Raw genomic sequence first — 53009 nt, forward strand, 5'->3', positions numbered from 1 at the left:
TTGAAATCAATTGAAAAATCAGAAAAGAATAAAAAAAAAACCCCAATAAGGAAACCAAAATACCAATAGAAACCAAAACCAGCTATGGTATTGATTTGCTGGAAGCTAAATTTACACTTCACGTTGGACTACATAAACATTTTAATAATATGTTAATGTTGCCAGAATGGCTTTTCAAACTTACTAAATGTATTGATAGTGCCAAAACACAAACAAACAAAAAATTCAGAAATCTTAATGCAGAAATTATATAATTGCCTCAGATTTTAATATTTTTATTTTTCCTGTTACAGCTGTTGTATTCAAAGTGTTTTGCTTTCTGTTCAGTCAGTATTGTTAGCCAGTTCGAAGTTGACAGAATAAGGGGGGCAATGAGACTAGTAAAAAGAACCCCAAGCATGGCTTGTTACAGGAAATGGAAGATGAGGTGGCATTTCTTCTGTAATCAGTCTGCTCACTACTGCACACATCTGGGGATCTGAGGTCAGATGGCGGAGATGTGGCCAGACCTTTCTGGGCACAAAGGTAATCAATCGGCTCCAGATGGGAAGTCATCCATCCACTGCACACTGGTACCAGCTTAGGAGTTCGGCCAACATGACTGAGTGGCTTTCCCTCACTTCACTCAGTCTCTGTCTTTGAATATAATGAATGTTTTGGCCCTACACCACAGTTTTTTAAATCAAACTAACAACGTCTTTTTGTTTTTTGTGGGCATTATCAAATTAGGTACTGAAAGTTTATGTTTTCACAAAATAATTAATTAGGAAAACTTAGAACACTGAATTCAAATCTTGCAGAAACAAACAAACAAACCCAAACCTTACAGACGCAGATTCTATTTGTTCACTAAAAGCAAAGCAGTTTTAATGCGGGCATTAATGAAAGTTTGGAGACGGCTCTGTGTCATTCTAGTGAACAGCCTTTAGATTCCAATGAGTATATTTATGGCACTGGTGACCCATTCCCTATATTATTAAAGAAGACTGTAATCCAAGAAATTATTTAAATTAACCCTTTTACACAAGAAACAACTATCTTCATGAACGGACTTGTTTCTAAAATGACACAGTGCATGTGTTTTCTAAAAGCCCAACTGGAGCTTAGACATAAAGTCTCTTTCTACTTTGCCTTGAAGTCAGTTTTTGAAAACAAATATAATTAACTTTATATTGTTACTTTTCTCAAAAAAAAAAAAAAAGTGTCAAGACCTGGGCCCTCAAACGATGTACCAGTCCATTAATTTTCCTGACCAAGAGTATACATTTCATCCTCCTGATGAGTTAGTCATGTCTTCAATCCCATCAGTCTTCTGTGCCCTCCCCTTGTCCTGACTGTATGTGCAACCTGTTACGAACCTGCTTATCTGACAATGAGGCTGCCTGAAATTTTGTAAGTAATCTCAAACATTCGACACATTTAAACATGGGCTCAGTAAACTTGAGAAGCTAACATATAATACAGGCTTGTGAAGCTCTTGCGTCATCTAGCAAGACTTACAGGAGTTTGTTAAGACGTTTAAGGGAGCTGCGTTCATTGGGCTCTGTAATAAGCATATAATCTTCCTTTACTGAACACTTTCTTAGAGCACAGAAGAGCATTTTCCAGCAAACAAACTATATTTATTACATGTATAGCACATATTTGCATGAGAAAGAAAACATTAGCCAAACATCTTCCTGTATGCTTTACTGGTTTCTTGTTTGTGCGCATTAAAGCATTTAATTGCAGAGAGTGCACTTGGGTGTATAAATTTAGAATAGACTGCTGTTCGGCTTTTTCTGCGGTAGCATTAGCAATTTGATCATTTAACTACTTTAAGATATTTATATTTTGTGGCAGGTAGCTGTAACAGCATTTACGTATATTTCCTAGTAAACAAGGTTTCCATTTCTTTAAACTTTGAAGAGTCACTTGTTTTTCAAGCCTTTCAGGCCTTTTTCTTCTTTCCCCTCTTTTGCTCTTCCACGTCATGCTGAAAGAGGGAGGCCCATTTAATCTGTGCACAAAACTCATCCGTCATTTTCCATCAAAAGTCCATACCTATTTTACTTTGCAGTCCTATTAGAAAGCTAACAAAGTTAGAAATGATAAAATGTATATTTTTGATGAATATATTTACAATTTCACTTAATTTTGCATATCTTTCATCTTCTTCCTATAATAACTTTCTTTCCTCCAAATGGGGAAGGAAGGAAGAGATATCTTCCTTTCTTTTTTAAAGGCTGACAGTTGCTTGTATAAATGATTAAATCCAGATATACATATTAAAGAACAAGTTTTATTTTTGCCAAGGATACCAAGAACCCGTAGGAAATACATATTCCACAAGTACTTTGTTTTAATTCATTTCACTCAAAATGGCAAATGATGACAAGCAGGAGAAATATTTCTTTATCATTTGAGACTGTTTTCACTTATAGAATAGACCATTTTAGAATTTTGTGATTTTTTTCATGGTATTAATAATGCAGACTCATGCAACAATGTGGAAACGTGGTCCTGGAAAAAGAAGAAATGCAATTTGTGGGTCTGTCTGCTTATTTCCACGGCTATAATATGACTACATAATCAACACAGTTGCCGTGTTTATGCTAACACTTAAAATAACACGTAGTAGTATTTATAAGTGACTGATAATTCTCTCTTGTCTTTATATAGCTCTATTGGGAAGAAGATTGAAATTGTTAGCAGTTAGACTTATGGCCTTTCCTAAAAAGAGTCTCAATTGTGTGACCATACAAATCATCAGATTTCATCCTTAATGGAATGAATTTTAAAGTCTGAAACAGTTTGAGACAATTATTTGTTCCACTTTATATCTGTTATTTACTTTAGTTATTGTTGTTGTTTGCAAAAATGTATTTTCAGAATGTTAACCTCTTTTCATACCTGCATACTTGAACTTGTCTTTTGTGTGGGGGCCTTAAATTTCATAATAGAGTGTAGGTAAAGTAAAAAGGGAATGAAGACAAGGAAATTGTGGCAAAAAATAAAAATAAAATAGCTCACAGTCTTCAACTCTTTAAATGAACATATCCCAAAATGTTGAAACACAGTATGTCAGTTAAGAATGTTTCTAGGCAACCTTAATTTGCAAGCTAGTATATTTTCTTATATAATTTTATTTTGATATTTGCTAAAAAAAAAAAAACAAAAACAAAAGAACACAACAACACCATTAAATTGCCCTCTATATGATACGTGTACTACCTCGTCTCTAGAGAAAACAGTTTGTCTCTGAAGGGAAAAGTCCCGATAATAGTGTCTGTTCTGCCCAACTTGCTGCAGTGTTAAAAGTGTTACACCTTTAGGCTTCACGCTGTTGTCAAATGCTCTCATTGTGCTTTCGTTTCTTCGGTGTTAGCAAGGTTTTCTTGAAATTGATCCATGGCTTATCACGATGTGAGTTTACTTTTAACAAGAAGCCATCCTAGGGAACAAAGCAAACTGAAAGGAACTACCTCTGTGCAAAATGTAGCCTTCAGCTCAAGGTCTAAGGAAGAGAAATCCAGAGATTTGATGTTTAAAAGCAGAGTTGGTCGATCCTGGATGTCTATGGGCACCAAGGGCAGCTGTAGCCACTTAACTGGGTAAGGATTTTCACATTGTCTGGAACTCCCGTGTACTTGCTCAGAACAAACTTCGTATCAGCGTTTCAAATAAATGATTACATAACCCTCAATCCTTTAGAGTTGCCTTTGTTTCTCATGACACTATTACATGGTTTTTAAATTATATAAAACTAATAGATAAATGACCATATGAGTGAAAACTTTACAGGAAATCATGTAATGAAATCTCTTTTATTAGTTCCTTACATCTTTAAATATTGTCAACACTGTAACTGTTAATTAGTTTACTTACTCCAGCTGTGTCTATGTGGCAAACAATGGTCCTCTTTTAAATGATAATGATGATCAAACCAGTCAACTTAAGAGCTGTTAGGTGGACTTTAAGAATAACTTCTTGTTAAGCAATCCAGTTAATCAAAATATTAAAGCTGGTTTATAAGGGCAGATAGCTACAGCATTCAGAAATTACTCTTCAAGGCTTCTTCTTTTGTTAAAGGACCTTTCTCCAATGAAATGCATCCTCTGATAGCAATGTCTCTACTTGTGGATAATTTAACACCAAATGCTGCATGTAATGAAGGTGTATTATGAGAAGATTAGAAATTATCTCGTCAGATAAGCTTAATTAAGGGCTGTGACTCCTACTTGCCATAAATACATATAAATAAGAGAGAATAGTGTTAAGCTTTGGGGAGTTATAACTTTTCATGAAATTTCTCTTTGGTGAGTGTAAAATGTTCACCACAGGATGAGAGAAAATGTTACCAATGAATTTATAATAGTTTAGGGAATACACTGACTCTTTCTTGTTTGAAAACTATAAAGAGTTCAAATGAGAACTCTCTTGTTTTTCAAGCGTTTTTGGGTTATATTTTGAACACTCAAATCCCCCAACAAATGGCTCCATCTATATTTATGCAGGGGTCTTCTTTCTTGCCCTATTTGCATGGCTCTTCACACACTTCTCTGATATCAGTGTGGATTCCGTATGCACAGGGGTGTTACAGATGCGGGGTCATTAACGCTATATTGTTGCATACTATTTTTCATATGCCTTACAATATTTTCTGGGACGTTATTAAATGAAAGCATTTTATTGCCAAAATAAATCTATGTTGTTATTTCTGCATTAGCAGTAGAAAAATAATGTAGCAAAAATATATATTGTACAGTACAAAATTATAATATATATATATATATATATTTTGCCAATAAATGAAAATAGATTGAGGAGAAAGAAGCACATTTGTTATAGCACAAACTTACAACAAAACCCACTGTTAAATTTGGCAGTCCTGTTTTTAGAAGTTTGTAGGTTTGGTTCTGTGTTTTATTAGATTTATTTCATCTCTCATCTTTGTAATTTTGCTGCTTGATATTTTCCAGCAATTTATTTCATAGCCTTGCAGTCTGTGGATGTAATTTACTTATTTTATTCCCTTACATAAAACATATGCACTTTATTTGGTGTTAAGACTCATACTATATGACTCTATTTTCTATTCCCGTTTGTTCTCCTTTGGTAACAGGTGGCACAGCAGGTGAGCTCCCATGCCTCCTCTGGGCTTTGGATGTTTCAAAGTTTATGTTTTTCCCAGCTTCAAGTTAGAGAACAGTAAAGTGACCACATGGAAAAAAATTAAGTAGGGATTCTTTATTTTGTACTTGATACTATTTGAAGCATAAGTTAAAGCCATTAGCTGTATTTTTAAGAGGTGGGAGGGAATAAAAAATAACATTATTAATAGGAAACATACTAAAAATAACTATGGCAAAATGATATTAAAAGGTTCCCCCTATTCTGAGGGCTGTTGATATCCCAGGCTATTCCTATGTCTCTGCTGATGTGGTGGGGAAAACGCCTTTGTCAAATAACTCTCCTTTTCTTTTGGTTATTTATTTTAATAATTTGTCCCTTTCATTTTTGTTATATAGATATACGTAGCGTTCTACAAGGCATGCTGGGTAAAATACACTATGCAAATGTATACCGTGCTGCATGCTTTGTTCTCCCTCGGCTTTAGTGGCTTTAAAGAAAAAATGTGGTGTTATTTTTGTGAACAAAGACATTTAACAAAGAAAATGCAGAGTGCATGCATACAGTATCCTAATTTCTATGGATTTGTTTTATGGAATTTAAATGTGTACAAAAACTGCATTAATTTTTTCTTTTATATAATAAATGAAAAAAAAACTCACTGAAACCAGTATTCTACCTCTCTTTTATATTCTGGAAATATACAGAGGAAATTCCAAAAATCATAAAGAGTATTCCTGTAACTTTCAAAGGAAAATAAATCTATACATTTACTCTTTAAAGAGGAAAAGGATTCAATGAAGTAATCATTTACTGATTATTCTGCTAGATTCTATGACTTGTCACAAAAGAATGTAACAAGAAAGAATATGCGTAACTTGCACAGACGTGTAAGAAGTGGAATATACCAGAACAAATGTGTGACAGAAGGTGAATACAGAAAATATACTGGATGATCCTAAGTGTTCTCAAGACAACCTTAAATGGTTAATGTGCCAGAAGCTTCCAGAATGACAGCTCTCGAATTCTATGGTTGTTTTATATATATAGATTGTGACTGGACCTTTCACACACAACCCAGAATTAGTTGCTTGTGCTCTATAACAGGACTGGAATTTGACTTTTCTCTCATTGGGGTGCTCAAGAAGGTCAACGGAAATTTGAAAACGTTTGTAGAATTAGAATTATACAATGAGACAGTATAGCCAAGTTGATTCCACCAACTTTATCACATTTAACTTGTGAGCTCCCTGAAAATCCAGGCAGAGTATGGGTTAATAGACTCAACAACAATTAAGAAACCAAAAGCTCACTGTCACTTTTTCTCATTATTATTATTATTATTATTACTTTTGTTTTTCGAGTCAGGGTCTTTCTGTGCAGCCTTGGCTGTCCTAGAATTGCTTTGTAGACCAGGCTGGCAGTGATCTGCCTGTCTCTGCCTACTGAGTGCTTGGATTAAAGGCATATGTCACCTCACCTGGCTTGGAATAATTTTTTTTTAATACATGCATCAGGTACTCTCCAGCTAGGTAGTAATCTAAAGTACATAAAGCACTGTGCAAATACAAGGTGTTGGCTATATGAATGATTTTGTTATTGGAGGGGTCTTACCTAAGACCACCCCAACAGTCAGGCAACAATTTGAACCGCCCAACTGGAAAACAGTCCCTTGCTGTTACATTAGCAGGCCATATGCCTGAAACTACCTCTCCTGTTGTTAGCACATTTCCATTGGACTGTAGAAAGAAATCTCTCGTCTTTTCATATAGCATTCAGCTTGGTGTAGCAGTTTCACTGTGGATTCTAACCACTGCTTCCCAGCAATAACTACAAATTAGTCAATGTTCCTGTATTCAGATCTGTTACTGCCATATCTTCCTTGCATGACCAGTAAGTTTCTATTGGGTTTACAATATTGTAAATTATAGTAGTGGTATCTGCTTCTTGAATTCCTTTGTGGAACATCAGACTTGTTTCAACAGGCAGTTACTTGCTTGGCCAAAGATTGTCCTCAGTCGGGCCCCCTTAAAACTGGACTCAACTCAGATTTATTCTTGGGCTTAGCTCCTCTTTTAACATCCAGGCATCAACTATTCAGTCCTATGTGTGACTTTTTTTTGACTGACGGGGTCATTTTATACTAATGCCTCCTGACCCTTTGAAACAATTATCTGAGGATTATTTTTTGCAATAATCCTGGTTTGTTTCTTCCTCTAGAAATTGTTACTACGGTTTCATCCTATACAAGTCATATGGAACTAAAGACTCTGTGGTCTTCTAGGCCAATTTCTGTATTTTGTTTTCTTCCTTCTCTCAATGACTCTGCCTCCCTAAGCATGGAAACACAGTTGTGTCTTCATGATAAAAAACTGTGCTACTCTTATGTGGCTGTCCACGCCCTCTCAAGTTGCCTGGGGGTTGTTTTTGTTAAGGGAGAAATACAGGACAATGGTAGCACTCAATGTTTCTCCTTATTTGAGATCAGAGTTCAGGAGGCTGTTTTCTCGGATCTGGAAACAGTTGTTTCTTGTGTTGTCAATGTCTCTCTTTAGTTAGGACTCACAGCTCAGGCTGCTTTCCAGTATCTGGAAACAGTTGCTTGTTGTGTTGTAACTGCTTGTTACCAGTAGAATGGGTAGAATGGTAAAGCTGATGTTTCACTGTCTCATGCCTTGAAGCAGAAGTCTTTTATAGCATTCTGCTCGGGACTTTAAATTTTTATAAAACATTTAGAAGGTCTCAGGAGAAACAGTTTGATATCCCCCATCAAAGATTCCCAGTGACAGCTGTAGTATCAATTTTGTATTTTATCTGTTAAAGTCAGCCAAGATTCTACTACATATTTCTTGTGAGGAGCATTTGGAAAATAGTCTAAGAGACCATTTTCTTTTTTCTTTTTATTACTTAATTAATTTATTCGGATTACATCTCAATTGTTAGCCCATCCCTTGTATCCTCCCATTCCTCCCTCCCTCCCGCTTTTACCCTACTCCCCTCCCCTCTGCCTGTGACTGAGGGGGACCTCCTCCCCCACTATAAAGACCATTTTCTTAAGAGTTCTAAACCACGGAGCCCTAACTTCCCAAGTAAATATGGGTGTGGCATACATTAATAAGTTGCCAAACACATGTGGGAGTTTGTAAAATGTCTCAAGAGTTGCTAAAGTGTTGCCTACTCTGGATGAGAATGGAAATACTAAAGCGGTCATGTAAGTCGGTTATGCAAACATTGATTTTCTAAACGGCCCACAGGATATTAAGTAAATCCAGATATAATACTCTAAATCTGCAAACTAGTCTAATGGTTTTATTCTCCTTTATGGATGTCTCCTCTACGGTTGGCATTTGAACATAAGTCCCAAATATGATGGAGAACTCTCTTCCACACATTGAGATAAGACATATGGTTAGGAGGAGTCAGGTGGAAGGGTATAGTTTTTCACTTCTCATTGTATGTGGCTGTTGTGGGTGAGGTTATGTTGGGAACACCTCATAGTGCCTTTCACAAGTCTCTCACATCTTTCTGTCTCTACTTTTTCTTTCCTTTTAAAAATCAAAGTTAAAGAATAATGGAAAGAAATGAAGCTGCTTCCGCTTTTTGTTTGTGGAAGAAGTAAACAACCGCAGTTCCTCTTTGAGTCAAAAACTACCACAGTTGTCAGGTAACCTCAGGGATCAACCGTATCTTTCTACGTCAGGAATATTGAGATCTAGAGGTCTACCCTGCTTAGCTAAAACGAACTACAAGTAGACAAAAAGAAAACAACATGGCCAAGAACTTTTATGATCAAGTTCACCAGCGATTACTTATATTTTAGTTTTCAACCATTTATTCTGCTTGCATCGGAGGCAAGGCTGGATGCTCGCTTGCCCAGAGACCCAACTGTTCAAACTGTAGGCAAGAAGACTGAAGAGCACAGAGAACATCTGGCCATCTACTTAACAGGAAGGTGTCTCTTGAATGAGAGGAAAAGACATCTGGGACCATATCGTGAAGACCAGTGAGTGTCTTGTTTACAGTTTTTGGACTCTATCGCTCAGCTCAGACAATTTTTGTGACCTCTTAAGGTTTTATGAATTGGGGAGAGACTTACGGAGAACTGTTCTAGCTAAGAGTTGGCCTGAGAGAGGAGGGAAATTGGAGAGCTGGAAGAGCGCTGAGGTGCAAAGAGGGAGGTAAGAAAAACTGCAAAGACTTCCAAAATGAAATTTTAAAAAAGCCAACGACGTCAACTGCTGTCAAGGAGTACTGGGCACAAAAGAGAGGTAAAGCTTACCGTCGTCAGAGCCCAAACCTGGGACTTTTGGTAGTGTGTGAAAGGCCAGAGGTGGGCATGGTTACATATTTGTATTGTGGCTCCAAGCCAAGAAACAACCTCAAACCTAGACACCAGCACGCCAATCCCCTGCGCCGCCCTCCGCCAGCCCTGGGAGCTGCAGAGGCTCTCCAGTCCCCGGAGCCCCGCCTCCGGCCCCGCGCCTGCGCAGTCACCTCGCCCCGCCCCGCTCCTGCCCTCGCTGCCGCCGGAGTGGAGCTTGGGGAGGACGGTGGCCCGCGAGGCTCGAGCAGACAACGCGGCGGCGATGTCCGCGAGCCAGGCGAGCGCCGCGGCGGTAGCGGCGGGGCCTCGCGCGTGGCTGGGCGGCCTGGGCTGCGGCCTCCCCGCGGGTCCCTGGAAGCGGGCGCGCGGCCGGCGTGGGAGCAGAGGCGGAGGCCCCGGTGCGTCCTTCTGCCCCACAGCCTGAGCCCGGGCGGCTGGAGGGCTCCGCTGCCCAGGATGGGAATTCTCTTCACCCGGATCTGGAGGCTGTTCAATCACCAGGGTGAGGCTGGGCCGGGCGGGGAAGGTCCCGACCGGGCGCCTTTGTGTCCCGGGAGCTGGGGAGAGGTTCCTCCCGCCACACACCCATTGCTCCGATTTGATCGCGAGCCTCAAAAGGTGTCCTGCCCCACGCCGGGGCCCGGCGGACGGCCTGGCTTGCCTCGATCCCCGTCGCCTGCCGGCTGTTGTGTTTGGGCCGCACGGAGAGCAGCTGGGGTTCTAGGGTGAGGACTGCGGGCCCTGGTTCTGGTCCTCGTCCTGGCCCTGACGGCGCCACGAGCTCACGGGTTGCAGGATGCGGAAAACTGGAATTAGTGCTGGACTCGTGGTTCGCTTTGGGCAGCTCACTTTTGGGGGGGTGGGGAGACCCGCGGCGCGGAACTGGGATGAGTGTCTCTCCCTTTGCCTTCTTTGCTTTTGTAGCAAAGGTCAAGCCTAAGGTCGTTTTCCCTCTTGGGTTATTAGAGGGGTTTTTTGTTTTGTTTTGTTTTGTTTGACATTCGTTAGCTTTCGGTAACTAGCAGGTTACTGTTTCAAGTTCGCCTAAAAGCAGACATTGCCACGGAATGCAGAGGAGATTTATAAAATAACGTATTACAAAATGAGAGTGTGAAACTGGAGCTAGTATAGTTCTAACATAGTTACTAAAATGAAATGTCATGCTTTAAAAAAAAAAAATCTCTACTTGCAGTTCATTCCTTCTGTCAACAACATACTGTTTTTCTCTTGTGTGAACTGGGAGCATTGTCGCAACCCCACTTTTTCCAGTTAAAACTTAAGGGTAGTACCCACTATTTAGACCTGCTTGCTTCTCCTCCAGGATAGACCTGGCTTTATGGGAAGTGAGCAGACTGGGCCTTGTAATCCCCAGTGGGTTTAACTTTAATAATAATAATAATAATAATAATAATAATAATAATAATAATAATAATAATAATAATAATAAAGTTTAGATAGCGGTACTAAATGAGGTGGAGGACAATAAAGAGGATGTTTCCATCAGCACTGTGTTGGCAGCAGTGTGTGTGTGTGTGTGTGTGTGTGTGTGTGTGTGTGTGTAGGAGGGGTCGTGGTTTCGGTGGCTTCACAATTCTGTGGGTTTAGATGGTCTCACCTAGAACAGGAGCAATTTGTGGGGCCTACGGCTTTTGAAGATTTAATCTCTAGGTTTGAAGTACTAAAGGTTACATTGCTGTAAAACTGGCAGTGCTTATGTGGGCAATATGTATTTAGTTCTATCCTCTGTAATCGTGAACTTAGTGGAGTTGGTAGTGTTTCAGTGATGCTGTGAGGGTTAGAAAAACTGCCTTAAAGGGTCTTAGGTGCTGTCCTCACTTCCTTCTTTGAATCAATGATAAAACCGTCTCTGTAACTTAAAAATTAGAACTTTAATTAGAACTTTCAAATAAACCCAGCTAGTTTTGCAGGTAACAACCGGATTGCATTTGGGATCACTACAAATCTTCTGATCTGCATTTTGTACTACTGTTTGTCAGAACATATTTACTCAGCGTTTGAGAACTAACGAGAGAATTGATAGAGTTCAGTCTCTAGAGCAGTCCCAGCCGATGCAGTGAGGTTGTCTACACGTGATTGGTTCAACCATGCGTTCCTGGCACAGTAGCTTCACGGTATCCGCTGCTCAGTCCACATGCTTGTTGGTGTTTCTGGCCTGCGTTAAGTGGGACACACATGTTAGGTTAGGTGTGCTTTCAATGTTTTGTTTTACAGGAGGCTCAGGACACATTTCTGTATCCTTTTCACAGAGACTTGTAGGAAGAGGCTTTGGGTAATTGCAGAGTTGCTACGTTGATGAACTCAGAGACTTAGAGCAGCTCTGTCTTCCCAAAGAGCCGCCTGCTCGGGTAAAGCAGTGATGGCGAACAAACCGCTTCCTGCTCAACCGAGAAACCCAGAGGTTATATTTAGGTGATGCACGGATGCAGTATTTATTTACATCATTAAAAAAAAAAAAAAATCCAAAGCTGGGGGTGTAGCTTGGTTGGTAGGGTGCTCTCCATTAAACCACCTCCAACTAAGAGATTACAGGGGTTGCAGTGGGGAGTCACCTGTGATCCCATCACTCAGGATGCACATCCTTGGCTACATAGTGAATTCAAGGCCAACCTGGGCTCCTGGGAAACAGGAAGCAGGTTCCAGTGGCTTCTCTCAGACAGTTGGGCGAGGAAACCAGAAAGAAATGTATCGCTGTCTGCCCATCTTTTCTTTTTTCCTTTTTCTCCCCGTTGAGTCGCTTGGTATGTTGTTACTCTTTAGACTTAGGTTTGCCATCGATGGCTGTGTATGTCTGGAAGAGCTCGTTATCAGTGTTTGTTAAGTAGCTTTTAACTCATGTTTAGGTCATCACTTACTCCGGCTCAGTGGTTCTCAACCTGTGGCTCGCAACCCCTAAGACCATCGAAAACACAAACATTTACAATGTGATTCATAGCAGTAGCAAAATTACAGTTATGAAGGAGCAGCGAAAGTAATTTTATAGCTAGGGGGTTAATGGGGGACCTGTGTTACGGGCTTGCAGCATTAGGAAGGCTGAGAACCACTGCTTTGGGTGGGTGCGAATAAGTCAGGGAATAAAACCGACAAATCTCTTTGCCTTTATGAAGCTTTTATTCTAGTCTAAGGCACAGAAAGGAGACTTAGCCTGTCTCTGTGGATAACAACTGGTAGTATTAGTGACTTTTGCAACACCAGGTTCCAGTTGTTTTCCCCCCGGGTTGGTTAATCTGTCTCAGTTCCATTACTCCCCGAAACTTTCTGTTTTACAAATACACATTAGGGCATTATTTATTTAAAGTGCTAGGCCTGGGATTTTATTTTATTTAATGTGTTTAGTTTTTAAATATTTTATTTTTGTAGTGGCCTGGGATTTTAAGCAAGGATCTCAAGCGCCACCGTGTTCTCACCACCATCACCCTAAATACACGCAACACACACACACACACACACCTTTATAAAGATGGTGGGTGGAGGAAGAACCTGCCTGACACCAATGCAGACTGTGCCAGGTTGTGGAGTTTCCCCTCTTGGCAGCCTCATGTCTCTGCTCGTCGGTTGTTTGAAGTTATGAATGAGTGCTGCCAGAGCTGCTCACGCTGCATAGATCTGGTGTTGGGGAAGCCTCCTCTGTTCTTGCCTCTGTTGTTACTCTAAGGGCGTTCAAACATGCAGGAGAGCACAGCGGGAAGGTGACTGACTCACCAAGAAGCTACGGAGCTCATCAGCATCCTGGCTGTTAGCTCCTGGTGCATCCTGTCTGCATTCTCTGTGGTCAGTGGGTGCACACTGAAGCTTACTGGAGGGACACTGCAGGAAGAAATGCCTGTTCTTGGTGACAGTGTGCTTTCCAGACAAGCCATCTGTCGCCCCTTTACCCTTAGTACCTGGCTCTTGCGTGGCATAGTGATTAATTTTATCTTCTTACCAGTCTCTAGTGGTAATCAGTACTAGATATTTTCTTTGTAAACTTTCCAGCCTCAAATTAATGTGTGATTTCTGTCTCCTAATGGGTCTCTGATTTTGCATCTTTAATCAATCCTTGTTCTCCCCCCCCCCAAACTTCCTAAAAGCAAATCTAAAGTTGGAAAAAAATTCATAGTATTTTAAGTAGGTTTATGTTTTTTTGTTTTTTTTGTTTTTGTGCTGGGTCATATCACAGAATTGACATGCCTGCCAGACCTAGACTTGTAAGGCTCAGGGATATAAGATGATGGGTCATGGTATTTTTCTGACTATGTCTGTGATTAATAGAGAGAAGGTCTTTAAATGACAGTTACTTTTTATTTATTTATTTATTTTTAATTTACTGAGTGGTAGAGAGATGCAGACTTAGACAGTGAGTGGACTAGTCAGCTCCTGGGTGTGTCAGAGGACACGTAGGAAGAAGAAGCCGTGGAGGGTAAGTGCTTTATGACAAAAGTGTTGGTGAGTAAGGTAAAGCCGGGATCAGACTTGGAGCCCCAGCGGAGAATAAGAGAGTGGTTTGGGCTCTCCTGCGTGCAGGGGTGCTGTGAGAAAGGTCTTCCAAATGAAGTCACACCGAGGAACACGTGTAATGACTCACACCTGTCGAGAGTTGGAACAGCCAAAGTCCGATCGACGACATTTGTCCTCAATAGCATTACCTCCTAATTTGCTTGCTACTTTGTAGGGTCTGTGGACTATTTGTCTTGAAGCGCATTGTAAGGGTGAAGATTTACATTCTTTCTAGAATGCCATTCCATCTGGTTATGAGTAGGGCAGAGTGGTGAAAGAGTGGAAGGATGTGAGGAGTTGACTTAGTGTCAGAACATGTATGGATGACCTAATCCTGTATCGGGGATAAGCTGCTTGTGACTATTGCATTGCCACCTTTATCTTTTAACCTCTTACACAACTGTGTCTAAATGTCACAGTTCTCATTATGACTCATAAGCTCTAGCTTTGGTTTAAGAAGCTGCCAAAGTGGCCGTTGATAGTTTATTGTAAGCACATTCAGCTCTATTGAAATTGGAGGTCAGTTCAGCTTGTGGGCATGAGGCTGTGAGGGGACAGATTTTCCTCTAGGTTGCACTTCTGCATTTTTGTTTCTGTTTTGTTTTGTTTTGTTTTCCAGCCTGTAGCTCTTTGGAGCTTTTTCTAAAGTTTTCCACCTGTTTGATTTGAGTTTCTTCTTTCTTTCCTTTTTTTTTTTTTTTTTTAAAGAATGCCATGACCACCTTCTGAGTTATATTAGCTTACATTCCCTGAGTTGATAAAATCTCAGAGTGTGCATTTATGTGTTTGGTGGTAGAGTAGGACTTGCTTAGTTTTGTAAAGTGAGAAAAGCAGTGTTTGACAGTGGAGAATGGTGTAGCAAATAGAAAGTCAGTGTACCGACCAGCTGTCTGGACTGTAGTGGGCAGCCAAGAAAGGAATTAGGAGATTTGGATTAAGACACTTACCCTTTGTCACACTCATCCCTTTTCACCTTGTTCCCAATGATGTAATCTCCATTCTCCTGTCTGCTTTATCAGCAAGGGACATAAAAGGATGTGTGGTCGCCAGGACTTCTGATTTGGGAATTCCCATCTCTTTCTTACCTTTTCTGCTCTCCTTCACCCAACCCTAACTTTGGCCTGTTAGCATTCCTCTCACTCCCACTCTTGTAGAATAGAAAATAATGCTTCTCTTTGCCAGCTAAATCCAATACCAGCTGATTGTTTGTTTGTTTGTTTGTTTGTTTGTTTTCCCATTTTGGATAGTCTTACTTGTTAAAAGCTTTCCACCATGCCTCCTGATATAAGTTCTCACACTGTACCATCCATCATATGCTCCCAACCCCCTGGCTCTTTTTTATTTCTAGACAACACTGTCCTTTCTTTAGCTTGTGCCCTGAGAAAATGAAATTCTTGAGATGTGGGCCTCTTCTGCCCTCTGCTTTACCTTAGCATCTGATACTCACAGTGTTTCTGCTCAGTATGCTTGCCTGCTTGTCCTCAGCACGTGACCAGGTGTGACCACCACCTCCTCCCCCGCCAAAAAACAAACAAACAAACAAACAAACTTCCTCGGTTTTTTTTTGGGGGGGGTGTTGTTTGTTTGTTTGTTTTGATGTAGATAATCCTTTCTAGGAGCCAAGAAAAACAGTGATTTTATAATTAGTAAGTTAGTCTTTGAAGATGTGGCTAAAGATCACAAAACAACAAAAAGAAATAAGCAAAGCTTGTGTCCAAGCCAGACAAGGATTGTAATATGAAAGCTATTATTGTAGGAAACCAGGTAGGTTCCTGCCAGTGTCTCCTCCAAATCAGTGTATCTTTAGAAGCTCAATTTAGATGTCATTGGAGACAAGTTTTTTAATGATTCTTTATTACATAAAGGTCATACCTCATTTAACAGTAAGCTCACACTCATTTCCTCTACCCTTTTTTCCCTTGTGACCAAGATGGGGCCCAGAGGACCCTCTTTAAAACTCAGATTCATCTTTAGAGGTTGAAGGGTTCATCACCATTGAGAAAGTTTAACATGATATAGCTTTGGAAGCAAAAATAACAGGAAAGCATCAGAATCTTTTGAGAAGTAATGGCCCTGCTAAAGTACCTGGTCATAACCTCCTCACGTGATTACAGGCTGCGCAAAACCGATCTCATGTTAATCATATGTAGGCACATTGTTTACACACATGCGTGGTTAAGTCATTCTTTATAGTTATTTACCATAGATTATTGTATTTTGTATTGCTTTTGGACTGGTCCTGTTTCTTCTGTAATGTTTAAAGGACACCATTTCTTCCGTTAATGATTATAAATGTGTTTTCTTTCGGAGTACTGGAAGTCTGGCTAAATTTTGTCCTGAAGCTAATCACAAGGGTAGTACACATTGTTAGAACTAAACTGATGTTTTATAAAGGCTCTAGTTTACTTAAAAACTGAGTCTCACGCTGTAACCTTTCCTATGTAAACTATGATAGCCTCCAACTCACCTGCCTCTGCCTCTGGAGTGCTGTGATTAAAGAAGTATGCCACCACACCAAGTCTAAGAAGACTCTAAGTAAAAATCAGTATCCAACTAAGAAATTTTCTTGTAGTTTTAATACCTTTGTAGGTGCTTGTATTAACAGAATTGAAGAAAGCATACATCATCAAATGGGAAATTACATTTGCAGGGAAAAAAGTATAATTAGAAAGATCCATTTATGCTAGCTAGAAACTTACCTAGAAGAAAGGCACCCTAGCTACAGAACTCAGCTATCTGGTCCTGATGCAGACATGGCCCTACTGTGAAATAACATTCATGGTCATGAAGCCTGTAACACCTGCTTGGCTGGAATCCCATGCTGCTTCTCAGGAGTCTTCTAATTTTAATTCAGCCATAAAATATACTTTCACTCTGACAGAATTGGTCATTGTTGCTTTTATTTTATTTTATTTTTTTAATTTAAAATCCATGAGCAGCTGTTAGGTCGGCAGTAGGTGTAGCTTGTAGGTAATAGCCCAGAGTTAGGGAGCTGTACTGTCAGCTAGTTGGGCTTTTTTGTTTTGTTTTGTTTTGTTTTTTGAGAGAGCATCTTACCACGTTGCATGGTCCAGACTAGAACTTGTCATCTTCTTGCCTGTGTCTTTAAATAGTTGGGACCACAGCCATGGGCTGCCATTCCTGTCTTGTCCTTTCTTTTTTTTTTTTTTTTTTTTTTTAATATTTATTTATTATTATGTATTGAGTGTTCTTCCTGCATGTACACCTGTAGGCCAGATCACAACAGATGGTTGTGAACCACCATGTGGTTGCTGGGAATTGAACTCAGGACCTTTGGAACAGCAGGTGGCACTCTTAATCACTGAGCCATCTCTCCAGCCCCAGGCTTGTTGTTTCTTGTGAAACATTTGTCTTTATTGCACTTTGCTGGCGTTCTTCTGTGTTACTCAGTTTTTGTACTCTGGGATAGAAGCAGGAATGAGTTTGTGGACTCAGGAGATATAAATTTGTGTTAACCCACGGAATGAGCTCTTCTGTTTCTCCTTCTTTCTCACACTCTACATAGACCTACCCAAGGGATGCCCAGACTTTCACACATCAGGCTTCAGTAACTTAAGTCATCTGTAGTTGTCGTGACTTCATTTGCAGATACTTGCTGAGCATTTAGACTGCCATAGGCTTAGACGGAGAAACTGCTTCCAGCTGCCTGGAAGGGTGAGAGGTCTAATAGAGCGAGGAGAGGCAAAGAGCGGGAGCCTACAAGCACACTCCTTGCTTGTTGTAGTGTTCTTTGAGTTTTAAGAAGGTTAAAGAGCATTATGTGCTGACTTACAACACAGAAATGGAGGGTAAAGCAAGCACGCGCGCGCGTGTGTGTTCGTTCTAAGTCTCTGTTGTTTTTATTTCAGAGCACAAAGTTATCATTGTTGGGCTGGACAATGCAGGGAAGACTACCATCCTTTACCAGTTGTAAGTATTAACTGCTTAAATTTAGTTACTCTTTCTGTTTTTCTGGTATTTGGTTGATGAAATCAATGAAAAATTATGTAGATCCAAGCAGACTAAGCATAAGCCGGGAGCCAAATTGAAGCAAGCGTTTGTGGTGAGCTAGAAGTTTACATAACTTCAAGCATGCTCATTGTTTTGCATTGATCCTCTTGCTTTTAGGAAATAGGAAAATATTTGTTTATACACTTTGCCAAAATGATCTGTAATATTCTAAAGCCATTATTTATTTTGAGCTCTGTTTATCCTTAGCTGAGTCATTGCACGAGCTCACAGAAACAGGCACTTGGGTATGAAGTAGAGCAGTCGTGCTGACTTGTCCCTTGATGTAAATATTCCTGAGATGAGCTAGCTTCCTCACTAATTTTGTGAACTTTCCCCCTCCTAGTTCCATGAATGAAGTTGTACATACATCCCCTACAATAGGAAGTAATGTGGAAGAGATTGTGGTTAATAATACTCGTTTCCTGATGTGGGATATTGGCGGCCAAGAATCCCTCCGCTCTTCCTGGAACACTTACTATACTAACACAGAGGTAACATTCTTAATGCTTGCACGAGAATTCTGGGACCTTGAGAAGCATTCAGATTTGAATCATTACAATCCTTTAAAAACAGGACAGTATTTTGATATAGTAGAGCCTTCTATTCCTTGTTTCAAATCCTTGACTGCATATGCGTCATTGAGTCTCTGTAGGGAGAATTGGTGGTTGATCCTGTATTTACTTTAAAATGATTTGCACCTCATGATTAATGCTTGCATTTCCTTCTTGCTGTGTATATGTGGCTAAGTGGGAGAAATCCTAGCCAAGTGAAAGGGCTCTTCTGTGGTTTGAATCTTAGCCAGATTTTGCTATGTATTTTCTTTCATGCAGTGCAATTGCACGTAAAGAAATCTTTTGATTATAAAGCATTTTAGACATAATCATGGTTTTATTTATGTGTTGTGTTCCAAGAGAAAATTTCAAACCTGTGACATTTACATTTATTGTCTAGTCCTATAAAATGAAAGGTGGTACTAGTTGCTTTTGTAGTGTCTATTGTGCACATGTGTAGAGACGATACTTAAGTCATTAATGATGCTACCAAGTGTCTCTCATGGCCTGGCCCCAGCGCTCCATTAGCAGCTCATCACTGTATGTATGTTTGGAGGAATAGAATGTATGGCTTATAAAGGTGAATCTTGTGCCCCATATATAATGCTGCAGGTACTGTTGACTAAATTGTGTCAATCTTGAAAAAGATTTATTAAAATGCCATCTGATAGAATGAGCATCACAATAACAAAGTCTTCTTCCAGTAAACTATCAAATGAAATCCTACAGTTGGTAAAAACTGAAGGCTGAAAACCACAATGGTTTATTTAGAAATTATTTCCTAGTCCTAAAAAAAAAGTGTTTTAGTAACAGGTGAGTACAGCAGCCACACATTTAAGGCAATGAGCACCATGAGTACAGTCACCACACATTGACTGTTTCCCTCTGGCCCTTGGTGCTCTTGGGGTTGGGAGTGCAGTTGGGTCTGCTCTGTAAGAACTATCACCTCATCGTTTCTTCAGTGCAGAGCTATGCTTGCAGATAGCAGATGCCCTGGGCACAAGGAAGCACTTCTTTTCAGATGCCAGTTGATACTTCCAAATTGTTAATTCTTTATCACATTGTCCTCATACATATATCCTCTAGGTTTCAAAGGATATTAGTAATACTTGTCTGGGAGCAACTTAAACTTGGAACCTTAAGTGTTTGAGGGTTTGTGTGTGTGTGTGTGTGTGTGTGGTTTTTGTTTGGTTTGGTTTGTTGTTTGAAATAGTAATATGGTGTAAATATGGGGATGTAGGTCCATTAGTATTTATGTAATAATTTTGAAAAGAAAAAGTTCTATTTTGATTAGAGTGTTAGCATCATATTCTCTTCTTTTGCTTCCCCTAAAAATTAGTAAATGTATTTGAGTTTGCAGTGAGTCAGATCCTTAGGCTTTACAGTAGGTATGTTGAGCATCCCTGGTTCTCTTACAGTACAGTAGATTTTAATGTCTTGATATTAGTATCATGTAATTAAGTAAATGCCTTATATGTTTACAGAAACCACATTCTATAAGTCACTAATGATTCTTTGGTAATTATTTTAGTTTGTAATAGTTGTTGTGGACAGCACAGACAGAGAAAGAATTTCTGTAACTAGAGAGGAGCTCTACAAAATGCTAGCCCATGAGGTAAGTCTACTTTTGGTACTAAGTTGGGATGGGCATTCTATCACTGCTGTATAGGCTCTCATAAAGAGTAATTCAGTTTTAAAATTTATTTATCTGTTGGTCATGCCTGCTTGTCACTTATGTTTTGTGATTATGATATTTCTCAAATTTCAAGCTTGTCTGGAAACAGGAGAAAGATTATGTAGACAATCAAAGACTGATTTAGCTTAAAAATCTAATTTAGAGGTTTCACTGGGCAAAAAGAATTTCAACAAGTAGCTTTCATTTTATATTTTGGGCAGATTATTCATACAGAGGATTATTGTTTGACAGGCTCATCAACAGTTCTTGAGTGTTCTTTATCATCAGACTAATATTTAAACTTAGCTGCTCTTAGTTTTTTTTTTTTTTTAACCTTATCCCTTTTACCAAATGAAATATGGCTAGCTTATAATTAGGTTAAGTCTTTCAAAATACTACGAGTCTCAGTATTCAAATTTAAATAAGTTAGGGCCATGGATCTAGCTTACTGGTAAAGTGCTCGCTTGTCTGGCATGCATGAAGTCCAGGCTTTGACTGTCCTGAAACTCACGATGCAGACCAGGCTGGCCTCAAACTCACAGAGATCCACACCTCTGCCTCTGAGTACCTAAGGTGTGGACCACCACACACAGCCAGAGGCTTTGAGTCGCTTTACTGTATTCCCTATTGCACAAAAAGAAATTCCCTCCATAACTTATTGAAGCTTACAAAAGGCAATTTGACAGGCATATTACATTCATTTAAGAAAACAGTAGCAGTGGCCTTGCTTCCTGGGCTTGTGACCTGCCTTGCCATGGGCTTCTGTCTGGTTTACAACACTAGTGAGTTTTGTCCTCTAGATTAGATCTTAAATCCAGTTGTAAAGCAATAGGTTATGACCATAATAGTCATGCCACTGTTGTACGGGTAGGTACATATTTTCTTTGGCATAAGGTACCTCCTAGCGCTATGAAAACTAGCCAGTTAACAAACCTGATATCTCCATAGCTAAAGCATGGGTTGTCTTCAGCAGTATGTACTCTTAACTAGTTCTGGCGTGCAACCAAGAACAGTGGCATACCTGTATAGTTTTTGGGCCTCAGGGCCTCCCTGGCTGACAACTCATTGAGAAGTTGCCCATCTCTGGTTTTTGGACTTTTGCTCAACAACCTTAAGGCTCCTAGAAGTGCCTACTCCATTCACACAGTGTCTTGGTTTCTTTTCCTGTTTGTGTAATAAAAATACTCTTGACAAAAGCAGCTTAAGGGAGAATACTTTGATTTCATCAGTCATGGTGGTGAAGACACAGCAGTAGGCAGGAGCAGGAGCCCAGCTGGTCACATGGCACCCACATTCAAGAAGTAGAGAATAGCAGTGGGAAGTCAAACAGCTTCAAGGCCTACCCTTAGTAACTTAGTTCCTTGAGCAAGGCTTTTTCCCCCTGAAAGTTCTGTCACCTTCCCAAACAATATCACTAGTTGGAAACCATGTGTTCACACATATGAGCCTATGGGGGTCATTACACATTCAAATCACAACATACAAAGTACTTCATTTAAAACTGCACCCTTCACTCTTCTGGGTGCCTTTGCACATCTGCAGAACAAGTGTTAAAACTTTGTAATGAGATCTTTTTACAAAGCATAGGCAGGATTTCTGAAAAACTATCATAGTAAGTACAAGTTGATGACTGAAAGAATACTAAAAAAAGAAACATTAGCAATTGCAATACAGCAGATAAAGATCTCATCATGCTGGTCAGTTTTATTATCAGAAGAAAAATGTTGAGATAGCATATCTATATGGGAGACATTGCCCTTTAGTCCTTCATAATCCAAAAATGTTTACCATGAACCATTCTGCTTCCTTGCCCTGTGTTGTTGTGCTACTTCAAGGCTGCTCCATATTTTTTAACACCAGCAATCTTTTTTTATTAATTTATTCATATTACATCTCGATTGTTAGTCCTTCCCTTGTATCCTCCTATTCCTCCCTCCCTCCCGCTTCCCCCCTACTCCCCTCCCCTATGTCTGTGACTGAGGGAGACCTCCTCCCCCTATATATGCTCTTAGGGTATCAAGTCTCTTCTTGGTAACTTGCTATCCTTCCTCTGAGTGCCGCCAGGCCTCCCCATCCAGGGGACGTGGTCAGAAAAGGGGCACCAGAGTTCGTGTGAGAGTCAGATCTCACTCTCCACTCAACAGTGGGGAATATCCTGTTCGTCGGCTAGGTCTTGATAGGGGTTTGAAGCTTACTGCCTATGTTCTCCTTGGCTGGTGCCTTAGTTTGAGGAGGACCCCAGGACCCAGATCCGCCTGTCATAAAGTTCCTCTTGTAGGTTTCCAGGACCCTGTGGGTCCTACTATTTCCCCATTCTTCCATGCTACTCTCGCCTAAAGTCTCAATAGGATGTCCTCTCTTCTGACCCACTTTCTTGGTAAGTAAAGTTTTTCATGGTACGTATCCCTTGGACTAGTGTCTCAATATAAGTGAGTATATACCGTTAGTCTCTTTTTGTTCTGGGTGAACTCACTCATTATGATAATTTCTAGTTCAATCCATTTGTCCACAAATTTCGGAAATTCCTTGTTTTTAATAGCTGAGTAGTATTCCATAGTATAAATGTACCACAGTTTCTTAATCCATTCTTCTACTGAGGGACACTTAGCCTGTTTCCATGTTCTGGCTCTTATGAATAAAGCAGCTATGAACATGGTTGAGCATATGTTCCTGTTGTGTGGTAGGGCATTTTCTGGGTATATTCCAAGGAGTTGGATAGCTGGGTCTTGAGGAAGCCCTATTCCCATTTTTCTGAGAAAATGCCAGATAGATTTCCAAAGTGGTTGTACTAGTTTGCATTCCCACCAGCAATGAAGGAGTGTTCCTCTCTCTCCACATCCTCGCCAACATACGGTGTCACTTGAGTTTTTGATCTTAGCCATTCTGATGGGTGTAAGATGGAATCTCAGTGTCGTTTTGATTTGCATTTCTCTGATGACTAACAAGGACGAGCATTTCTTTAAGTGTTTCTCAGCCATTTGATATTCCTCTGTTGAGAATTCTCTGTTTAGTTCTGTGCCCCATTTCTCAGTTGGGTTGTTTGGTTTGGTGGTGTTTAATTTCTTGAGTTCTTTATATATTTGGATATTAGACCTTTGTCAGATGAAGGGTTGGTGAAGATCTTTTCCCAGTCTGTACGTACGCTGTTGCTTTGTTCTGCTGACAGTGTCTTCCTGCCTTACAGAAGCTTCTCAGCCTCATGAGGTCCCATTTATTAATTGTTGACATTAAGGCCTGGGCTGTTGGTGTACTGTTCAGGAAGTTGTCTCCTGTGCCTATGTGTTCCAGGCTCTTCCCCACTTTTCCCTCTAACTGAATTAATGTCTTTGGTTTTAAGTTGAGGTCTTTAATCCACTTGGACTTGAGTTTTGTACAATGGTGACATGGTGACAAATAGGGGTCTAATTGCATTTTTCTACATGTAGACATCCAGTTAGACCAGCACCATTTGTTGAAGATGCTATCATTTTTCCATTGAATAGATTTGGCTTCTTTGTCAAAAATCAAGTGAGCAAATGTGTGTGGATTCATCTCTGGGTCTTCGATTCGATCCATCGATCCACCAGCCTATTGCTGTGCCAGTACCATGCTGTTTTAATTACTGTTGCTCTGTAGTACAGCTTGAGATCAGGTATGGAGTTTCCTCCGGAGGATCTTTTATTGTATAGGATTGTTTTTGCTATTCTGGGCTTTTTATTTCTCCATATGACTTTGAGAATTGATCTTTCAATATCTTCAAAATATTTTGTAGGTATTTTGATAGGAATTGTGTTGAATCTGTAAATTGCTTTTGGTAAGATGGCCATTTTTACTATGTTAATTCTCCCAAATCCACGAACAAGGTAGATCCCTCCATCTTCTGATGTCATCTTCAATCTCTTTCTTCAGAGGTTTGAAGTTTTTTTCAAATAAGTCCATCACTTGCTTGGTTAGAGTTACTCCTAGATATTTTATATTGCTTGTGGCTATCGTGAAGGGAGTAGTTTTCCTAATTTCTTCCTCTGCCTGTTTGTCATTTGTATATAGGAAAGCTACTGACTTTTTTGAGTTAATTTTGTATCCTGCCAATTTGCTGAAGGTGTTTATCAGCTGTAGGAGCTCTCTGGTAGAATTTTGGGGGTCACTTATATACACTATCATATCATCTGCAAATAGGGATAATTTGACTTATTCCTTTCCCATTTGGATCCCCACAAAGACCCAACAAAAAAAGAGAATTTCAGACCAATTTCTCTTATGAACATTGATGCAAAAATACTCAATAAAATACTCGCAAAATGAATACAACAGCATATCAAAGACATCATTCACCATGACCAGGTAGGTTTCATTCCAGGCATGCAGGGATCGTTTAACATATGGAAATCCATCAGTGTAATCCACCATATAAACAAACTGAAAGAGAAAAACCACATGATCATCTCCTTAGATGCAGAAAAAGCATTTGACAAAATCCAACACCCATTCATGTTTAAAGTTCTGGAGAGATCAGGAATACAAGGCACTTATCTAAACATAATAAAGGCTATATACAGCAAACCAATAGCCAACATTAAATTAAACGAAGAGATACTCAAGGAAATCACTCTAAAATCGGGGACCAGACAAGGCTGCCCTCTGTCCCCATATCTCTTCAATATAGTTCTTGAAGTTCTAGCCAGAGCAATAAGACGTCAAACACCAGCAATCTTAACAGGACTGGGTTGCACTGCTCGGCTTGGCTCAGGCCCAAGTGGAGAGCAAAGCCGGACTTGCCTGCTATGTCTAGCACTAGAGTCAGCTTCTTGCTTCTGACACACTCTAGGCTATCATTGTGCCATCGCTTTTATATCAGCCAAATCTGGCTGCTGAAAAGATTCCATGCTGGACAGTCTCCATTTCCCGTATGCTTTTATATGTATACCCTGGAGCTGTAATTGTCCACCCCAAGGCAGACTTATCACTTGCCTGTTTTATCCCTTAAGTCTTCCATAAACTGCTGCTTCAGCTTTTAAAGTCTTTTAGAAGCTTAATAGCACAGCATTTAGCTTTCTTTCGGTTTGCTGGGTACTCCAGCTTGACAGAAGTCATATCACATTTGTCTTGGAGTATCTTAGCCAGACCACCTTTGACCTTCTGTCATTCCATCATTTTTCAAATGTGGTCTACATGCCAGTCTCCTTCATTTAGATTCACTGAAGCCCCTCTAACCTCAAAAAATTCATGTTCCACCATAGGGTTCAGCACCAAAACTATTGTAGCAACTGTTGGGGATGATCTGATGTATTTTGATGCTAATTGCTGCTTTCTGTCTGTGACCCACCTTTTGCCTAATAGAAAGCCCTCCCACCTGGACAGGGTAGAGGAGATAGGTGGGGCTAGGAGAGGAAGAACTTGTGGAAAGAAAAAAGGACAGCCAGGAGGAGAAAAGGGAGAGACCTGAAGGGAAGAGAGGAAGGCTGCCATGGGTTAGCTGGAGGAGAAGCACATGGCCAGCGTGGATGGAGAATCCGGTCCAGATGAAGAACATTGACAAGTGTTTGGGATTATGGATAAAAAGTAACTTGATAGAAGTTATCAGAAACAGATGACATGGGATTGAGACAAGGATCCCCACTATGGGAGGTAGTTTGGCGGATTGATATCTACCCTGCCCCAGGTTAACTCAGGCTATTTTTTCAAAAATTTATTTATTTATGTATTTTACATACATGAGTGCTGTGTCTTCATGAATACCATTACAGATGGTTGGGAGCCACCATGTGGTTGCTGGGAACTGAACTCAGGACCTCTGTCTGGGAAAGCAGCTAGTGCTCTTAACCACTGAGCCATCTGTAACAAGTGTCTATTTCTTAATTGATTGCTAGCCAGACCTACAAGTAATACAGATAATACATGTAATTTTAAAAACAACCAACGTTCACACAATGACTTTATTGACTTACAGGAATATGGGTAAGGGGTTACTTAGAGGAACATGGCTGACACAAAAGCAGTTTACTCAAAAGCCCATGCTATGCAGGTTGACTTCCTTATGAAAGCAGCATTGCAGCAAAGCTGTTTGTAACTTAATAAACAGTTCTGATGACCCAGAGAATTTCTTTTCTGCAGTAGTTCTTTATAGCCTTGGGGAAGAAGTCTTGTGTGTCTTGTAAGTTTCTGGAGCTTCCTGAGTCTTATGAGTTGTTTACTTTCTGAGCTTTAAAATGTCTCCTTCCAGGATACAATGTTCCACTTGGAAGGAAATTGCTATATAACACCTGTGTAGAGAATATTTTTTATTTCAGTGGAATTTAATAAAACCTAATGAGTTTGTATGTTACTCTTGATTTGATGATTTCTTTTGGGTTTTGCTTTACAGATTTTATTGTTTTAAAGATTTTGTTGTTCCAGGTAAACTGTCAAAAGTTTAAGAAACCTAATAAAAAGTGGATTTTGTAAATTAAGAATACATGGTTTTCCTTTAGTGATTGTTGTGATTTCAATGAGCCCCCGCCCCCCAACTCATAGGGCATGGCACCTTTAGGTGGTATGGCCTTGCTGGAGAAAGTGTGTCACTGGGGGTGAACTTTGCTTCAAATGTTCAAGCCCAGCCCAATATCACTCTCTCTTCCTGCTGGCTGAGGATCTGAATGTAGAATTCTTAAGCTAATTCTCCACTGTCTCCCATGATGATAATGAACTAAACCTCTGAACTGTAAGCCAGCCCCCATTAAATGCTTTCCTTTATCAGAACTGCTATGGTCATGGTGTCTTTTCACAGCGATAAATACCCTAACTGAGACCGTGGTCATGCTACAGTATGCGTTCTTTCAAGTTTGGGGCTCAAATTCTGGCATCCATGTCAAATCTTTTGGGTTTTAAAAAAATATATCCTGCCATTCATAGTTTATTCACTTACCAAATTCTAGTTTGGGAAATAAGAAATAAGCCATAAAAAAGGCAGAAAATGATTTTTTTTTTCTTTTCAACTGTATTTTATAAAAGAAATGAAAGCATTCTTCACTTTATTTCAGAGTAAAGTTTGATAGAGACTTTAAAAGGAAAAACACATATACAGTGGCGCGCACGCGCGTGTGTGTGTGTGTGTGTGTGTGTGTACGTGTACACATACATAATACTTTTACCAGGACATTTCCCTGTTTGATTGATCACTAATTGGCCAGTTTATAGCAGGCTCAGTGTTTGAAGTAGAGCTTTTGAGCCTTTCTGCCTGGGACCCTAACCTGCCTGCTTCCCTTCTTCCCTTTGTCAGTTACACAGAGGCCCAGGAACTTTAGGAGACTAACTAGCTTTTAAAGAGCCAGGATTTGAATATAACAAATACTTTTGACTGCCTTTTGTTATAAGCGCAAACATTCTTATTTAGACTCACTGCTGGGAGAAGATAAAAAAGGGGGAAAGGAAGTACAAGGCTGGCTGGGAAGTGAAAGGAAGCTGAGTGGGGAGGTGGGGAAAAGCATTAAAGATGGTGATGGAAGCCCAGCAGGCTCCCTGATGCCTGGGGCAGAGTCAGCAGGCAGAGCTCTGCAGAGTGACAGCTGGGTGAAAGATTGAGAGCACGTGGAAGAGAAACCCAGTTAGGAGTGGCGGCACACAGCCCTGCTCCCCTCCTCTCCCTTTAAACAGGGTTAGTCTGTGGAGCCCTGGCACTCCAGGTTCTCATTCTGCAGACTAGGCTGGCCGCGAACCCAGAGACCCTCTTACCCGTGCCTGCCAAGTGCTGGGATGAAAGACGAATACCCCCGCTGCCTGCCAGCAACACAGTCTTAAATATTGGTAATGACTCTTCAGTGCGTCCCAAAACATGAAACTACAAATTATTGTTAAAGCTTCTAAAGGCTTTATTTTATAAGAGGCATTAAACTTTAAATATGTTTAATTGAAAAATAGTTTCAGACACCAAAATCTAAAATTTTCTTCAGAATGACTCAAATTCTAGAAGTTGTCTTCACACATGAAGCTTTGTGAAACAAAGTGACAGTGTTGGCGTCTGACAGATGAGCACATGCCCACATTTGCTGCTAATTGCTTGCCTAAACTTTTCTTTTTCTGTGCCGCCTTTCAAGTGCTCTGTCACTGAGCTATGTCCCCAGTGTTTGTGTTGGTCAGGATCTCCTGAAGCAGCTACCCAGGCTAGCCATGGACATGTAGTCAACGTGCCTCAGCTTCCCAAGTAGTTGTGAGATGACGCCTGTACCACCAGGCCTGATAGTTTACACCCTGGAGATCACAGCAGACAACATTCAAATTAGCTTGTGAATAAAGGGTTACCATTGTTTACCCTAAATTTTGATAGTTTGTAAGTTTAATTTAATAAATAGCTTTTAGTCCAGTATGCTTTCTGTTATTGTCATATATTTTGTTTGGTCTTGAGATTATCTAATAAAAAGCAGATTCTCTATCTATCCTTCTAAATATTTAAAAAGGTAAAATACCGGTTTTATGGTTGTTTTTATTGTTTTAAGGAATCAAGAATTCCATTGGTGCCAGTCTGATATAGATAAGATTCTCTCTCCTTGAGAACTCCAAAGACAGTGCATCTTTTGAAATCTAGAAAAGAAATTACAGTTTTACTTTAGAGACCCGTTCTATTTATTTTATTGTTGTGTAAGTGTGTGTGTGTGTGTGTTCACGTGCTGTTGAGGCCTGACTGATGGTGGGTATCTTCCTAGAGGCGTCTCCACCTTATGTAGAGGCAGTCACTAGCAGAAGTTGGAGCTCTCTGTTTCAGCATGCCTGGCTTTTGTACCTCACTCTGGGGAGTCCCTGTCTCCGCCTTTGTTATAGGCAGGCCATCGTGTGTATTGCTTTTACTGAGTTCTGGGGCTTTGAACCCTGATCCTCAGGGTCTTTTACTGCAGAGCCATCTCTCTAGGATAAGACCAGTAATAACAGCTAATTTTTAATAGTTCCAGTTTAGGACTTCTCTAAATTCTATTACTAAGAAAGACAAGTTTATTGGAGGTTTTTGCTCTAGTTTTTTCTTTTCTTTTCTTTTCTTTTTTTTTTTTTTTTTTTTTTGAGGCAGAGTTTTTCTGTGTACCCTTGGCTGTCCTAGACTTGCTTTGTAGACCAGGCTGGCCTTGAACTCAGCGATCCGCCTGCCTCTGCCTCCCAAAGTGGTGGGATTACAGGTGTGCACCACCACGCCCAGCAAGAATGGCAAGTTTAAATTACTTATAAATGGTATAGAATATGCTTCATAACATGAGCCAAATATTTATATCAGACTTTTATATTTTGAGCATGCCATCATTAACAATCCTGGCCTATACAAAAGAATTCAAATATACTAGCAAGAGATATAAAAACCTCTAAATTATAAGGTAGAAATTCAATCCCATGGAAAATCTATCTACTTACTAACTCAGCCACATACCACCTTTCAATAATAGTCCATTTTCATATAGGACAAACTAAAAATATATATGTATATCTTTAATAATTGCTGTGTATGTTTAATTCATGATCTAGTTCTTCAGTTTTCATTTTACTTTTAGAGTTTTGTTTGTTTGTTTGTTTTGTTTTTTGGACCAGACTATATTTGAAACTAATTAAATATGAAGTCTTAAAAGTGTTAACCATCTACCTGTGTTGTTGTCTATTCTAACGTAATCAGTGCCTGCAGAGGGCACTGTAACTAAGTCATTCTTGATTGTGCATACAACACTCCCCAAAACTCTTAACCAAAAGGGAAACTTATGTTCTTATACCAGAAAGAATCAAGTTCCCAAAGGGAACAAGAGTAAGCTATGTGGAGAGCTATCAGTTTGTGACCACTGAAGATGGTATCTTTAAGCACATTAACATCATTAATGCTGAAATGCCCTTTTTAAATGGGTATAAGCCTTTTATCCCAGCACAGGATAGGAGAGGCGGGTGAATCTCTTTAAGTTCCCGGCCAGTCAAGGCTAAGTAGTGAGAACTTATCTCGAAGAATAAACCCCCAAAAACAAAAACAAACAAACAGAAAAACCCAAAAAACAAACAAAAAACCAGATCTGGGAGAAGAAAGATGGCATTCAACATAGTTGTGTAGACTCAAAAACCGAAAAGCTTAGTTTAGGTTTTCCAGTGTCTCTTTGGGTAAAGACAGAATTATGGAAATTTAATTCACTAATTCGGTTGCACTTTTTGTGGTTCCTTTGCCTGGTATTTGAAAACTTAAAGGAATAGACAGTTTTACTCATGATTATACACAAACACAGATGCAGTGTTTCCAAAGTGAGATTTTAGCCCTATATGGGATGAAGTGGATTAATTTATTTCTTGTGTGCCTGGTTGCTACCAACTTCACACGTTGTTGCAGTGTGGTCATTTTCTGAGGAGTTCAGTTCTCTTGTGGAATTCAGGTTTGCTTAGGAGATTAGAAGGAAAGAGATGAATGATACATACAGAAAAACAGTTGGAACATAGTTGAGATAAGACTGTCCCAAAATGCCCAGTGAGTAGAGAGCATGCTACTTGAGGTATATTTAAGCTGTGAGTGGTGGCACACTCTTGAAATTCTAGCACTCCAGAGTTCAAAGGAGGAAGATAATGAGTTCAAGATCAGCCTTGGCTGCATAGCAAGACCTCAAAACACATGGACAATTTGCATGTACTATAGCATAGTAGCTAATGTTAGTAGGGCAGAAAGTGTAGTTTTTGTACAGTAATAGTAGAGGATGACTATCAGTAGCCATTAAAGTTGTGGGTGTTTGTTGTCTTTTAATTGGTAGAGTAGATATTTCTTATGCCTGAAAATATGATTAAGTATAAGCACTTGGGGCCATAAAGCATATCATTTAAGACTAAACAGTCAGTGCTGAGTTTCTTCCAGATAGCTCCGTTGGTAAAGTGCTGCTCAAACATGTGGATCTGAGTCTGGTCCCCAGCACACACAGCAGCATACAGCTGTAATTCCAGTCGTAGGCACGGGGAGACAGGACTCCCAGTCTAAACAAATCAGTGGGCTCCATGTTCAGTGAGAGAGCCTGTTTCTAAAAATGAGGCATTCAACACTGACGTCTTGTCTCCGCACATATCTGCATATACAGTGCATAAACTACACCCCCCTGCACACAACTGAGAAGTAGGTAAATCCATACAAGGATTTATTTAAAATATAGTCAGTGTTTATTTTTGTCAGTCTATGAGATGTAAGGTAGAATTGTAAAGACTGTTTGAATTCTATGCTGGTGGGGGCACCTGTGAGAATAAAAAGACATTAATGAAAAATAGTCTAGTCTACTAAAATTATGAAAACTAGCTAAGTTTAAAATATACGGGGAAATGTACTAGCCTTTAAAGTTGCATTTGCTTTTACAGGACCTGAGGAAAGCTGGGCTGCTGATTTTTGCTAATAAACAAGATGTTAAGGAATGCATGACAGTAGCAGAGATCTCCCAGTTTTTGAAGCTGACGTCTATAAAAGACCACCAGTGGCATATCCAGGCGTGCTGCGCTCTTACTGGCGAGGGGTAAGGCACCGTCCCATACATTTGGCTCAAACACCTTATGTCCTCAGATTGATAAATGTGCTAGGCAGTCATGACTCAGTCAGAGGCTTTGGGTGAATATGTAATAAGATATCAATACAGATATACATACATGAACTAACATGATGGAAGCGTGTAGGTTCTACACTTGCTACAGCAGCTTAGAGAAGTGAGAGTGTCACTGAGAGCTGGAAAAGTCAGAAAATATTTTTTTTTAACCTTTTAAAAGTATTACGTGTGTAGGTGTGTTGCCCGAGTAAATGTCGGCACCATTTGCATGCTGTGCCCATGGAGGCCAGAAGATGGTATTGGATCTCCTAGGACTGGAGTTATAAACAGTTGTAATCCATCTTTGGGGTGCTGGGGATTGAACCTGGGTTCCCTGCAAGAGCAGCCAGTGCTCTAGCTGCTGAGTCGTCTCTCTAGTCCCCAGAAAACACGTTTGATAATGCACCTGGGACCCAGGAACTAAGGTGTCCAGAGCACGTCCTCCCTAGATGCTGTCCATGCAGTCACGGTCCTACTCCTCACAGCAGCTTTACAGGCTAGTGCACATCTTATGCTTAGCAAAGCAGAAATAGAAGAGGATTTATATGTACAACTAGCGGATATCTCCACCAGAGCCAGTAATGTTGTCCGATAGAAATTATGCTATAAAAACAAAACAAAACAAACTTGCTCGAGGCTGAGGGTGAAGCTTGTTGGTACAGTGTTTATCTATAAGTTCCAGACCATGGGTTGAGGGGACTGGAGTAAAAGTGGAACATCCTTGCTTTTGGAGTCAAGGGTATTAGAAGACAGTGTAGTTTGCCCAGATCCTGTGCCCAGAGCTGCAGTTATTTAAGAAGGAAGTAGTAGTGAGCTTTGCCAAGTGTCTGGTCAAGGACTGGGAAGATGAAAAATGTACTGTTGAGTTGTTGAGTTTAACAGTGAATGAGTGGAGTCAGTCTGTTACTGGAAAAGTGGGCAGAAGGAAGTCAGTGGTAGTTTAAAGAGGAAATAGATTTTTAGGATAGTGACTGTAAAGTCCTTTTTAAAAGTGGCTTATTTGTTTTACGTGTATGTGTCTGGGTGTGTATATGAGCACCATGTCCATGCAGGAACCCATAGAGGTCAGAAGAGGACATTGGAGCCCTGGAACTTGTGTTACAGACTATTGTAAGCCATCACGTGTGTAGGGAACCAAACCTAGGTCCTCGCATGAGTAGTGGAAGTTCCTAACTGTTGAGGTGTCTCTTTACCCCAGCTGTAAACTCTTGAGTGTAGCACGAAAGGAAAGATGAAACAGAGGAAGTTGGAAAAGCTAAAAAGAAGATTAATTTCTTGCTTCTTTTCAAAGGGATGGAAAGCTCTATCTATTCAAAAGCAGTAGAAAGAAACTTGAGATTCTAAAAAGAGGTCTTGAGTTCAGGACTGAGGTTCTTGGTATAGTCAACAGGGCAAGAAACCTATACTCAGGTAAAGTGACAAGAATTCTTCCTGTTTGAAAACCATAATGGTGGGTGAGTAAACATGAGGCGTTCAAATGACATCACTGTGAAATAGACCAAAATCTTGGTTTTCCCTTGGGTGTCATTTTGATTCAGTTGATTGAAGACTGTGGACTATGGAACATGGCCTCCTGTGACCCCACTTCTACCATTTGCTAACCTTGTTAGGCCTGGATTTTTTTGTGCATGAGAAGGATTATGACCTGACTGCCAGGAAGATTAAAATAATGGCTGTTAAATACTTAGTACAGTTTGTAGTTTATTAGTAGTTGACAGTTTGAAGTCATTGTGTTCTGTCAGTTTAAAAGTAGGAGTCTTAATTATGGAGAGAAGTAGCCACTCCCAAAAACTATTTCTTTGTTTTATTGATATCTGTTGGTGTATTGTTTTATATTGCTACACTTATACTTGATCCAAAAATATAAGTTTAAAAAATAAAATAGAGGCTGTAGAGGAATTCAGTGGCTAAGAGCATGCTGCTCTTGCAGAGGACCAGGGTTCCCAGCATCCATGTCAGGTGCCTCATACTGCCTCTCACTCCAGCAGGGGATGTTATATCCCCTTTTTGCTTCTGTGGGCACCTGTTTTTGTAGCCTAGTGACGGTGTGTCTTTGTGGCCTAGTGACGGTGTGTCTTTGTGGCCTAGTGATGGTGTGTCTTTGTGGCCTAGTGACGGTGTCATTGATTGCTGCTGCTCTCAGGTTTTGTTCTTCCAATTAATGAAAACTACTCTCTACTAGTGTGTAGCCTCTAGCTTCCTAGTTCATAATTGAATCACATGATTTTTGTTGTTCTCGTAGGTTATGCCAAGGACTTGAATGGATGATGTCACGGCTGAAGATCAGATGATCTCTACTGACCTCTTCTCATGGACGCTGTATGAACAAAGTGCTGGACTTTACCTGAAAGCTGCAAAAAATGGTTTAGATATATTTATAATAAACTGATTTAAGAATTTTCTATAAGAAGAAAAATTAAGACCACTTATTTGAAAACAAAGATGAAATGTCACCACCCGGTTTGCTTTCTCATTCCTTCCAAAGCTGTGACGGACATTTTCTCATGATGGTTCCTCTCAGGACATGAGATAGCTGTGGCGCGCACAGAGGGAGAGGAAGACATTTGAACTTTAGAGCTTTATTGTCAGCGTGACTCGCCCACCCCACCCCAAGTTAAGTGTTCCCTTCTTATTACATTGAATCAAATACAAATCAGCACAGATACTGTTTGCAGTTTTTAAAAATGTAATATTATGGAAAGTATTTTGCTTACAGTTGAATATGTATTATGTATATACCTCAAGTTCAGGTTAATGGCTTTGATTTGTGTTCTAAAGAAAAGCAAATAACACAAATTAAAAGTAACCTTAGTTATTCTCCTAATGACATTGTGTACCAACATTGGTCTTAAGTGTCATTGTTTAGTTTATCCCTCTATTCTCTGCATTGTCCTAACAAGCCAACACTGACCCAGAGTCATTGAGCTGCTCCTAAAAATGAAACAGGAAAAAGCTTGACGTTCTATACCTATTTTTGTTGCTCAGTAACACAGATGGAAAACTGTAGCACAAGTGAGTAGAGTGTCTGCTAGACTCCCGCCTGATAGGATGGGCAGAATCACACGGTTAGCATTGTCAGGCTTTCCCTTCTGTTAGTCCTTATGCCAGCTCAGCTACTAGTCTGTCGCTCATAAAATGTGACTAAGCCTATCAGTTAATTTTTAATTGAAAATCATGGTGTGAAATATATCTATCCAAAAAAGTAACATTCTATAAATGGTAGTAATTTAGCTGCAGCCTTTTTAGGTATTAAATTATATGACAAACAGTTAAAATGAATTTGAGAGTAAACATAAGGTATAGTTTTCAACAAACTGATCATTTCTCAATTTGCAGATTTTTGTCTCTAGGTTTTCTTACATCTTCTTCCACTACATAAAATGCCTGATTAATAGTTAAGAAACTCAAATATTCTGAATGCTTTCAAGAATTTGATTGAGAGTTTGACATGTTAAATTATTTGTACTAGAAGTAAATTTGCCCCAAAATACCTTTGCATTTGTTAATTTTTAAAAATTTACGTAAAAGTTGAGGTATTTCTGTCAAAACTATAAACAAAATTATCCTGTGGTTTAACATATTCTGGGTGACTCTGTATACTTTTTTTTTTTTTTTTTTTTTTTTTTTTTGCCTTGAAAATTTGAAGGTTAATTAAGACTGTCAAGATTTAGGATATTCAAGAAAAGATTTAACTAGTTTTGGTGTTGCGCTTTAAAATTTCGTAAAGATTTTGGTAAGAAATAGAAGTTTACATTATAAGCATTGATGAATCTTTGAAAAATCTTTCAGTAAAATGTAAGACACTTATGTCTAAGCCTATCAGGTGCAGTGGGTATTAACATGGAATCCTTTGTGTTTGGGATTGTGCTATTCGACTCCCAGTGCACTCTGAGCAGTGAGTGTTTGCTCACCTGCTCTAAGAAAACCAGCCCTCAGTCACTAGGCTTTGCAGTGCTAAGTCCTGTTCATAGGTTCTCGTACTTTTTCAAATCATGCATAGAAATTGTCTTTTATATATTAAAGAATCCCCTTAAAGACTCAAATCTACTTTGCAGTTTTGCCAGACACAGTCTTTAAAGTAGGGTCCCCACCCCATCTACAGTTTTTTAGCTTTTTATTTTTTAATTTGAATAGTTATGTGCATAGTGCTCGATCACTGTTACATCAGTTCAGCACATTCTGGTGTTCCCAAGATACTGGCTGAAATTATTCTTAATTGGATGTTTAAAGCATTACTCCATTGTTAAGGTTGGCTTGTCTAGTCAGGTACTGACATGACATAAGAAAACATGAAACTGACAAAATAGGGAAGTTTTTTGTTTGTTTGTTTGTTTGTTTGTTTGTTTAACCCTTTTAGGCTAAGCATCAAAAAAATAATATGCCTGTGCACTTGTACATAAAAAATTATGACTGCATAAAAAGATTTAATATATGAAAATATCAAAACTGTCATAACAGTATTCAGTTCAAATGAGGTGGAGCACCTTCTGACGTCATGCTGGCAGTTTACATGTTGTGGGGCAAAACTCAGCAAGTCCTGTGTTTTCAGATGTTAGTGTGCGACTTCTGGGTATAAACCAACATCTCATCCTCACTGTGCTTAGCTTTGAGAAGAACAAAGATTTATACCTCTGTGCATGTAGATAGATTGACGTGTCCTGTTTTGATACTAATTTTTGAAAGTTGTTTAACTTCTCTTGATATCTTGGTAAAAGTGACCCTAGGATAAATCATTTGAATATATTTGGTTTTGCCATAATGACATTTATAATGCATATGTTTCCCATTATACTATGAGAGTTTTATTTTAAAAATTCAGTTTCCCTTACAATTCTAGCACATCTTGGCCATCACAGTAGACAGAGAACACAGAGAAGCCAAGTGGGCTGGGCATGGGGAGTGATTATCCATTTTCTTGTGACACTTTGCCTTAAGAATAGAACGTGCTTTAGCACTGCTGGCTGGCATGGGTAGTGCAGGTGGTAACCCTAACCTTGCATAAGCATGGCATGGCATGAGCTAGCAGGAAGAAGAGTTTGTTCCCTGGCCTGGAAGAAGTGCCTCGGAGGTAGTCACGAAAGTCACAGGTAAGTGCCGGAGCTTGAGGACAGGCAAGCGGTCCCTAAGGTGTTCTTTTCCTTTGTCTGAGTGTATAGTATTAAGATGCCTAGAGGAGGGATGGTGGTGTTCCTCTTACAGGCACTTTCTATTTCTTGCTGTAACTACAGCAGTCACATACAGTACAGACAACCTCAAAAATCTGTTTATAGTAGTGTAAATAGAGAAACTGTAGATCACTGTCTAGTTTTCTTTGCACATTTTTGAGAATGATCTAGTCTGTTCTATGCTTCATAGGGGATAACAGACATCCTATATCATATGTGAACTTTGGGGTCTTCTTATTGCTCTTGGTATCCTGGGATCATTTCCATCTTCAAGGTGAAGGAGAGACAGGGTTGTCTTACATAACAGATTTGACTGTTTCCATTCTGCTAACACATCGTGGAATTTCTTGTTCAGGAGCAACTTGGTAGCTCAGCCAGCCCTTGCTGCCCTGGATGTTTGCTCACCGCCAATGAAGGTTGCTCTTTTTCATCTGAAGGGATTCTAAACTTTGCCCATTATTCCACATAGCACTAGGTTTTTAGTAACCTTTCTGTCTGTCCACCCACCAGCGACTTGACTCACTGCTCTGGACCGTTACATCAGCAGAGACACTGAGTCTTATCAGGAGAGCAGATTCAGATTATGGTCTACAGATACCAGTTGAAGAATTAATTGTATGTTATACTATACTTAGCACCTTAATTTCTACTTAACATTAACTTATGCTGACAGCCAGATTCAGAAATGTAAGAAAAATACCTAGACTATGTCAGGTCCTTGAGCTATGAGTTAGGACCAAAGGCTATTAACTTACAGTCACATTATCCTCAAGTAACTTAAGAATGGTCATGTTTGGAAATGCCAAGATGGAGAAAGATACAGAACAAAACTGTATCATAGTGTTGAGCCTGAAAACATCCTAAAATCGTTTTCCACATTCCACTTTTCCTCATGTTTACTTAAATAGCAAAGATCGGCATTAAATGTCTAAAGAAATTTATAATTTGAGACCTAGAATTACAAAATAAACCTGCTAAAACAGGCTTTAAAAGACAGCAAAATAAGCCATATGTAGTGGTATTAAGTCTGCAATCCTAGCACTCAGAAAGCTGACATAGTTACTGGGAATATAAGGTCAACCTGGCCTAAATGTATCAGCCACCAAAACTAAATCACAAAAGACTGTCCCAAAGGAAAGGAAGGAAGAAAAAGCCAGTAGTCAACCATCATGTGTTTCTGTTGAATCTGATGTAATAGAAAACAAAGATGCTACTTTTAAAAGTCTGTGCCATGTTCCTCAAAGCAGGTGTGATTGTTCAAGACCATTATAGTGGAATAAGGGAAAGAGCAGAATTTAGCACTCTGGATGCTTAAAAAGTGAGTGCTTGTATTTAATCCTAAAATGGTTTTTAGTTGGGAAGAAATGTAACAGGATACAATTGGGCTGATTATGCAGTGTTTCATCTTTTTAATTCTCTAACTCTGTACTGTTCCTAAAATGGAGAAGTGAGTCTCTGGTGTTGCCTGCTCAATGTGCAGATCTTCAGTGGACATTTCTTTCTCATAGTGTACTTAAGAAGTGCCTGACATTGATTTGTGTTAATTTCTAAGTCCATGTAATAAATGATATGTGTTTTCTATGGTATCATATGTTCTTGGGTTTGTTTTCTTTGTTTGTTTGCTTGCCCCCCGCCCCCCAGGACAGGGCCTCACTGTGTAGCTCTATAGACCAGGCTGGTCTCCAACTCAGAAGGGTCTGCCTGCATCTGCTTCCTGGGTGCGGGAACTAAAGGTGTGTGCCACCACTCCTGCCTGGTACTGTATATTCTTATTGTCTTATTGGTGACATAAGTCTCGGGGTTTCTAAGTCGCAATTTATGTTTGGCTTAAATGAAACTACAAAGTTGAAAATACCAAATCATAGTATAAGGAAACACGAATAAAACTAGTTTTCTCTCACCCCTGCCCCCGCACCAAGGGGGCTTTAACAGATTTATGCAAGGGCAAGAAATGAAGGTTTTTAGGGAAAGGACTGTAAATTCCCAAGTGTGGATGTGAAGTTATCAAGACTAGGGTGGCAGGTACTTTGGGTGTTCTAACAAAGCCATATGAGGTGTGGTGGCCTCTGAAGTTAAGGCTGAAAATGTTCCTGGTTTAGGAAATGACATGGGAGGGTATGAGGAATAGGGCTAGGGTTTGGGGCTAAGAGAGGCAGGCAGTGGTCCCATGATTCCCTGCTACGCTAGGTTACAGAAAGAGCACTTTGCAGGAGTCTCAGAAGGAAGTTAGACACTACAGCTGGGAAAGCAGTCAAGGCAAGCATGTGGATCATATTTCCTTTGGCTTTACACATGGCTCCTTGTTGTTTCGCCATTCTTATTTGGAAGGGGTATTATTTCAGTGTATACAGTCTTTACAGTGTTTGTTACGAAATTCTTCATTCTCGGTCTGTGAGAGGCTTCAGCCCAGCTCAGTGGCGGTGAGCCTCCTTCCCCATCCCGAGTCCCTGAATTTTCCCCTTCTGTTTTGCTTCCATCACCTACTCTGTTAAAGCCCCTCGTGTCTTCTGAAACTCCTGCTGACTAGACCCTCTCTATCCAGGATATGTATCAAGGACTCAAAAACCCCCACACAGCTACAGCAGTCCAGTGTTCAGAAGACATAATACACTGGAAGAAGACAGCCTCTTCACTGAAGGATGCTGGGAAGACTGGATATCCACCAGGAGAATGACAGGCAACACAGAGCTTCTCTCCACAAATGGACTGACTGGCACACCTGGATCTGTAGCCTTTTTTAATTTATCTTGCTGGGTTTGTAGTTACCGAGTTGAACCTAGAGCCTCACACTTAGTAGACAACCTTCTACCATCGAGCTACACCCCGAGCCAAAGTTGATTAATTCATTTGCAACGTATCAAACCCACACTAAACATTCACTTACCTTTGAAACAGCTGAAGAAAAGAAAAAAAAAATCTAAAAACTGTAAAGGCTGACAACTAATGTTTGACGAGAATAATACCCAACGCCTGTCATCCTCTGACACAACCAGCCACAATCATGAGCCTCAGTGGCAGCCACCCAGTTTACAGCTGTCAGTACTAATGGGTCCTTTGACTTAGAATGCTCACTAGTTCTAGTGCTGTAAATTGTTCATGATCGCAAATCAACCTACAGTTCCCATTCTAACATCGTGTCGTCCAAGAACACTGCATTTGTTAAATAAGTGCGTAAGCACAGGGAGACATTTGATTTGGTTCTTTTAAGCTTAGTTTGTATTGAGACAAAAGTGATACCCCCCCTTAGATTTCTTTGGTTATTATTAGAGTTGGAACATTACAGGTTTGGGGTTCTTTTGTGAACTCTATAACTTATGGGCTGTGTGAAGTTTCTGTAAAAGAATATTAGACTTTTGTTACCTGCCCCTGCCTTTTGACCATTTTTATTAAAGGTGTCCTTGAGACTCACTTAGTCAGGAGTTGTATGTGTGAGTCTACAGTTATGAAGTAGTGATGAAAAGAATTGTATGGTTGGGGGGTCACCACAGCATGAGGATCTGTACTGAAGGGTCTCGGCATTAGGAAGGCTGAGGGCCACTGCTCTAGAGCCTGTTGACAATAAGAACTATTATTGTTGACAAGAAGAACCATTATGTTGACGATAAGAACCATTGTGCATGCTAACCTATATATAAAAGTTACCCCAGAATAGGTCCAGGGAGACTCAGCATTGTGCTAGCATTGACATCCGCTTCCCGGCAGGTTACATGTTTGGCAGTGATGGCAGTGGAAGACAGGTTGCCACCTCTCTGATTCTGCTACCCTAATAGGAGGTGGCAGGAGCAAATGTTAACTAGCTTGTATGAATACTGAAGCTTTCCTTGCTGACCAGTCATCATATAGGCTGTTTAAGGTTGTGAATTATTTTATATCAAAGATAGTCAAAAATCCCATCCAGACAAACAGAGCAAAATTGAACAATGAGAGTGAAACAGGATGCACACTGCAGTACCTGATTTCAGATGTGCCACATACAAAACTACAGTAGCCAGAACCAGCTTGGCATTGCCATAACTGCAGAACCTTCCTGGGACAAAACTGGGCTCAGATATAAACCCACATACCGACAGCCTTGGAATATACATACATACATACATACATACATACATACATACATACATACATACATACATACATACCCAGGACCTTCAACAAAGGTGGGAAAAGGTATTGGAGGAGCATTCTAAGTGCAGAAGGATAAAAGTACATCTCTCTCATCAGTTACAATAATCAATTCAAAATGGATTAGACTTTGCACCAGTCCTGAAATTACACGTGAGCATCCCCCACTCCCGTGACCTTAGTGGTGCCTATGAAGCTCCCTGGTTCTTAGTTAAGGGCTGGCTCTGCATGTCTGTTAAAGTGTTTCCATCTCTACAGTGTAACATCTACACTTCATTTGCTTGGGATCTATGTCGAGTAACAAATTTGGCAAAATAAAACAAGCTTGGCATATAGCTCAATTGGTAGCATGCAGAAAGCACTGGGGTCAGTCCTCAGCACAGCGCAAACAGAGCAGGATGGAGTATCTTTCAATCCCAGCAGTCAGGAGGTGGAGGCAGGAGGATGTTGTGTATAGCTTATTTTATTAAATAGAAAGGGGGAGGTGAAGGAGAGATAAACCTGTTTTTTAGGATTCCAAGTGTGGGATTGGAATGGTCTCGTGAGAGAACAGGTGTGGTTAATTCACTAGAAGAGCAACCACCTTGTGCAGGAGCTTAATTGTTGCCAGCTGAAAAAATCCCGTGAACAGACTCTGGGAGGAGATATATAAATGAGTCCAGGACTGGAGGCGGGGCTTTTTTGAGACTTGGGATAGATTTGGCTGTTCATCACTGCACTTCAAGATGCTCCTAGAGAAAACCGCTCAAGGGAAGGCTTCGGGGCTCTGGCTCCTGCTCAGGTTTTGGGTTCTGGTTACCCCAGGTTCCAGCAGAAGAAATCCTGTGGCTCATGCCCGGAGAATCGTTCCTCAGAACTGATATCCTTATGGTTTTGTTATTGTGTCCATTAATCCTCATTTCCTATTGTTTTGGTTAGTCGGGTTATAAGTGACGTATGCTCGGTCACTACGTTGTTAATAAAATATATTGGTTAAGAAAATTGAGCCTACAGGAGGGTTACATTTTCAAGGCTGTCCAAGGCTTCACAGTGAATTTAAGGACAGCCTGGGAATTCAGGAGGCCCTGTGTCAAAAGAAAGGGATGCTAAAATAAATTGACATGTTCTTCAGTGCTGAGCGGCTCACTAATCCGGTGTATAATATAGTAAAGCTATTTTAGGAGATTTTAATTAAATTAACCAATCAAGCACTTTAATTGGCTTTAAATTATAAGCTGGTCAACATTACATGTTAGTTTTTATTGTGTGTGGTTTCTGTTTTCAGGGAAACAGTTTGACTTCTGGCCATTCAGCATGCAAGTAAAATCAACTGGGTATTGAAGGGGCTTTGCCTTAGACTAAACTAGCTGTTAAAGTTGAAATTTATCAATTAAAACTGTATCTTAAATTTTCCTTCGCACTGTAGAATGTAGTATGCTGAGAATTGTTGCATTATTAAATCAAATTTTAGTTAAATTATTTCTTTGCTCTAAATATTTATAAATTACTGGGTTTTGGTGAGAACAGATCTGGATGTGGACACCATCCTGCTGTATAGCCTAGAGTGGCCCTGATTTACAATCCTCTTGCCTCAGTATCCTCAGTGCTGGGATTATAGGAATGTACCACAGTCCTAGCTTTATAGTTGTTGGTTTTTGTTTTTGTTTTTGTTTTTAAAGAGCAGTAAATGGTAAAAAATAGAAAAGGTGATTTACTAAGATAAAAATGATTCATTGCAAATGATTGGGGGAAATATGGTAGGGCATGCCTTTAATCCTAGCACTTGGGAAGACAGATAGATCTCTGACTTTGTTTCCAGCCTTGTCTACAAAGCCAGGTCCAGGATAGCCAGGCCTACCTGCATAAAGAGACTACACAGAAAAAAAGAAAATGTTTATTGGGTTTTTATATGTACTTGTGTCGTGATTTCATTTTAATGAAATGTATTAATTGATACATTTTTTCTTTTTTCTTTTTTCTTTTCCTTTGAGACAGAGCTTAGCTTGTCCTTGGCTTGGCTATCCTGTACTCACTTTGTAGACCAGGATATTCTTAAACTCACAGAGATCTGCCTGCCTCTACCTCCCCGAGTGCTGGGAATACAGGTGTGCACCACTAGCCGTGGCTAATTGACTTATTTTAAAGAGTGAATAGGAATCACCTTTTTAATGGGAAGGGGGCTATTTTTCCAACTGTAAAACCACTTACTTGTTTTAGTAGATATGAATAAAATCAGGCCCACTTACAGTTTAATGGACTACCATCACAGTTTCGCCAGATGAAAAATACAACAACAACAAAAACACTTAGAGAGATGCAGCTTTGTATAACATTCTTCATGGTAAATATGGCTCTCATATATTATTAATATACTGTATTTTATATCAGTTATTTGGTTGAGACAAAGTAATTTTTTTATCTCAGAAAATAAATACCAGCCATCCAGTTAAGTTAGTGTATAAACAAGGGCATAACTATACTAGTGTCACTAACAGCAGAGCCTACTCTAGGCTTGGAGTGGGGTGGGGTGCAAAGATATCTTTTGTCTGTTGGACTGGGTGAACCATGTCCATAATCCCAGCACCCAAGAGGCTTAGAACTGTGAGTTAAAAGCTATACTCAGTTACATGGTGAGACTATGTCTTCAAAAAAAATAATTATAGTAGTAAGTCACTTTATTTCATAATTTATTTTAAATACTTGAATACATTCATTATTAAGTTTATATGAAATAACTTTATTTAAACAGTTTACTATGAGTTTGCTGTTAAACAAAAACAATCCCACAAGAATTAAAAAATGTATAATGAACAGAAATATAGGTAATATGCTTTATTTTGGGCTGGATGGTACACTGAGACAGGCTTTCTATGTGTTACTGGCTATGTAGACCATACTGGCATTGAACTCAGAGATCTCCTGTTTCTGCCTCTAATATGTTTCTTATAAATTTTGACTCTGATTTCACATTGTAAGGGTTCAAAAACTGCTGAAGGAAGACCGCCCAGACTCAAATAGTATATAAAAGCGAAGAACAGAAACAGCCTGCATGCAGGGGTCAACACCATCCATACAAAATGGCAGCTACAACCATGAGTTTGAACGTGAAGGTTCTTTTAAAGGCTTCTAGGGAAGTCCTATTTGTGGCTATGTGACTAACTAGGATTGACTGGGGGTGAGGGGTTCACAACTCCACCGTGGTGCCATCAGCCCAGGGCTAAGTGTCATAGGCCCCCTGGTGATGTCCCATCTTACAACATCACTAACTATAATTTGTATGCTCTGGACAGCCTATAAAATTATGATATTTAGTACAGGCCTTTTCTAATACCCATTCTAGCTCCCAAATAATCAATACAGAGACCTATTAAGATCTGTAACTGGGCCAATATTCATCTATTCAACCCAATTATGCTAATTGCCCTTTTACTTGCCATCTCTGTCCTCATGTCCCTCTCTCCTCTCCTTTCTCTGTGGTCCCTTTGACTGGGAACAGAAGTCCTGCCTACTTTTCCTCTCTCCAGTTATTGGGTAATTCAGCTTCCTTATTAACCAATCAGAGGTAATTAGGGAGCAATTTTTACACAGCATTGAGACAGGAGAGTCTTCATAAAAATGACAGTGCCCACATCAGGACTACAACCAGATCTTTCTTAGGGCACAGAAATCAGCATCTGAGCCGGGCATGGTGGCACACTCCTTTAATCCCAGCACTTGGGAGGCAGAGGCAGGTGGTTCGCTGTGAGTTTGAGGCCAGCCTAGTCTACAAAGTGAGTCCAGGACAGCCAAGGCTACACACACACACACACACACACACACACACACACACACACACACACACACACACACACACACACACACACACACACACACACACACACACACACACACACACACACACACACACACCAAAAACAAATCAGGACCTGAATACACAGTGTACAAGACTATCCCCCAATGCAAGCCAACAGTTTAGGTATTGGTAAAACATGTTTTAAAACTAAAACAACTCACTTTAAATGAGGACGTCAGATATTTTTGCTAAACTTTGATTCTGCTTTGCTAAGTCCTAGAATACAGGAAGAGCAGTGTTGTGAGGTATATGCCAGAGAAGACCACTCAGGCATGGGTTTAAGCCAAGAGAAAATACTTATTAGTCAACCAACCATCGATTACACTAGGAAGTCAGGACCTAAGTGCAGCCTTTGGTCTTTCTTAGGGTGAGCTTTTAAGTATAAATATCATGTCCTAGCTTAACCACTTCAGCTAGGAAGAACAGTTAGCCAGAAGCCTATGGTAGCCAAAAAGCAAGGCTAGTGTATTTAGGGGCTCTCCCAGAACTATGGACTTGGATAGACTAGGTCTTTTCCTCGTTTTTGGAAGACGTTGCTCCTATGTGCTGGAGTCCAGGGCCTGAATGGTATTTTCATCATGATGCCAGTTGTACTATAAGGTCTGGGGCCCTATGAAGTTCTAGGGGCAAGTAACAATAGCATTCTGGGTGATATAAACAAATATGAACTGTCCTCTGCCTGTGTGAAAAGGAGCCAAATTGTGAGGACTGAAGTCTTACTCAAGAGTAGAACACTGATGATGTTCTTGCCAGAGACAGTATGTCCCTGCAGCTGGTTTTGTCACTCTCAGATGAGGCTCACTTAAAAAAAGACCATGAAGTAATTTGCAGTCCAGAGACTGTATTTTAAGGGCGATGAGCTTGTAGTCTACTGACTAAAGTAAAAGAAAACCTTATGCCTGCCCCCTTAAACACACACACACACACACACACACACACACACACTGAGAGAGACAGACAGAAAGTCCAAGAATCCAGTACTTGTTCAGTCCACAAGGCTGGATGTCTCAGCTGGTCCTCAGTATGTGCAGGAATCGCAAAGAAGCAGGCTCTTCTAGGGCAAGCAAGCAAAGAGCAAACGCTTCATTCTTCCATGTCATTTACATGGCCTGCCTCTAGGCCCACATTAAAGGTGGATATTACCACTTCAAATGATTTAACTAAGAAAAATCACTCACAGGTGTAACCAGCTGCTTGGGTTTTAGTTAATTACACATGGAGTCAAGTCGGCAACCAAGAACAGCCATCAAAACATACAACTAGAGCTGTTTGTATAACCTACAGTGGGAATTCAAGAGAATGTTCAAGAGTTGCAAGGTTGTTTCCAGAAGAAATCCTTTGCAGATAGCACTTTTAGGAAGGGGAGGATTTTGATGTCTAGAACTGAAGTCTGCGTTGCTAATTTCACTTAAGACAACGAAGAATTGTGTTTCGGAGGCCCTGTTGTTAGTTCCTCGGTGTGTGGCTACCACACATGTATAAGTGCTTCGGCCTTGATGGCCTGAAAGCAGGAGTCAAATTTTCTGCCCTCATGGGCTGGGATGCAGGATACAGCATCAACAGACCAACAGCCTGGCCAGAAGTCAAGTGCACAGCTCTTAGGACAGCAAATTACAAGTGATTCTTGGTACGATTCTATCTTCTCATATACTCTTACCCCTCTCCTAGTGTTCCAACATGTGTCCTTTGAGCTCACATAGATAAGATGGGTACAACATTTTACTTATACCAAAGTAACTTTAGCAGGCATTTGGGCACTCACACCCACTCCATGGCTTGTGCTTGAGCGGCACTAATGTTCAACTCCAGGGCCTTGTGCGTGCTAACTATAATCTAACCTCAGCCCAGAGTGAGGGATCTAGAAAATTATGACCACTTATTTCTCAGGCTGCTTGGTGTGGCAGAGCTGACTTAGAAACAAAGTGTGCATGGTGTCAATGCATCAGGAGAGGTAAGTGCTTCTGGGGAGAAAAGGTTGAACTGAGATGGATTCAAAGAGAATATGGGGCCTTGCTGTCTCAGAGGAAGACATCATCTGAAGAGAAACAGCTTGTTCAGAGAGGCTCTGAGGAGGCTAGACTCCAGGCCGAGAGAACAGCTTGTACAAAGGCCTCCAATGCAACAGTAATAGAAAAACAAGAACAAAAACAAACAAAAAGAAACAGACAAACAAAAACCAATAACAACAACAACCAAAAACAAAAACAACAAACAAACAAACAAAAAACAGGCACGGGGAAAGAAAGTGAGACATTTTACAGGATAACTACACTACAACACAGAGACTGAAACATCAACCAAGGACCATGTATGATGTGGACCTAGACCCTCTGCTCAGATGTAGTAGCACAGTCTCCTTGTGGGTCCCACAATGTGGAGAGTAGGGACCCCTTCAGACATGCACTCTGGCCACTGAACTTAGATCATGCCCCCTTGGCAGGACGGCCTTGCCAGGCTACAGAGGAAGAGGTTACAGGTAGTACAGATGGGACTTGATAGGCTGAGGTCAGATGTTAGGGGAGGAGGGTTCCCCTTTCTGAGGACTAGGGGAGGGAGGGAGAGGATGAGGGAGGGAGGAGGAAATGAAAGAGGGAATGAAGGAGGGGGATACAATTGGGATGTGAAGAATTTAAACTGCAGACCAAGCAGGTAACTTCTATTGCTAATCCCACTATATGGGAATGTCTCTGAGACTAGCTGAGACATGAATATCTAGGCGTAGACAATGCTTCTTGTTGGCTACAGAACCCATATGAATTGCTATTAGATGCCATTCTTCATATGGCATGAATGAAGATTTACAGATGTCTATTTTTTTTTCCTGCTCATACAAAGAGCAGAAAACCAGCCTTAATTGTTCTGTGCATCACGCATACCTTATATTTCTACATTCCTCCCTTCTTTCTTTTCAACCCCTATCTCCAAACCTAAGAATGTAAGATAAAGGAAAAGAGAGACATTGCTGATTCGAACCTTGTTTTCTCTCTAAGTAAGACCAGTAATAATTTGTAACCAACTCCCACTGATAATAACCCTCTATAGCCCAAGGAAGCAACCAAAAACCTACCTCACCCCCTTAAAAGGAAATGGAGTGTCAGCCAGACCAACCCAACCAGCAAGTGCCACTGAGGGACTCTGTCTCAAGAAACAGGATGGATGACATGCTGGTTTGTTTGTATTGTCCAGTTGCCACAAACTAAAGTCAAGTGGGACTAAGGAACCTCAATGGAGGAATTTCCTCCACCAGATTAACCTGTGGCATTTTCTTGATATAGGCCTTGAATTTAGAAATCCTCCTGCCTTTGCCTCCCAAATTCTGGGATTAAAGGTGCGCATCACCCCTACCCAGCTCATCTATATTTTTAATTTCCTTTCTGGCCAGGGTGAGGATCTCCCTCTCCCTATAGAGGGCCCCATGGACATGGCTGTGACAAATAACAACCTACTATCTGTGTACACAGTGATGGCTTTGCTCTTCCCCCAGCAAAGTAGCTGGGTTAACACCAGGAGCTCTCCTTTTGTGATGACATCCCTCAGCTGAGAGACTGGGACCACATTGTCCTGTTCCAGGTGCCTGCCCTAGCATACCTGATTCCATCTAGAACAAAACTGCTTCCATCAATGCACAGTACCTCTTCCGCTTCTTATAGAGAGACCTCTGTTGGGTCAGGTCAGTCACTTCCAGCCAGTCATGGAAGGACTCCATTGGTTTAGCATCAGGCGGTAGGCTGGCTGCGCTGATGGCTAATTGAATTCAGGGCTTGTCTAGGAAGATTGCCTGATAATGAGTTACTTAGATGTTGGACATCCATCTCTCTGGGGTCCCTATCGGGAGGGCTCTACAGAATGCAGGGTAGTTAGGAACAGTTCCCAACCCAAGGACAGGTTGTCAGGTTCTTTGACTAGCATGGCTATAGTGTCAACTATCTAGAAACAAGCCAGACAGCCAGCAGAGTCAGGATCAAGGTTTTAGATAGCTAGGCTACTGGCCTTTTCCAGGGTCCCAGTATCTGGGCAAGACCCCGTTTGTTTGTTTGTTTGTTTTTACAATGCTCCTTCTGGCCTCGCTCATGTACAAGGAGGAGGGCTTAGTGATGTATTGAAGAACTAGGCCCAGTGCAGAGACCAGGGCCTTCTTGAAGGCCTCAAAAGCCCTGTTTGGAGTCAGTCCATTGAAGCAGCTGGGTGTCACCAGTACTAGCATACAACCGCTTAGCTAGCTCTGCAAACCTGAGTAAATTCTCATTTCTGACTCTTTGTCCTAGGCATAGGGATCCATAGAATCACAAAGATCCACCTCTGGGACAGCATTTGTTTGTCTCCTCCCAAGTGGTACCCCAGGTAGGTGACGTGAGGTATACACAGTTGGACCTGTTTGTCCTATGCAGAGAGTGCCTTAAACAGACTTACCACTAGAGGGCGCAGATCCAGGCAACTTTTTTGTAGTTTCTCTGTTTAGGGTGGAGGCTTTGTGAGCCTCTGGGTGGGTCAACAGGAGCAGAGGCAGAAGTTCTTGGGGTCCTGTAATACCTCAGGAGGTGTGTACCCCCTAGGAACTGTCCATTCCCTATGCTATCTGCCCAGGGGATCCCAGGTATCCCCCAGTGACCAGTTATCTTAGTCTCTTGACATCTCTCTGGCATCTCCCTGGCGTCTCTAGAATGTTAGAAGGTAATTCCTCTAGAGAGCACACGGACACTCTTGAAGCCAAATAGAAAGTCTGCATTGCTGGCTAGCAGCTGCACGGGGAACTTACCTAAGACATGCAGCCCCGAGCTCTGTCATTCTCCGTTCATTGTGTACAAAAATCTCATCCTGGTTGACACTTTGTTTAGCAAGAACAGTTGGCAAGACATGAAACTACAGAAGCCAAAAAGCAAGGTTAGTACATTTCTGGACTTCCTGGACCCCGTAACTATGAGCTATGTCTCTGATAGATTATGTCCCTGCTTTGGCAGGTGTTGGGGCCTGTGTGCCGGGTTCTAAGGTCAGAACGGTGTCCCTAGCAAGGTGTCCGTTGTGCTAAAGTCTCAGGGCCTGTTGCAATAGACAATCTTGAAGCCTATGTGGTGGGTAACAAGGGATGGACAGGTAAGAAAAGGCAGAGGCTCCACAGAGAGGATTTCTGCTGCTGGAGTTTCCTTAGAGACCGAAGCTCTTCCCTTAACGATCTTCCTTTGTACCTCAGAGGCCGTCAGTTTGTGCTTTATTCTTGGATCATGTGGCCGAGGAGTCTGTACTTAGCATAGATTTCATCTCCTAATAGCAAGATGAGTAAGTAATTCCCATCCCAAGGTGCTGCCCAGGACAGAACCGTGACAGCACTCCTGTTCAAGAGCCTCGTGGGGCCTCCTTGGGTAGTCAGAGGACACTTCATACTTTCACTCTTTCTCACCTCTCTCCCTACTTTAGCCTGAGTCTCCTTTGCTCCAAGAGTCCTTTAAGGGTCACAGAACCAAATCCAGGACACCAATAACACATCTGCTGCACAAAACTGAGCAATCCCAGTCTCCGGAATGTTATTTTACAGACGCTAAGATATCAGGACATAGGAATGTTAGTGGAACAGGCATCAGAACACTTGAGAATTCCTCCTGCTCTTCAGGAAACACCAGAAAGAGTGGGATTGGAGGTTTCTCAGCATCATTCAGATTGTGAGATATTTTGAGTTCCCACACTCTTCTATAGGAAAGCCCATTATTTGTAGGGAGTGCCTCTTTGGTTGAGCTCTCTGTCCATGAGGTCCTCTGGAGAGGAGAGGTTAGAGATGAGGCACAGGGGATGTGTCCAGTGCTACATCCTCACTGCCTCCTGAAGGCACCACCCCTCTCTCAGCCAGGTGAAGAGTAAGTTAGTGTGGCACGTGAGACTTCCGGGAGTTACAGTGGGACCACCTATTGGTCAGCCAGAACAAAGTGCATCCCCTTCCAACACACACAGACACTGCACCCACATCTGTCTGCACCTCTCATAAATAGCATAGGCTGTTTGCAGTTGCCTCCAGAAACAGACAAATGCTTGACTACAACTAGGATTTATGGAGTCCAAACAACTGTCACATCTCAGACGCCTCACAATGCGATTGTTTGTTGGTAGCCAATGACCTTTCAGTGTGAACTGGCTCGTCAGAGTTCTTGGAATTGAACAAACTGCTTTCCCAGAGTACACTGGGGTGGCTCTGGACAGCTGTGTTCATCCAACTGTTTGATGTCACGTCTCTATTTAGTTCATGGGCATATCTGAGAAGAGACAAACAAAACAGTGGCAAACTACAAATGTAAATGTGATATGGCAATGAAAATAGCTTGTCAGTTTGACCATTGGGACTGTGCCATGGTATCAGGTAGTAAGAAAAGGGAGGATGGGCCAAGGCTTGAGGTCTGCATCTGTAAGTCAAGGCCATAGAGGTCTGTGAGGTTAGCGTCTTCTGTGTGCAGCCTTGCTCTTCTGGTGAGTCTGTGCTTGGCTGGAGGTCTATGAGGTTAGCATCCTTTGTGTGCAGCCTTGCTCTTCTGGTGACCCTGTGGTTGGCCGGCCACAAGGAATGGAACCAGTAAAGAGAACGGAGTAGCACAATGGAGGGATTATAAGTTCACAGAGAGGAAAGCAAAAATCATCTGAAGTGCTGACATGGTGTGGTGATGAATCTGGGGTGTGTTTGGAGAACACCCTCCCAGTGATGATCTGCAGCTAAGGGCATTTTACTTCTAGGCTGTTCACCTCCCTGTATGTGTGATGGGAGAAAGCCACTGATCCTAAGGCCTTCTGAATTTTTTTGAACTTAGAGACCAAAAACTTCTCATGAGACACTGGCTTCGTCCACACCGTTTTTTAAAATGTCTTTTGTGAATTTTATACAAATGTTTCTACCTCCTGAATCTTGTCTATATTCCTTTGAAGTGAGCTTACGGTGCCTTGGGCAATTTATACCCCACAGAAGCTTGGGGAGTTGGCAAATTTTCACAGCTCTCCTCATGGGAGCTGTGCTGGTTAGTTCTTGACAATTTGACACAAACTAGTGTCACCTGGGAAGAAGGAACCTCAATTGAGAAACACCTTCATCAGATTGGCTTGTGAGCGTGTCTGTGGGGGCATTTTCTTGAGTACCGACTGGTGTGTCAGGACACAGCTCACTGGGCAGGTGGTCCTGGGTTGTATAAAGCAGCAGCCTGAGCTAGGCACAGGGAGAAAGCTAGTCAGCAGTGTTTCTCCATGGCCCCCTGCTTCAGTTCCTGCCTCCGGGTTCCTGACTTCAGTTGCTGCCCTGGCTTCCTTCACTGATGGGTTGTGACACGTAAGTTGAAAAGATCCTTTCTCTCCCATGATGCTTTTGGTATTGTTTCAGGACAGCAAGAGAAAGCAAACTAGGATAGGAGCAAAGGGAATTCGATAGATTAAAAGGAGGAGCCGGTCTTTCAAATTCAAGACGTAGCTCTTCTCCATCACTACCACGGATAACAAAACCAAGTGTATGTGGCGTGTCCCTGTTAAGTAAGGAGCTTTCTGTGCCAGGAACATAGGTAAAAGTATAATCTACGCTAAACCTGTCAGGTTTGTGCTGTTAACGTGAAGATACATTTTCTCCAAAGTAAGGCACACAGGATTGGTACCTCCTGGGCAGTGAGGGCAAGTGCTCTGAAGATAGGAATGCCTGCTTAGGAGTCTTGAAGAGAGGGGCCCTGAGCCCCAGAGAGGAGCCTGGAGGTGTTCCAAGCCAGGGCTGTCTGAGCAAGAGCACAAAGGTGCCCTGCCAGGAAAACGGGAGTGGAGGAGCCTCTCTTCAGGACAGCACAGATGAGAGTCACCAGATCCTGCCACAGGAGGCAACGCTACCCCAGCTTTCTTCTTCTTTCTTAGTGAACCAACACTGGTTTCTTCTGAGATTATTGTTGCTCAGAGTTAAAGGTGATATTTCCCAACCTCCTTTTTGATTAAGTGTGACCACATGGCTGGGTTCTAAACACACCATCCAACTAGAGCGAAGCCTAACTTTAACACAAGGGTCTTTCAGGCCATCCCAGATCCAAACTATAGCAGAGGTTGGTGGTCTAATAACTTCCCTCTATCACAGGTGTACCAGAATATAATTTCCCCCTACCACATGTGTGCCAGAATATAACTTCCCTCTACCACATGTGTGTCAGAATATAACTTCCCTCTACCACACACGTACCAGAACATGACTTCCCTCATGCCTCTGCCACATGTACTAG

At 40.9% G+C, this 53009-nt stretch overlaps 1 protein-coding gene across 1 annotated transcript; it reads left to right on the forward strand.

Annotated features, from left to right (window-relative positions):
• The first annotated feature begins 9755 nt into the window (after window positions 1-9755).
• Window positions 9756-34505, forward strand: Arl5a (ADP ribosylation factor like GTPase 5A). Its single transcript, XM_051166264.1, has 6 exons — window positions 9756-9938; window positions 17800-17860; window positions 18285-18432; window positions 20024-20107; window positions 31460-31611; window positions 33920-34505. The coding sequence occupies exons 1-6, from the start codon at window positions 9893-9895 to the stop codon at window positions 33966-33968; spliced, it is 540 nt and encodes a 179-aa protein (XP_051022221.1). The 5' UTR covers window positions 9756-9892; the 3' UTR covers window positions 33969-34505.
• Window positions 34506-53009: the final 18504 nt, after the last annotated feature.

Source organism: Acomys russatus, chromosome 24 (genome assembly GCF_903995435.1).
Source record: "Acomys russatus chromosome 24, mAcoRus1.1, whole genome shotgun sequence".
Classification (NCBI taxonomy): domain Eukaryota; kingdom Metazoa; phylum Chordata; class Mammalia; order Rodentia; family Muridae; genus Acomys; species Acomys russatus.

Coding starts and splice junctions, on each gene's coding strand:
- Arl5a (XM_051166264.1), top strand. CDS start 9,893: ATGGGAATTCTCTTCACCCGGATCTGGAGGCTGTTCAATCACCAGG. Junction 9,939..17,799: donor GAGGCTGTTCAATCACCAGG/GTGAGGCTGGGC, acceptor TTTTTATTTCAG/AGCACAAAGTTATCATTGTT. Junction 18,433..20,023: donor CTTACTATACTAACACAGAG/GTAACATTCTTA, acceptor TAATTATTTTAG/TTTGTAATAGTTGTTGTGGA.